A 72,089-nucleotide genomic window follows, 5' to 3' on the forward strand; every position below is an offset into this window, starting at 1 on the left:
TGACATGTATATAGACATAAACACTTCTATTTAAAAAGGGTAAAAAAACCACAAATATGAACACCTACAAATTATGCTAATTTCAAAATCACAAATGTTGCTTATTGTTCACAAACTCACTAAACAAGTTCATGTACAAAAAAAAATCATATACTTATTATATAAAAACATTTCCTTCTAAGATGTACAATAGAAATTACAACAAAATCACTTCAAACCAATGATGAAAATACTCCAACATATATGTGAGACCATATTAATATTATATAACAATACAAACTAAAATATTTTTGATTAAGAAAAACAACAATTAATGGGTGCTGACCCTAACTACAAACTAAAATGTTAATATATTGACTACATAATGTTTGCATCTTGATTACTTTTATATAAACATTTCATATTAATAAATTAATATTAATTATTGTTCTTATTTAAAAACTTTCAAATTTAATAAATTTTATAAAAACACTAAAAATCGAAATATTACTAATCATAAAGACGTCTATCAAGTAGAAAAATATGCATCAATGTAATTTATTAATTAAATATTACTAATCATAAAGACGTCTATCAAGTAGAAAAATATGCATCAATGTAATTTATTAATTAATTTAAAAATTACAGAATCTGTCAACTGTACATATTCTCGGCTATTTAGCCATGGCAATCATAAATTACCTATTGACTATTCCCTTGCACCTCATAAGTGACATAACTCAAACCCTTCAATAATAATAACTTAGAAAATATTAACACAACATGAATTTTCAGAATGCCAGTCTTCATTAAACTTTTCCAACTCCACTCTATTCCTACAATGAAAGAAAATTATCATATTTGACAGATTTTTGGGAAATACAAATTTTTTTATTTTTAGTAATTTTCAAAACTCATTCTAATTTTTTCCCAAGAAAAGCTCCCAACTAATGCAAGATGAATTGCCAATAACTTTCAGAATATGATTTCAGATTTATTACAAAACAACTTTCTAAAAACTGAAGAAAACACAAAAATCCAAAATTCAAGCTTCCAGAAAAATGTCAAAATGACCATTAATTGAACTAAACTTATGGACAATCTAAATAACTCACCCTCACACAATTGCCTGTAAAATTTCAGCTAATACCTCATAAGTACAAGTTACAATCGACACACGGATGTATATACTTTCCAGTAAATTAAAAGAAAGTGTGGTAAAGAAAGAGACATGTAGATAATAATAACAGTGCGGTTATCGTTGGACTTCACTCTCAACAAACGCATCCTTTAAAAACATTATATTCCTTCGAAGTTACCAATTGTTTAGATGAGTGTATAACCAGACCGGCCTATTCTCGATATGATGTCAAATGTCGCACTCCATTTTCATTTCCATCAATTTACTGCATTTACAAATAAAGGAATACCATAGCAAATCGAAGTTATATTATTGCGACTGGGCTGAATTAATTAAACTGCTAACAATCTACTATGAAAAACAAGAAATTACTTTACAGAGCACCAAAGCGTGTGCCTAGCCCGAGATCATCATCAAAATTATCCATCTTTTTGCAGCAGAAAACGTCGTTCAACACAGTCGTTGAAACCAGATAAGCCTTCAGAATCCCCAATGCCTGAAAATTTTACAATAGAATTACCAATCGTTCTCGATATTAACAATAGTGAAAAGATAAGAAGTTGACAAATTTGGCCGAACAAATGAATTGAAAGAAATCTTATAACTCTGACCTTGTTGCGATCCACAGTTACAGTGCGTTCTTCAATGTCCGAGTCATTCTTGATATTGAGCTTTTTGAGCAACATCAGGGCCCTGATAGTTGAATTCTGTATTATCTCCAGTTCATCTGTTATTACATACGGAAGAACTTCTTCTGTCACATTACTGCTGGTGGACTGGTTGTCATTTGTATTCTGCCCCGTCTGAACGAGGGTGTTCATAGGCTTTCCGCACGGCCAATTGCACCACATGTCTCTCCGCTGATGTAGCTGAAGTTGTGATTTGCATTTCTAGTGCCGTAATAATTGAAAGTTATGTTTGGATCATTTTTCGGAGAGGGGCAAACATTATAATTTCCTGGTTCGATCCTCAGAACTTTAGAGTAGGTGGCTATAAATTTGGGGTCAAGCAGGCGGGATTTGTCAGTGGTCATATAGTGGGAAGGGAGTTTTTCGACGCTCTCTCGCAGACTGGAAACAGAGCCGAGTTCCATAGAGAGAAGTTTAGGGATGGAACCCAGGGGCAAATCAAGGAAGCTGTAGAGGAGCTCAAGAAAATCTGCGTGTGCCTCCAACATATGCGACACGTCCAGTCTTGGAATTGATCAGGAAGCGTACAGCGATGGCCTTGGAGCTCATGTTTGGACGATAACAAAACGTTGAAAAGAGCTATTGAAGGGACGTCTAATTGTAAGGCGAATCGAAATGTACAGAGCTTATAAAGTAGAGGATGTTGTCAAGATTGAACGTCTAGAATTTAAAACGTCTAGACGATAACGGCTGGTTTAAAGAGTCGCCACCTGGTAATGAAAAGACTTTACATGGCCACGTCAGATAACTGTTTATGCTTAACTTTGGACTGCCATTTTATAGTAATACTAGCAATTGTGCATCCGAAGAAGATGCAAGAGTTACTCTGCTAGACACTAAATGGTGAAGTCATATAGCCATTAAGTCACGGGAATGCATTGCTCCATACTATTTTCAAATTAACATCATTAAAGTCCATGGTATTAGTTGGGTGCACAATATTTTCTAAAAATTTCAGGATATCCTAATGTTTTCTACTCTTCTATTAATAAATCTTTTTAAAAAATTAAAAAATATATTTTTAAAAATTCTATTGCCCTTTGAAAAAAAAGTAATGAAATAAATCACTTCTATTAAAAAAAATAGGGAATTTGTCATTATGGTTCGTTACTGTTGTCACATTTAATAGTATCATTAATAATAATGATGATGTAAATTAATGTTATTAAATGAGGCTTTGTCCTTGATATATTCATACTTTATTTCTATATTTCTCGCCATAAGTCTCCAATTAAATAGAGACTTGTGCATCGAAATTGTGTTTGAACGAAGTATGCAACACAGTTAAACTTCCTTCTCGAATCTCAGATTTTTATTTGCAGCACAATTTTGTTTACATCTGTTATTGTTGTGTGAAGATTTCAGATTTTTTTTTTTGCTAAATCATAGGAAAAATTCCTATAAGGGGTAAAGTTTGTTAGTGGCTTTATTCTTTCTCTCAGTTTTATTCACAGAATATAGAATGTAATCATGTTTTTCAAGCTTTCAACTACACCCATTTGAATTTTATGTGGTTTTAAATCACTTTGTTCTTCTTCCACTTGATTTGTTTGAACCTTTAAAACTCTTTGTTCTATACCTATTTTGTAGGGTTTCTTCTTAGTATGTTGCATTTCTTATCATTGTTTTCTTCAAAAACCATACGACTCTTTACCAATGTTATGGTCTCATTTATGATATAAAGGGAACTTTCATGATAAAACTTGATACATCTTGATTTGAACAATGTTCTCTTCCATTTTTCACCTCTCTAATATTAAATTCAGAAAGTTAAATTGCCATATTTCAAAATTGTCAAGTTCTAGAGTTTTGAGTTTTTGTTTGTCAACTGTAATTTTGAGACTCTATATGAACCAACATGTTGTTTATTTTATAGGTGAAAAGGCCATAGACAATACTAATAACAAAGCAAAGAGAATTTTGGATAGTAAAAAAAAATTCCTGAAGCATTTAGAGCCACTCAAACTGTACAGATGAAACTGGCGTTCAATTGAAGGTAATTCATTTTTCCATGTTTGTAATTCGTCCATTCATACAATATATTTTATGGTTTTACTTTTCCCATGAAGAATGTCTTGCCATAAAAAAAAAAAGTAAATTTGGGTAAAAGATAACGGTTCCAAACTCCTAAAGACACCTCAGTTCTTTGGTTGGAGCTTTCATGCACCTCATCATTTTAATAATGAATTTTATTTTAAAATTCATCAAAGTGAGAGTTCTGTCCAGATTCCAGTGAACGAAAACTTCATTTACAACTAATTTTTGTACTGACTCTTTTTAATAATGAATTTTATTTGAAAATTAATCAAAGTGAGAGTTCTGTTTAGATTCCAGTAAACAAAAATTTCATTTACAGCTAATTTTCGTATTGACTGTGTACAAGGGTTTACCCAGTTAGTGTCTAAATTTTCTTTTCTTTTCAATTCTTAAAAAATAGTGAAGATTGAATTATATGGTTAAAAACTTTAAATAGGAGAAAAAATTCTTAGAAATTAGTGAAGATTGGATCATATTTATCAAAAAATTAAATTTCCTAGACAAATTTTGGGAGTTCTACATTGTGATTTCATATATTAAAAACAAAAAGAGAAAAAAAAGTGGTCAGCAGTGGCTATGGGTTGTTTTCCATGATTCCATTAATAATGTCTTGAATTGAATTACCAGTCCTTTCCTTCATCTCTTTATTTATTTGATGTCTCTTTATCATTAAAAGTATCTTGTGGATAAGGAGATTCTGTCAAATGTTTCATTTGGAGTTGTGATTTTTTGTCATGAATTCTAAAATGGTTTGGATACGGTGTAAATTTTCTTAGTTCATTTCAAAAAAATTAGATTTTTTGTTTTAAATGGTAGTCTAGTTATGTTATTCAGTTCAGTTCATGGTGCTTTTGCTTCCTTTCCGTTGAAAAATCTTCATCAATCGGTCATTGTTTCCTTCAGTAAACTTTATTTTGCTAAAAAATTGTGCTTACAACTTGAATATGTTATGCTTTTTTCATTCCTTCATGTAGCTACATGCTTCACTTTCATTTACTTTTATGCTTCAAATTGTGAAATTCACAGCCATAGTAGGAAAAGAAAAAAAGAAAAAAAACATATCTCTGCAAATAAAAAATAGAACTTGTAATATTGAATAGAGTAGAGAAAACAAAAATTACAACTACGTTTCATTTACAACAGTTATAATAATTATATGAATTGAATAACGAAATTCCTTCCCCTACATATGTAGCAGTCAATCATGAGTTTGATTGATGCATGACAATCTCAACTAGAAGTTAAAAATGGTGAATCAATGTTTGTTAACCTTGCATTAGCCACGTCTATTTGGGCATAACTTATAGCTTTAGTTTAACTGGAGTTAGAATTAATAACTGCTAACAACCCCCCCCCCCCACCTTTATTCTAACTAAAGATTAGTTAATGAGGAAAAAGGGAAAACCCAGTGGGATGAAACCCCCCCCTCAAAATAGATGGTAACAAGACAAGAAAACTATTGTTTTATAATGTCTTTCACCCCAAGAAGATCTTGGAGAAACTGAAACTTTTTATCAGTAAAGGTCTTTGTAAAAATGTTAGTAATCTAATGAGACATGGGACAATATTGTAAATCAATAATGCCATCATGGATGAGATCTCAGATGAAGTGCATATGGATCTCAATGTGCTTTGTCTGTTGTCATTGTATTGGATCTTTGCAAACCTTCCATGGACTTTGATTGTCACACCAAATGATGGTTGGTTGAGGAAATGAGATACCTAACTCAGTGAGGAAATTTTAAATCCAAATAGTTTGAATAGTAGCATTGACAACACCTTTATATTTAGCCTCTATGGATGAGAGAGCAATGGAAGATTTCTTTTTGCTTGACCAACATATGGGACCAAAACCCAAATTGAGAACATATCCTGAAGTGGACTTCTAATCAATGCTATCACCAACCCAATCAAAATTAGTATAGCCAATAAGATCCAAAGTACATTCAGTTGAATAATGAATCCCATAGCTAATAGTTCCTCAAACATAATGAAGGATACACTTGGCAACTTTCCAATGTAGCTCATGAGGCTCCTACATGTATCTTGAAACAACACCCATTGCATATGATAGATTTGGATGAAGATGAGTAAGAGACAGAAGAATTCTCACAAGCTAATAGTAGAGTGTGCAATCAGCCAATGATGTATCTTTTCCATCTTTCAACTTGACCTCAGATAGAAAAAGTGTGGGTGTTGATTTACAATCACTCATGTGAAATCAAACCAAGAGATCTCTTGCATACTTGGATTGAGAAACTATGACACCTAATTCATTTTGATTTATTTCAAGACCAAGAAAGAAATTGAGAAGGCCCATATTTATCATAGAAAAGGTATCATGCAAAGCTGCCTTGGTTTCCACAATTGTTGAACATGAATCACCTGTGATTAGTAGATCATCTACATAGAGTACTATGAGCAACAAAGAGTCAGATGTTTGCAACATATAAATATTTGGATAAGATCTACATATCACAAAATTTTGAGACAGAAGATAAGAATCCATTTTAGCATACCAAGCATGAGGTGCCTGCTTGAGGCCATAGAGTGATTTCTCCCTTATGTTGAGACTCTGCTTGAGGTACATACTAGTGAGGAATTAAGTACATACCTTTTTGGTTTCTCCATGTAGGTCTCCTCCTTTAGATCACCATGAAGGAAATAATTCTTCACATCCATGTGATGAATCTCCCACCATTTTGATACTGTAATGGCTATAGCCAATTGAATGGAATCCATTTTTTCCACATGAGAAAAAGTCTCATCATAATCAATGCCTTGAACTTGCTGAAAACCTTTGGCTACCAACATTTCTTTGTATCTACTCACTTGACCATTTTTTGATTTCTTTGTTCAATAGATCCACTTGCACCTAACAATTTTATGATTGGTTGGAAGTGGAACCAACACCCAAGTTTGGTTTGCAATAAGAGAATTGTTCTCCTTGTCCATGGTAGCTTCTCAATGAGGATTCCCTATAGCTTTTGCATAAGTTTGAGGATTTGATACTTGAAAAAGATAAGCATGCATTGGAATAATGAAATCGGTAGCTGAAAATTCATGAGAACCATCATATATATCAGCCAAGCTCCATGTTCTTTGTCTTCTCATAGGAAATGCTAAATCATCACTAGAATCCCAATTGAGACATGCATGTTCATGTTCATGTTCATCCGATTCAGATGAATCTAAAAATTTAGATTTGTGGTATTTCCATCACCTTTAAGATCTATGAGAGGAGGAAGCATAGAAGTGGTAGCATGTTGCATTTGAGATGCTAGCATGGGACTGTAATAAAAATATACACTGCTCTCAATGAAGAGTTGTTCTGTAGAAAGATTTAGCAATCTATAACCCTTTACATCATCTGGATAACCAACAAAGATACATTCCTTGCTTTGAGGCTCCAAAGCCTTCCTTTTATTAGTAGGAATGCGAGCCCATGTATGAGATCCAAAAATACGAAAAATGAGTGACCGCTTGTTCGATACCTCTCCATGCTTCAAAAGGAGTTTTTCCTTTAATAGATTTGTGAAAAGATTTTTTTTTGATATATGAAGCATAGTTGATTGCTTCAGCCCACCATTTTGAGAGAAGTGACCTAACATGCAACATGCAACTAGCCATCTTGTTTAAAGATCAGTTCTTCCTCTCAACTACTCCATTTTGTTGTGGAGTATATGGAACTATGTTTTGCAACTATATTCCTGCTTCATCACAAATATTTTGGACATCATTTTTTGACATACTCCCCCCCCCCATTATCTTTGCGAAGGATCTTAACCAATTTTCTAGATTATTTTTCTGCATGGGCTTTGAAAATCTTGAGATTCTTATACACTTTAAACTTGTATTTAAGAAAGTATACCCATGTGTACCTTGAGTAATCATCAATGAATGTAAGGATATATATGGATTTTCTAATGGAGGGCTTAGGAAAAGGACCCAATAAATCACTGTGAACAAGCTCCAGAGGAGAAGAGACTCTCCATGAGATTCCCTTGGGAAACTTTTCTTTTGGGAAATTTATAGAAAGTTTTGGGATATGCAAGACATTCTCAAAATTTCCAATTCCAAGCTCTACCTTCCCAATTCCAGTTATTTCTACAAGAGATCCATCTCCCATGAGAATAGGACAACTAGAATATGGTTTCAAAGCTCAAAGAACATCTTTTGTGGCTTCCATGTGGTGTAAAGCTACAGAGTCTATGATCCATTCATCTAAGGAAGAATGAATAGCTATCAATGCATAAGCATTGCATTTGGTTTTTGGTGCTTCTTCCTTTTGCTTCAAGTGTATCATGTATTTTTCTAATCATTTATATTTTTACTTTTGTAATTTGTAAATATTTTATTCTCTTTTTAAACTCAAAACTCCTAAACTTAGAGGTAATAACATATTATAAATGGATCCTTACGATTGATCTAATCAAGTGCAATAGCTGGCCCAATAGATTTTAGGCTTTCAATATTTCTAGGCATATGATGATGTGATAATTTCCAATTAGAAATAATAAGAAAACTGAACATTCATATCTTTAGGTGTCCGAGTAATAACCACAAGCTTTGTTTTGTATCTACAAAACTCATTTATAAAAGGACAATGTTATACAGGAAAATAGTCCCAAAAAATCTCCTTCTACTTGATTTATCTTTTTTACTAAAAACTACTCTCTAAAAAGATACCTTAAATAGTAGATTTACAATGCTTTTAATCAGAAGATTCTACGGAACTTTACATTCATATCTTCATGCTTTTAATGTTCATTGCCTCATTGAAAGGAAAGAACTATGGCACTTGTGCCACTTGTTATATCATAACATTTGATCATAGTACATTCATGTTATTCTTTTAGTTTACATTATCTTCTAATCTCCTTTCTTCTTCTTATGATGAATTGAAGTGACACTACACAACTCTTCATTTTATATCTCTTAAATTTTCATTATATTTAATAAAATTATAATTATATTATATAATTATTTTATAATAATTTTATAATATTTAAATTTTATTGTTATTTGTTATTAAATTCTATTTTAGAAAGGGATAGATTATGGACCTTGAAATGCTTGGCATGTCTTATTTTAGCTTAAGAATCTTTTTTCCAAGTGTTACAATACCACATGGTAGGGCACTCACTTATCCAAAAAGTTCTTGGTTTCATAATCTTTTTTTTCAATATATTAGTGTGAAGCATCCATAACTTAATTTATCAAAATAGAGCATATGCTTCCTAAACTAATCACTTCTCTAATCCCATCCCAAGAATCTTTGTTTTGTAGCAAGCAAAATGAATGCAAGTTCTTAGCTAAATTATTTGATAGTTATCATGAGTTTGCAATATGTAAACAAGCAACAAGTATAAGAAAGAACTTCAAAAATGATAAGAATAGAAAACACCAAAATTATCAAATGAAATCAAAAGGAAAAAATTCAAAACAGTAAGTGTTGTTCCTTAAGAAGACACTATCTTGTGAATAATTATAATGGTTTCTTGCTCAAAATGAGACCTTAAAGGACCTTTGAGCGTTAAATAAAAAATTTCCCACATCAGACAAGTAATAATAGAAAATTAATACACGATTATGTGAAATAATAAAAAATTATTTGAATTATATATTTTTCTATAGTTAAGAATAATAAAAATGTAAACTAATTTTCAGAGTAATTTTTTAAAAGCATTTATATAATCTCTAAAACTAAAAAAGGGACATAATATCCAAATAAACATATTGAAGAAAGTCTATCTTTATTATCTATATATTTTATGTGAGTACAATAGTTAAACACATATAATCTTGTTTGAAGCATTAAGATTTTTTTTTTAATATTACATAGTTAGGCATAATGATTTTTTTTCTTTGTGAGAAGTCTTCAAGGATTAGGAGTTAATGAGAGTCTGTGTTAGTACAAGATAGACATGGCAAGAGATTTTTGGTTATTCCTTCCATTTCTTTCTTAAAAATCACATAAAAAAGTTGTTGAATTTTTAGAATATATGCACAATCTTGAGTAAAGGCTAAAGAATGCAAGAATGTGAAATTTTGTGAAACAAGAAAAGGAATTATCAAGCACTTGTTGTAGAAATATATAGTGAGCAAGCAACAATCTAAGATAAGCCTACAATTGTGTACATGTAAGTCAAGACATTTCATTTTTCCTTGATAATTGGATATGAATTATTTTTCTTTCTTCAATATTGAGCGGAGGAGAATGATGGTTTTAATTGAAAAGCCTTTAGTGGTGTAATATGTCAATTCAAAATAGATTTAATAAGCTAAATTTTTTATATGTAATAAACATTTCAGTTCAATTATTTAAATAAGTAAGTACTTGTTTTTGAAGTATTAGATATCAGCCAAAAGGATAGGGGGCTGGCCCCGGAGTACAAAAAGGATGAGAGTACAAAAAGTATATTTTAAACATATGCATAAAAGTATTTATGTTCATTCTATTCACACAATGTATATATATGCTTTGTATAAAGAGTTGTGATATTTAAAAAAAATAAAATATCATTTTATTTCTTGAAAGAAATAGCATGTTAGAATTTATATATTCTTGTATTATTTGTTGTTGTTTAAGGATGGAAGAGTGAACATATTTATTTCTTCAGTTGGGTGCATAGAGCACACATATATTCCATGAGCAATATTTCTAGAATTTCTATAATAAATTTAGGATTGCAAATAATCTTTATACATAATGAGTAGTTGCAATAAAAAAAAAAATGTTAATTACTTCCAATTATCTTAAATATATATTCTTTCTATATAGTCTTGTTTAGGATTTTATCTTAAGAGAAAATATAATTATAACAAATTCAATAAATGTAATAAATCTCATAATATAGCAAGTTAAGATAAGACTATTGCAAATGTGAAGCCCAATGGTCAAAACCTTTCACCTTCTCTCATCTCTTCATTTGTTGAATGCATATGTTTTTTTATAAAAGGTTGTGTACATGTCATGAACAATAGAATCTGGTTAAGTGTTAATAATGATATCTCTTCCTTGAGAGTGGATGTAGCCATATTTGGAAAACTACTATAAATTATCATGTTATGTGTTTTGTCTATTGTTTCTTTCATTATCTTGGACATGCTTGTTAAGATGATTTGCTTGATTAAAACTTACTATTTCTATTAGAGCTTGGTTAGAGACAATAAACAAATATGGAAGACAATAGGATTTTTATGTAACTACTATATAGATATTTCACCAAATGCTTGGATGCTTGATACAAGAGGCAACATTTTATAATAATTCACATAGAGAGGTTTCCCATATATTTTAAATTTCTAACTTTGGAAAACTACCTTCATTGTCATGCTATAATTGGTGCAAACGTGACTATTTGTGCAATATCCTCTTTTCCCTAGGTTGTGACTATGGTTAGAGAGGCCCCTTTAGCTATTGCTAGTCCTATTTTTTAGGTTCTTATTGGACCTTATTTTGTGGTTGGTCTTCTCCCTTTTGGGCTACAAGGGTCTATTCTCAATTTGATCTCTTGAGAGAAAGAATTTATTAAGGTAGAATACGGTTGGATTGTGGTAAAAGGAAAAAAAAGTCTTCTTCTTCCTCTCTCTATTTTGATATGACCCTTCATTCTCATAGGAGTAAACCAAAAGGTTAATCTTTGTTGATTATGTACTTTCTTTGGTTTGGGTTGTCCCCACTTGTCTTATCCCCACTTGTTGGTTGCATGCTAGTTTCTCATGTCAATTTTTTTAATCATGTAGAAGTCATCTTTGTTGGTGGTACTTTTATTTTTCCTCCCTCTTTCTAGGTTTGTTTTGTCTTGGTCAGTCTTATCACATATTGTGACAAGTATTAAATATCCTTGGTTTTGAGTTTCTAGTACCTATAAACCTTTTAACATAGGATTTTGAGTCCCTTCAAAACTTTCTTTTTCTTAGTTCAAAGACTTTGGAAAGATACCTTTGGTAGACAATTAAATCTCTTAATATTGATGGAAAAAGAGATATTCTATTTAAACTAACAAATCATGAGAATAGTTGTTTATTACATGACATTTGATATGTCCCTTGGTTGAAAAATTATTCTATCATAACTGAACCATTGTAGAATTCACTTGCAATTCTTGTACAACCCAAATATCAATTGGTGTAGTAGTAAAAAGGTTTGAATATAGGCTTGATGAACACTTCCTTTCCAATTTCTAGTCTATTGACATATAAGAACATGATATTGGATCACACATATCTTCTCTTTCAACACAAGATGGAAGAGTAAATAAAAATGATTATTACAAAATTTTGATATTTATACACTAGAAGAACTAAGGTTTTTGTTGAATCTAAAATAGAGCCTCACAAATGTGTAGTGTTATTTGTTGATTTAGGAGTGGTCAAGGATTCCTGCATTTGAGATTTACTATATTTGGTTTTTTCCCTAGACTTTTATGAAGATTTTATTTAGAAAATGATAAAAGAGTTGTCATAAAATATTATAATCAGAAGAATTAATTTGAATCTAAAGATACCTAACTTGAGAATGGTTGTAGTCATATTTGACAAACCACTATACATTTTTGTGTTAAGTATTTTTTCTATTGTTTCTCTCATTATCTTGGATATTTTTATCAAGTTTATCTCCTAGATTAAAATTAATAAAGACATCAGTATATTATATAAAAAAGTAGATAGATAGATAGGTTTAAAGTTAATGCCTTGACACTAGAACAAGACTTGTTTTTTAAAACTAAGTACAAATTTGAATTAAAAAATCCATCTTATGTATGCTATAAAAAATAGAATGAATGCATGTTTCAATTCAAGAAAAATATTTATAACCTAGTTCAAAAGGATAGATTATTTATTTTAGGAGTAACTAACAAGTGTGTATATATATGTGCAATATGAGAATGCATTTAAACAAACAAAAAAACATAAGAAAACCCATTTTTTTAATCAATGATTTGACATGTAAAATAGATAGCAATACCAAAGTCAAGAGCAATAAGTCATTATTTTGTCATCTATCTTCTCTATATGTCCTTTCCACTGTATGGTAGATCAAAAAATAAATATGTGTTAAAACAATGAGTAAGAAAGCCTAAAAATACCCAAGAAAATGTACTAGTTTGTAAATAAGTTAGAATGTGTATAAATATATAAATCATGTAAATATAATTGAACACTATCAATGACCTAGTTTAATGTTTCATTGGCTCTACTTGAGATTAGTTTTAATAGGTTCTAATTTTAGATAATAATTGTACCATCCTAAATTGGAAGTACTTCAATTTAAGACCATTTAGCACTTATTCAATATAATTTAAAGATAAAATTGGATGTAAAGTCTCTCACCTATCCTCCTCTTAAATGGGATCTAGGCCTAATAAATCCTCCTTGGCATTCCTTTTCTACAATGTAAAACTCGAGGTAGGATCTATTCATACATGTCCCCCACTTTCCTTTCTCTTTAATCAATATTCTCTTTAATCAATATAACTTCTTTTTGCACAAAAATAAGATTTCCTTGAAATCTGGACCTGATTTCTAGATTCTAAGATCTAGTGTAGAGTCTCAAGATAGTCTTAAAGGATTTTGCACCTAATCATCAAGGGCGTAGTGCACTGCTAATCAATCAAGGAAATGATGGACCCCTGATAGGCCATTTAGGGTTGCAGTACAACCCACATTGGGTCCTATTTCAGTCTTGGTAGTTGGAAACTTCTTGGGGTTTGGTCCAAAATTAGGTCTTTGATCTTGGTCAGCCTGTGGGAGGAAATGAATATGAATCCTATATAAGAACCTTGAATTGCTTCATTTGACATATCAGATGCATGTGGACTAACAAGAAAACATGCATACTTGCACTTTAGCAAGATCAAACAAGCATTTCTCATGTGGACAAGCCATTGTGGACATCCCAATTTTTATTAGAACATTTAGAAGGTGGAAGCATGGAGGCTTGGAAACATCCTTTTAACAAAGAGAGTTATTCATCTTTTTCTTTACATTCCCTTCAAGCATTCAAGATTCAATCATGGTGTACTAAATATAGATCATGAGTATGGCCTAGACTAATTTAGTCTTGGGGGCTTGGTATACTTTCTATGTTATCCTCAAATCTATGCATTTCTATTTCATCCACATTCAAGTACAAAAATTCATGCTAGGGTTTCAGATCTAAGGATTTAGATCCTTTTATTTTCTCATTTAAAGCTCATACATGACTGTCACACACATTGCATTTCAAATTGGTTATCCCTAGGGGTAGAAATTACCAATACATGGAGTTAACTAAGGTAAACCCCTATATAGCCACCCAACATCCCACAATTTTGATATCAGCAGATCTCAAAAAGGAAAAGTAGTTGCAGATTAGGGTATCCTTTTCATCATTTAATGGAATTGCAAATTTAGAATTAACACCACACACCTTCCATTAGGGGCGCACTATACCCCTGATGCTCTATTTTTTCCTTGAAGATCTAGTTTGACCTTGAAAATTTGCCAAAAGATTTCTAGGCTTTTTTCATCTCTCAGTTTTAGGCCTAGATCTAGTTTTTTTTGCACCTAGCAACAACACAACACACATAAATCAAGGTTCACAATCTCAAGATAAGTATCTTTATCTCTCTTTTTCAACGCAAAAATCCTTTAAGCACTTGTCTAGTTTACATTTCGTATCTTTTTTAGATAGAAGTAATTAGTTTAAATCTCAAGTGAAAGTGTCATTCTTTTCCTACCTTCATAATCATTAGATCTTAGCTTGAGTTGATGCTCCTTTATCCCTTGGATTGCATTAAACTTCTAAGATTTGGCACAAGTATTTGAGGATTGGTTAGAAAGAATCTATTTCCTTGGAATCAATCCTTTTGAGGTGTGTGTATTTGTGTAATGAACTTAGGGATAGTTTCTTTGATTCACATTCTCCCCTACACATTTTTGGTGAACCCATACTGCAATATTTCCACTTGTGATTTTGATGTTGGATCTCATATTGCATGTGTATTTGCACATCTTTAATTTAAAAAGGAATTATTTCATTGCATTCAAAATGTTTGATTTCTTTTATGAGAAATTTGACGTTAGCTTTAACAATGATCCAAATTGTATTGAAGATGTTTTGGATGTGGCATTGCCTAATCTACCTTCTCAGGCTTCCAAACTTTCTTCTAGCACTTTTTATGATAAGTTGTGTGCATGGTTGCCCTTCTCTAAAACTATCTATTTTAATGATGCACCTCTTTTGCACTATGAAAATCCTTTGATGAATGTTAAAGGATGTTCTAAACTTACTGTTAAGGATAAACCTACAAATCTTTTGAATTATTTCATTAATCATGATTATGTGGCTCATGCTTATCATACTTGGAATTATCCTCAACCTATTGTTCCTACTTCTTTACCTCCTTCTTAATCTATGCTTCTCGTAGAACCTTGATTACAATTTACTTCTTTTAAAGAGTATGATTTGGTGGAGCAATTGTGTGGTACACCTACTAAGATCTCTCTTTGGGAATTTTTGAAAAATTCACCTACTTACCATGAAGCTTTATACAAGGATTTATCTACTCTTCCAATTTCATCACCTAATCTAGATACTATTACTTCATTTTTGGATTGTATGTATACTATGCTATCTGTTTCTTCTTTTATCTTTATTGAACATGATCTTCCTCCTATAGAGATTTAGAATATATATGATTCTCTTATGGTTTCCATGTCTATTAATCAAAATACCATACATCACACCTTAATTGATAATGTTTCAAGATTGAATGTTTGTTGCATAAACATGTTAAAAGATATAAAAGTCATATTTTCAACTATTCAACTTGATTATGTGCCTATTCATGGATTTGATAACATTGCTAAATATACTTTGGGGATTATAACTTTACGAATCAAGGTTTTTACTATTATCTTATTCACCTCTATGCATGTCATGCCTGGTCTATTGAACTATAATTTTCTCTTAGGAAGACCTTGGCTCCATTCTATGCATGTTGTTCCTTCTACACTTCATTGGAAGGTGCATTTTATTCATAAAAATCTCAAGTATACCCTTGACGTGGATGATGAACCTAATTCTTTCTTGAATGTTGAATATTCTCAAACTTCTTCTACACATGATTTTGTAAAAGTAGAAACTAAGGAAGAAATGTATAAAACTAAAAACCCTTCTTCTCTACCTGAGGATGATTGAGGAACTTTAAATTTTTAACCCTACATTTACAGGAGAATATAATGTATCACATTTATCCTTTACAAAAAAATAAGATGAACCTAAAAAGAAGACATTTTCTCTACTTATGAGTGAATTGAAAAATACATTTTTGAGTGCTTCTACTAAAGAAACTGTGGAAACTATTAAGCCTAAATGTTATGACATAAAAACTTATGAAGGACCATTAACCTTGGAAAACATGGCTGATTGTTATGGTATTGGGTGTAATTTTCTAAAGAAAGTTTTATTTAATGGAAAAGGGTGTGGAAAATTTGAACAAGAACTACAAGTCCCTATGGATAGTGGCTTTCTTGAACATACATATAGATTGGGATTCAATCCTTATAAGAATCTTTCATTGTTCCCTTTACATGCTAATCATATTTGAAGTGGATCTCTTAAGATGATTAACCATGATCTTTTGGATTTTGAGAAAAATAATGAAATGGACCTCTTTCCTGATGAGAAAGCTCTGATGTATTTTCTAGAAGTCTATGATAATCTTCCTTATTTTCATCATAATAAGCAAAGGCCATATTATTTAAACATTGATGGTTATTTTGGAGAAGACATGAATCATGGGAACACATTGTTGGAAACTACAATTCCAAAATAATTGTTATGTTGTCATTAATGCCATTGTATGTCAATGTGATATCAATTGTTATGTTGTCTTGGATGTCAAGCTTTAATTGGTGATACATTATGGTAATTCAATAGAGTTATTTATCATTTTATTAATTTGAAGAGGGTTTGAAGAAATTATAATGATGATGTAAGTTTTGATAAGTATATTGTATTCGATGGGCACTTGAATGAGTTATACCTTGATAGTATAATGTTGGTTTTGCATGATTTGATTAAATTTTAAGATCATGTATAAGTAATATAGTTTAGTTGGTGAATGAAGAATCCTAGTATTAATCAAGCTACTATAGTTGTCACCAAACTCCTAATGAAGAAGTGAAGGATGTGCAGTATGAACTGAATAAGATGAGTGTTAACCAAGACTAGTATTGATCGAGAAGATGTAGAGTAGGAAAGAATTTTTTGGAAAAGATTTAATCTATGGCCGACATTTGATGAAAAAGAAGATTTTTCAAGAAGTTTCTAAGATAAAGATGAAGTTAGTTATGAGATCAATGACTAGAGAAATTCAAAGAAGATCTAGTGAAGGACATTTAATGATTTGAATTAGTGCACACAAATCAAGGTGCAGGCATGTTACCCAAGTGTTTAAAATCAATGAGTCTTAGCTAGATGAAGACTAGACTAGTGTGATTAAGTAGCAATGCTTGGATGAATAAAGCAAAGTGGTTTTTTTTATTTTTAAGGGATGCATGTATTGAACTCATTATTGCTAATCATGTTGAAGAAGGAAGGCGATAGCTAGAGGATAACTGAGAAGAACTGCATTATCAAGATCAAGCTAGAGAAGTGCTAAGTTTATGTGTTAGTGTGTGGATTAGCCAAAATGGAGCATAAGGGAGAAAGAGGAAAGAGATAGAGAGAAACATAGATCTAAACAAGAAAAGGTCTAGTTAAACTTAATAGGTCATTTCAGTGTTATTCTCTAACCATTGAATCTCTTAACTAAATGGACCTAACAATATTATTTATAAATCTATTGTATAGTGACATTTCATTCAAAGTTTTGTAAGTTCATTAAAGAAAACCACTCTATAGAAGTTCAAGAGTGATAAGGTATAGATGATCTTTGGTGAAAAACCTCTAAAAATATCACATTCATAATAAGTTTGTAACCTTGGAAAATGTTGGCTCCTAATAGAGCTAACTTTAAAAGAGTGAGATTTTTGGGTTGTCGATTCCTAGGTAGTTTTTTGATGCAGGAGCATCCAGAGGTATAAGGGCAATCCTGTGTCACCCAAAAAAAATGTACTTAGAATTAGTTTCTATTTCATGTCTTTACATTTTTGGATACCCATTTGGCTCAAATAAAGGTTCCAACTCTCATAGTTCAACTATCAGTGCGTTTGAAAATCCCAAAAAAATAGGAGCATGTATTTGGGCCATCATTTTGATAAACTAGAAGGTGTGAATTGGCGAGATGAATGTAATCATGATTTAGAGCATTCCAAAAAAAGAATCAGGTCAATAGGCCCCACGGTTTGAAAGTTATTGCAATTTTTTGGGTTTTGGAGACCTCTTAAGAATGCTTCAAAGTCAGGTTTGGGGCATTAAATGACCTCAAAAAGGGTCAAAAAATGGGGGACGAGCAAAGCTGGTCCATAGGGCTATAGAGCGCTTCGAGAGCTTTTCGAAAATGTAAACAGTTCGTCAATCGGAGCTACGGTTCAAAAGTTATGCCTCCCAAAAGTTCGGTTACCATTTCTGGATTCTTCTAGATTTGCACCGACTTCTAACGTAGCTTCCGGAACCTTCTATTTCATCGGTGGATGCCTACTAGCACTTTCTAGAATGTACTCCTAGTCCTTAACCCTTCGGGGTCTATTTAAGGAGATTTTTGGCATTGTAAAAGGCAGTTCGGAGTGGAGTTTGAGAGGAGGTACCATAAGGAGAAATTATCTCCAGATTTATGCTATTGTAAGCCCTTAGGGCATGTTTTGAAGTTTATTTTCCTGTACTAGTTGTACTAGCTTATTTTATCAGTTAATATAATTTCCCTTTTCTGTTGTTTCCATTCTGTTCTTGGGTTGTGTCCCCATCAAGTGGTATCAGAGCGGGTTTTTCTGAGTGTGTAGACCGAGCGCCAACTATGAGGCAGTTCGCACTAGGACTATGTAGTTGTGGGTTCGAGTTAGAAGATGCCTCCATGAAGAGAGCATGGTGGAAGGTCTAGAGCTATTGATCCTGAGGAGGTTAGAGCCCTCCAAAGGCAGGTACAAGCATTGCAAGAGGAGCTTCATAGAGGAGCAAATTTTGCTGTAGGTGACAATAGTGAGGATGACAATGAAGAGGAAGTAATGGGACCAGAAGAGGAAGTTGACGGGGAAGTTTTGAATCCTGTAGAGGAAAGGCTTTTTAGGGCCATTACTAAGTTTGGAAAAAGACCTACAATTGAAGTGGGTATATTTTCAGGAAATCTGAAACCAGATGAGTTGATTGATTGGATCAAGGAACTGGAAGAATACTTTGAGTATGAGGATATAAGGGACTCAGATAGGGTTAAGTTTGCAAAGGCCAACCTGAAAGGCCATGCCAAAATTTGGTGGCAAGAGGTTCAACTGGAAAGACTTAGAAGAGGAAAGGAGAAGATCACAAGATGGGATCGCATGGTGGACAAATTGAAGAAGCAGTTCATTCCTGTGGACTACGAGCTTGATCTGTTTAAGAAGATGCATGGGTTAAAGCAAGCAGGAAGATCAATCCAAGAATATACAGAGGAGTTTTACTGACTCTTGATTAGAGCGTGGCATGTAGAAGCAAATAAGGAGAAGGTTTCTCGTTATATCAGTGGGTTGCGACCTAGCATCCAAGAGGAATTAAGTCTGGTAAGAATGACCAGCGTTGAGGAGGCATACCAATTTTCCCTACGAGTTGAAGAGAAGTTGAATAAAAGGTTTGAAGGAAGACAAAGAGGGCGTGGTCAAGGAGGAAGGGGAAGTGGTAGATCATCTAGAGGCTACAATGAAACCCAAAAGAAAAATGAAGATGTGGGTACTAGCAGAAACCAGAGGAATGAGGGTTTCAATCGCTCCCATGATCAAGACTTTGGAAATCAAAGAGGAAGAGGTAGAGGATGTGGACAAGGAAGAGGAGGCTTCCGTGGTACCTATTTTAATTGTAATGAAGAAGGTCATCGTGCCTTTGAATGCCCTCAACGACAAGGAAGGACAAATAGGAGAGCTGAGGGCCAAGCTAGGGTTGCTCATGTGGATGAGGATGTACAATCATCACATTCAGAGGATGCAAAAAGAGGAGAGACCTTGGTAAATGAAAGAGTCCTACTAAGTGGTGAGAATGAACCAGGACAACGGAGGATTTTGTTCCGTACCAGATGCAAGTGTGAGGATAAATATTGTGATGTGATCATTGATGGTGGTAGCACTGATAACTTGGTATCAGAAGAGATGGTCTCTAAGCTGAAGCTCAAGAGGGAGAAACATCCCCATCCCTATCAGATCTCTTGGGTAAAAGATGATCATAAGGTCCTGGTAAGTGAACAATGTTTAGTGAAATTTAAAATTGGGGGTTACCATGATGAAGTTCTCTGTGATGTTATTTCGATGGATGTTTGCCATCTATTGTTGGGTAGACCATGGCAGTTTGATAGACATGCAGTGCATGATGGACATGCAAACACATACTCTCTGACAAAGGATGGAGTTCGCCACAAATTGAAGCCCATGAAAAAAGAAGGTGAAAAGGTATGTAGCAGTGCTAGGATTTGTCTTGTTGATGGAAGGAAGTTTTTAGATGGCATGAAACATTAGCATATGTGCTATGCTTTGATTCCTAGGAAAGATAAAGAAGGTAGTAGTGAAATACCATTTGAAGTTTCAGATTTACTAGGGGAATTAGGAGATATTATCTCTGATAATGTTCTAGATGGATTGCCACCAGTAAGGCAAATCAGTCATCAGATAGATCTGATTCCAAGAGCTAGTTTGCCTAACAAGGCTGCTCATAGGATGACTCTTACTGAAATAGAGGAGCTAAATAGACAGGTTCAGGAGTTGCTGAGGAAGGGCTTGATTCGAGAGAGCCTGAGTCCATGTGCAGTACCTATAGTACTTGCACCAAAGAAGGATGGAGAGTGGAGGATGTGTACAGATTCTCGAGCTATAAATAGGATAACCATCAAGTACCAGTTTCCTTTACCAAGGATGGATGATCTTATGGACTTCTTGAGTGGAGCTCAGTACTTCACAAAGATAGATTTGAAGAGTGGCTATCATCAGATACGGATTCGAGAAGGAGATGAGTGGAAAACAGCCTTCAAGACCAAGGAGGGTCTTGATGAGTGGTTAGTCATGCCCTTTGGATTGACGAATGCCCCAAGCACCTTCATGCGGCTCATGAATGAGGTACTTAAGAAGTTCTTGGGAAAATTTGTTATTGTCTATTTGGATGATATTTTAATTTTTAGCAAGACTTTGGAAGAACATTTACTGCATATTCGTAGTGTCCTTGAAAGGCTAAGGGAAGAGAAACTGTTAATTAATCTAAAGAAGTGTGTCTTTGCAAAAAGGGAGTTAGTCTATTTGGGATTTGTTATATCACTTGAAGGTCTCAAAATGGATCCAGAGAAGGTAAAAGCCATCTTGGAATGGCCTACTCCAAGGTCTGCTACTGAGGTAAGATCATTTCATGGTCTGGTTAGTTTTTACAGGAAGTTTATTAAGAATTTCAGTGGCATATGTGCACCCCTAACTGATACAATAAGAGGGGATAGAAAAGAGTTCAAATGGACTGCAACAGCTGCGAGAAGTTTTGAATTGCTGAAGAAGAAGGTGACTGAACAACCTGTGTTGGCACTTCCAGATTTTAGAAAAGTATTCCAGGTGGATTGTGATGCTAGTGGTAGAGCTATTGGGGCTGTATTAAGCCAAGAAGGTAAGCCTATTGCATATTTTAGTGAAAAATTGAATGATGCAAAGAAGAAGTATTCTGTTTATGATCAAGAGTTCTATGCAATAGTTCATGCCTTAAAGAAATGGAGGCATTATTTATTGCCAAAGGAATTTGTTTTGTATACTGATCATTAGGCATTAAAGTACCTAAATAGCCAAGGTAAATTGAATCAGAGGCATATGAAGTGGGTAGAATTCTTACAGAGTTATACATTTGTGTTGAACCATAGAAGTGGAAAATCTAACAGGGTTGCAGATGCACTAAGTAGGAGACAGTTTTTGCTTACAACAATGCAGGTTGAAGTAGTTGGGTTTGATGAACTCAAGAATTTGTACCTCGAGGATCCTAATTTTGCTGAAGCATGAAAAGCTTGTAAAGAACCTATTGTTGTAGATAGAACCAAGTGGTTAGACTATTTGATTCAGGATGGCATGTTGTTCAAAGGTAGTCAATTGTGCATTCCAAGGAGTTCCATGAGGGAAAATCTGATTAAGGAGAATTACAGTGGAGGGATGGCAGGACATTTTGGTCGGGATAAGACCATTTCCATTCTTAGAGAACATTATTTTTGGCCTCAAATTACACAGGATGTGAAGAAGTTTGTACAGAGTTGCCAGGTTTATCAAGTTGCCAAGGGGTTTAGTCAAAATACTGGCCTATATCAGCCATTGCCTGTTCCATCAAGGCCATGGGAGGACATAAGTATGGATTTTGTTCTTGGATTGCTAAGGACACAAAGGGGTAATGACTCAGTATTCGTGGTGGTTGATAGGTTCTCCAAACTGGCACATTTCATTCCATGCCACAAAACTCATGATGTTGTCCATATTGCAGACTTGTTTTTCAAAGAGGTGGTAAGACTACATGGTCTTCCAAGGAGTATAGTTTCTGACAGAGATACTAAATTTCTGGGGTATTTCTGGAGGACATTGTGGAAGAAGTTGAGAATAGACTTGAAATTCAGTTCCACGCATCACCCACAGACTAATGGCCAAACAAAAGTGGTAAATAGAAGTCTAGGCAATTTGCTGAGATGTTTAGTTGGAGATAAGCCCAAGGGATGGGATTTGATTCTACTACAGGCAGAGTTTTCTTATAATAACTCTGTAAATAGGAGTACTGGAAAATCACCATTTCAAATTGTATATGGGAATAGCCCAAGGACTGCACCAGAATTGAGGAAGATAGAACAAGGGGAGAGAACAAGTGTTGAAGCTAAGGAATTTGCTGAACACATCAAGCGTCTACATGAGGAGGTTCAAGCACACATTATCAAGATGAATCAAGAGTATAAAGCTAGGGCTGATCAAAGGAGAAGACATAAGGAATTCCAAGTAGGGGATCTAGTCATGGTGCACTTACGAAAAGAAAGATTTCCAGTTGGTACTTACAACAAGCTGAAAATGAAAAAATTTGGCCCCTGCAAAGTTTTGAAGAAACATAACTTAGGAAATGCATATGAGGTGGAGCTGCCAGATGGTATTCACATTTCTCCCATTTTCAACATTGCAGATTTAACATAGTATCATGATGATGGTGCAGATGAGGAGCTGGTTTTAGAGCCATGTCCAATTCCTGCTTCTAAGAAGGAGGAGATAGAAGACATTCTAGATCATCGTGTGGGTAGGAGTACCAGAAACAGGCAGTATGAAGAGTATTTGGTCAAATGGAAAGGACGGCCGATCGAGGACTCAACTTGGATTTTAGAAGCTGAGGCTTCCCATTTGGGATTTCCTCTACCATCCATAAAGTGACAAGGTCACTTTTCAATCTACCTTGGGTGTCTGATGCAGGAGCATCCAGAGGTATAAGGGCAATCCTGTGTCACCCAAAAAAAATGTACTTAGACTTAGTTTCTATTTCATGTCTTTACATTTTTGGATACCCATTTGGCTCAAATAAAGGTTCCAACTCTCATAGTTCAACTATCAGTGCATTTGAAAATCCTAAAAAAATAGGAGCATGTATTTGGGCCATCATTTCAGTAAACTAGAAGGTGTGAATTGGCCAGATGAATGTAATCATGATTTAGAGCATTCCAGAAAAAGAATCAAGTCAATAGGCCCCACGGTTTGAAAGTTATTGCAGTTTTTCGGGTTTTGGAGACCTCCTAAGAATGCTTCAAAGTCAGGTTTGGGGCATTAAATGACCTTGAAAAGGGTCAAAAAATGGGGGACGAGCAAAGCTGGTCCATAGGGCTATAGAGTGCTTCGAGAGCTTTCCAAAAATGTAAACGGTTCGTTAATCGGAGCTACGGTTCAAAAGTTATGCCTCCCGGAAGTTCGGTTACCGTTTCTGGATTCTTCTAGATTTGCACCGACTTCTAATGCAGCTTCCAAAACCTTCTATTTCGTCGGTGGATGCCTACTAGCACTTTCTAGAATGTACTTCTAGCCCTTAACCCTCCGGGGTCTATTTAAGGAGATTTCTGGCATTGTAAAAGGCAATTCAGAGTGGAGTTTGAGAGGAGGTACCATAAGGAGAAATTATCTCCAGATTTATGCTATTGTAAGCCCTTAGGGCATGTTTTGAAGTTTATTTTCCTGTACTGGTTGTACTAGCTTATTTTCTCAGTTAATATAATTTCCCTTTTCTGTTGTTTCCATTCTGTTCTTGGGTTGTGTCCCCATCATTTTTCCCTTAACAGGGCTTCCACCTTAAATGCTTGTGCCAAAATTATGTGGATGTTTATTTTGTTGCATGCTATTTCATGTGTTTACTATTTATTGTTGAAACTTAGTATATACACTAGAAATTTACTCTGATACTCAATATATGAAGTTTACCATTTTTTAGTATATTTACCTAGCTAGTGATTTGAAAGTTTTAAGAGTTTAAGTTTGAAGAAAAGTTCTTAAAGACCTATAGGATAATTTGTTATTTAACTGACCCCCCTTCTTAGTTAACCAATAGAAAATATAGTTGGTCAATAAGGGTCAAATTTAGTTATTGAAATCCACCAATTGTTTTTTTGAACAAGGTATTTGGTTCTCCAAATACACGGTGTTTCTTATTTTTTCCCTCATATCCAATTTGAATTTTCTCAATTGTTCCCAATTTAAATTATTAGCCACAAATGCTAATTATTCCTCATCTCTATCATAGCCCATAATCTAGACTCAACTATATTTATATTAATAGAAATAGAAATACAATATTTATATTAATCTAGTCTCTTCCTTGGCATGAGTGCACTTTGGCTTCATCTATTGAAATGTTTTGTGTTATTTTATAGGATCACTGTGTTAGAAATAGATAATACTAAGAGGGGGGGGGGAGGGGTTGAATCAATATTCTATGAATTTTTTTCCACAACTAAATATTTTTAATTACTTTATAACTTACATTTGCAAGTAAACCAACAATGATGAACAATAAATATAGCCATACACATAGAGAATTCATAACACCATTATTTGTTAACTAGGAAAACCTTGGCTGAGGGAAAACCCTAGTGGATATGATACCCACAAGATGATTCACTAAACAAAAGGACCACGTTAAGGATATTGACCCTGTTACGAGTCTATGAAGTACATATAGTGTCTCGAGTCCTTGTTAGAGGAATAGGCCTTGTTAGAAGCCTCAACCTTGTAAGGAGTTGGTAGATCAAATTCAATGTATGGAAGAATAGCACACTATCCTAACATGCAATTTATACAATAAAGTTCTTCACAAGAATAGATATACATACAATAATTTCTCACTGGTATAATTCACACTTCCCCTGATCATACATTAAATCTCACATCACATAAGGCTCATATATATTTCAAACTATCTATAGTATAGTTTTCATATTATATGTCATCACATAAGCTTCACATTCTTTGCACAAGATAAGATCTCTAATTATACTACACAAATTAATAATTTTCTGCTCAGTCAACCTTCATGCCTTCACACACTTGATCTAATATAAAATAACTTATGGATTAATATCCAAAAAATTAGGTCATCATGACTTAGTAATTATTTTGGTACCAAAATAATTCCTGAAGTCGTACAACTTGATTATGTTAGAAATAGTAATGTTTCCTTGGTTGTATTTATTTATTACATGGGATAAACCAAGGTATCCTTATATTGTTGTGCTCTAGTCCACATGTGAGGATAACTCTTTTTTTTAATTCCTTTTAGAAAGAAAATTAGTTTATCCTCCTTAAGAGGATATTGACACTTTGCACACACTTATTATGAATGGTAGCATTCATAGAAATGAGAGTTACACATGCAACTCCTTTCTCATCTCTATAAAAGAGATGCCTCTCTCATTCTTCCACTACTACTTCTTCTACACATCATCTTGATGTTATTATAATGAGCTATTTGCTCCACCTTCTTTCTCTCTCCTTTCTTAGGGCTTTTGTCTTCTATTCATAATATTACGCAAGGGGTTTTCTTTGCTTTCCCCTTTCAAAATCTCTTGTCTCCATTCTTGTTGATCCATTGAGAAACTCATTTGGTTTTTGGTAATATTCTTCACATTAAGCTCACTTGGATTATTTTATTAGGTTCTATTTTGCTCGATTTCTTACATGGTATCAGAGCTTGGTTACTAATCCTTTGTTTGAGTTTTAGTGTTGAAGGTTGTCATTCATTGGAGCACACCTTATTTGGAGACGTTATTGAGAGAAGAAATTTTTTTTTGTGGCTTTAGCTCATTCTAACTCCTTGTGTGTGCATACTCTATTGTTTAATCTATTAGTTTCTTCCAACCCCTTTGGAAGGCTTGCTAGTAGAGGGCTACTACTTTATTTCATTTTTTTTCTTCTCTTGTTTTGGAAGGCTTGCCGCCAAAACAAGAGGAACTTATAACTAATAACTAATATTTTATTAGGTTTTATTTTGCTCTATTTCTTACAGATTCTTTGCTACGTTATGTTCTACTCTATTAAATACCCATATTGGTATTTCAACTATAACTTGTACCATACTATCTGTACACATCTATGCACTTAGCCATGTCATCATGAAATTGTCATAAATCTATCCTCAAATTCACATAAGATAATTCAAACTACATTGTCCATACACATTATATCTATCATTGTTTTGTTGCAAACTATCTAACACTTAGAAAATTTTCTAACTATAAAGGCATAAATGAAATGTTGAATATATGTTGCCATTAATGACAACACTCAAGACATCTTACTAACCATATTACCAAAAATATCCCCCTTGGCATTGATGGAAACATTTTGAAAAATTGGCTAAGTCCCAAAATGATGTCATAAATAACAAAACAAGTAAAAGGAACTACACAGAAATTGCTTTCAAAACATAATAATTTTATTCATGTTTCGATGGATCATTAGATTCCTAATCACTCCTTACATTGATACATAAGTATATCCCCCCTTACATATACATTACAATCATACAATTTTCCTTACATATCAATACTCCCCCTTTGACATCAATAGAAAAGGTGTCAAAACTATATACAAAAACTAGGTGGCCTATGTTGGAATTACAATAGGAAAGGTAAATGTCTGAGGGGGGTCGGAATTAGTAGTTTAAACTTTGACCCATAAAAACTATCACCACACATCCATCTCATACATTCAAGTAGTAAATTGAAATAACATGTAAAGCATGTACATCTACATCATGTAAACATATAAAAATTCACACACATATGAAAGAAGATATGATTACCCAGAAACCCTCCAATGAGAAGGTAAAATTGGGGTGGGAATGACACCCAAAAATCTTCACTACTGTAGTAATAAAGTGTATCCAATGAAGGTTACAATGTTTTGACCATAACATGATCTACCCTATGAAAGGCCTGCCATGTTAAAGGCTTACAAAGACTATCAGATCTCACCCTGTTAAAGGAATTCAATACCATATTAGAAGTTTTTCTTGCTAAAGGACTTTAACTCACAATTAAGTAAGAACCTTGTTAGAGGATTTCAATACAACCTATTAGCACTACTCTGTTAAGAGATTTTGATTGAAATCACCTGTTAGAATGTCTCAGCATTGATCCTATAGTTAGCACTTGATTGCTTGATAATAGATCACCTTTAAATTGATGTTTTCTCGATCCTTCTTGATCAGATGTCTCTTTGATGTATGCTCTTCTCTTTCTCTATTCTCCTTTAACTGATTCTGTAATACAATCTCATATCATAACTCCTTAGTCACCATGAATGCTCTATTTTTGCATGCAAACTTCTCTCTTCACTCCTTCATTCACCTTCTTCACACTCTAGATAGTTTAGGGTTTATCCTCCTTAAGAAAACATAAGTGACTTAGGGTTAGGTATGAATCAATAGTTGTGATTCATCCATTTTGTCACTTAAACCTTTCCTTTCTTTGATTGGCTGCATGTAATTGTATTGAGAATCCAACTTAAGATTCGTTCTTATCTCCAAAATATTGGTAAGTTGACTCAAAAATGGTTTACATAGTAGTTTGTGCCATTATAGACAACTATGTCAAAATTGTGTCACTCGACATTTGAAGTCTCTAATGCTTGACATATACTAATTTGTATACTATGACTTGACATCTATATCACTCGGCAAGCACTGCTTGCTCAGCTCTTGAATCACTCGGCATATACTATTTGCTCAGCACTTGAGTGACTCAGCACATGAGGGGCTTGACAGTCATTGTAGACTCGACATGCTCTATAATACACATGTTGTGATTGGCATATACTACTTGTTCGACATGAACTAAGTAAATGACTTAAGTGTTTAGACACTCATTAGCCAAAACCAATTTGAGATCAACAATCTCCCCCTTTGACATGAGTGTCAAAAACACTTGGTCATGCATTAATATCCTTATTCTTATGAGCATAACATATCTCTTATTTGGCTTATATACAAAACTTCAAAATTTCAAAATTTTGTAATAACTTAGACACCTCAAAATCTGATAACTCCCCCTGAGTTGATAGGTCTATTCTATACTCAAGATTTTGTACTCTTCCTAAGTAAGTATGTCTCAACTAATACTCTTTAACTTCATGTTGTTCTCTACTTACTCCCCCTTAGCTTGTTCTATCTTTTTCTCTGTTCCTTTTCTTATTCTCCCCTATTCTTCTCTATCTCCTCCAAATTCTATATCTCCCCCAATACCTTACTCTTTCTCCCCCTTTTTGACACTGATGTCAATGGGCTATATATGTATAGTGTGTTTGTCTAAAAAAGATTAATGGAAATCTAGTGTAATCTTGAGAGTTACATCCCAATTTTCATATGCTACATCCAAAGACTTGGTTTGGATGGCCAGCTCGATAACAAGGTGGACTAGGTCATCTATTGTTGAAAGATTGGTGTCTTTCTTCAGAAGTGTTTCAGAATAGCCTAATTCCTTGTGCAAATTTTCCATGTGTGGGTTGAGTGTTGTTTGGATGCTAATCAGTTTGGCCCTTATATTGGCCTCATCCATAGACAATGCTGCTAACTAACTCTGGGTTTGTAGCAAAGCTTTGAAGTGCTTCTCACTTTGAGCTAGATTCATAGGCAATTTTTCACTTGATGGATTAATCTAACTTTCCAAACTCAAAATATGACTTCTAGTCTCTAATGTGAAGAGTGTTGGATTGCACAATTTAGTGTACAGTGAGAAAATGTGCTCAAGTACCTTCTTCACATCCTCAACCTTAGTTGTCAATGCAACTTGTGTGCATGCTATTTCACCTAATATTTTCTCATTTACTTTGCTTTGAAATTTCTTTTCAAACCATTCTAATAATTTTGCATTTGTGTCAAGGTCTGCATCACTAACCTTTTCCACTATAGTTGTTAGTTGTTCAATGAGTGGCTTGGTCTCATCCAGAGTAGGTAGTCTGAATGCATCTAAAAAGATGTCTTTAATGTCCAACAATGCTTGCTTCTACCTATGCTCCCTTCTAAGTAGTTCTTGATGCTTCTTTCTTGATAGGGCTTGTTGCAATATGCCCATCTACTCTATGGTCATTGTGTCATAATCATACTTGGGTAATGCAATCTCTTCATCAAGGCTCACATCTCTATATTGTATAACTTCTTTAGCCTGTGATGAGCTTGGACTCGGCACTAAGATCTGCAATGGTGTTGCATCTGTGCTTGGCTTCTGAAGAGTATGACTAAAAGGTGTGCCACATTATGGTAAAGTTACTAGGGCTTGAATGGCTACTTGTTCCTTCACCTATGGTGTCAACTTGGTCTCTTTAGGCTTGTCCTTGTGTTTCAAAATGCCTTATGATGCACCTTGTACTTTTGTTGGAGGTGCAAATAAGATTATTTGACTTTTTTGACTATGTTCTTCTATAGTGGCTTGAGTTTTCACCATACTCTTCTCAACTATATCAACCTTGTCATTTGTGTCAACCTTTTCTGATGTAGCTTTAGGTACTTTATTCAAAGGTTGTACATGAGTGACTTGAGGGGTGATGGTAGGTGATTTTTTTGTATCCACCTCTTCCCTTGTTGTTTCAATCACTTGTTTCTACAATTCATCTACACTTACCAAAATAGGATTATCAGAAAGTTGTGCCTATAGTGTAGACTGATCAAGTATGTTTTTGAGATCTTCTTCTATAAGGGTATTGATGTTTTGAGTAGATAGATTAGAAACATCCTTTACTGATATTGTTTCAGTGTTTACACTTGGTGTATGTTGAACATTGACATTAGGCAATTTTGTATTTGGTACACTTTGTTCTTCTTGTTGCTCTACCTCAGTTATTGCCTTATCATCTACATTCATTCTTGTTCTTCCCTCAATAGCATCTTTATTATTATCATCTTCCTCATCATCTTTAACCTCTATGGGTTCCTATACACCTTCCTTTATTGTAGCAAGCCCATATGTTACTTTCAACATTTGTGTGGACTTGTTCACAACATCTTCAATATTATTTTGTAGTATGCTAAAGGCTCTATATTTAGGTACAAACCTAACTACATATTTCTTCATAGCCTTAGAAATTTGTACCTTACTGAGCTTAGGCATGACTTGGGCAAGAGAAGTTTTCCTTATTTGTTTTTCTAAGTCCAACAATAATGCCATTTCTTCTCAACTCTCTCATATAAGATTTTTGGCATAGAGTTAACAATATCTAGTGGGTCTTTCTTAAAGTTTTCCATCATGGCATATATAGCTTCCTCCACTTGATTCTTTTCTACTTTACCAAGATTATCAAAATCAACGTGAGAAAATCTTGATAAGTCTACATTATTCTTAACATTTTCACATATATTCTCTAGATCTAACAATGGATTGTGACTCACCACTTTGAATTGAGTATTGTCATCTAATTCTATTTTCTCCTCATCAGATTTGGCTTGTGCAACATATTTTCTCCTTGGATTTTTCTGCACTCCTCCTTCCTTCTCTTCTAGTTTGGTTTTTTCCTTTCCCTTTTTTGCAGTTACACGTACACTAGCCCTTGCAGTAGGTGTTGTAGGCTTGGGTTGGCTAGGTTTGATAGTTTTCTTATCCCTTGTCACAAGTTGTGCTTTTTCCTTCCTTTTCTTTTGTTCAGTGGTAGTAGGTGCTTCCTCAGCATTTTCTCCCTCAACACTTTCAACAACTTTTGTCTCCTCTTATTCATGATCTTCTCCCATTCCTTGAGTTAGTGCAAGTGGTGCTTGTTCTTGGATGTCTTCTTCCTCTTCATCCTCTTCTTCCTCTTTCTCTTCCTTCTCAACACCTTCACTAGATTATCTTTCAATTTCTTCACCAATCTATCCTTCTTCTTTATAACTGAGGCTATCTTCAATTCCATGGTAATCTTGGACTTATCCAACTCATAGTTTCCAAATGCCTTGGCATGTTTATCATTTTCTTTTGCCAGTAAAGTTGTGATAGCTACAAAGGCTTCATCTACATTTATCTCATATTGTAAGGGTCTCAACCATCTTACCCTTGGTGTACCAGCTTGAACAAAAGTATAGTCAACATCCACTAGGAAACAAATGTCATCATAATGCTTTTCTACTAGTGACACTAGAATTCTCAATCTTTCCTTCATAGATTGCATAAAGTCTTCAAAATAACTGGTCATCATAGATTCAAAATTCTCACCCAATTGTTTAATGAACTCACTAATCTACATTGCTACTGATCATTTTGTTTTCCATGAAACTGTGCCAAATGTGGGAAATGTGTTTTGAACATAAAAGAATATGCATATCAAAAAAGAACCAAATTTGCATTGAGCACTCTTAGTCTTTCTTATTGCTCCTAGGTTCTCCACCAGTTGTTGTAATTGTAACTCTACAAGATCATATGTGTGATCTATCTTAACAATTTTATAACCCACATCCATTGCAATACAAGGCACACTATTCAATCTTCTATATTGATAAAACTTGTGTGAAATAACCCTTGCTGCAAAGTCTATCAATAGATCAGTAATGGTGTCAATATTCATTCCTCTCTTATTCCATACATCTTTGGTATTATTTTCAATCATCTCTTTTGAATCACTTCTCAATGTCTTAGGCTGATCTAGGGTTGGATACCTTGTAATCCTATGGATTATTCTCTTGGTTATTCTAATAGGTCCATTATCCAGCCATAGTGAACCATCATGTATCTTGCTAAAAAATATCCTAATCCATTTTTTTTTGAATACATTTGGGAAATCTAGGGCTCGTGTTAACCCTTTCTTCTCTATGATTTTGAATTCTTCTCTTAGTACACCATTATCATAGATTTTTTCATATGCTTTCCTAATCCCCATATCTTCAATGCTACCAATTTTACAGTTATAGCATTTCCTAACATCTTGCACCATTAAAACATTCAGTGGTATTATGGATAACACAATAGAGGGGTCTTGTTTGTATGCAATATCAAGAATGACTTTGAATATAGGTTTCTTAACTTCATTACTAACTTTTTTTGAACTAGATGCCATCATGCAAAACTAGGGTTTACGAAAAATATAAATAACATAATTCGACACTTGGTAAATACCTTGCAAGATCTGACAAAATGAAGTTGAATCATTACTCAAATCTTTTGCAATCTCTTCTGATGGATTTCCAGATTGCCTCTTGTTCTCCTTTCTCTTTCTCAATTTTGAAATAATGAAAAATGAGTTGAAATCAATCAAATACCATTTTGAAACCCTACAATTTATGCTGAGTGCTTACATAGTTGTAAGCTCAGCATCAACCAATTTGAGGCTCACTCAACATCCGTTAACATTTCATTCACTCGGAAACCATTATGAGCTCAACATCTTCTTGTATTTCACTTGGCACATACATGAAACTTCTCATGCTTGAAAAACTTAGATATTTTTCTTGCATTCCTAATAACATCTTGCATATTTCTTCATGCTTATGTAACATTTTTAGTACTAAATCCTTTGGAACTGATGTATGATATAACCTTTAAATATCAGTCTCACATACCTCTTGATTGCTTAGTTTGATGAGGTGTGATCACCTGACCCATTGGGTAAAGTGATCCCTTCTCCATTAGATGTGTTGTAATCATCTTTCTTCTTCCATGTCTTGTTCATTTCATTTCTGACATTTTCAACATCTCCCTTGCCTTTTCCTTTATCAAACTAACAACTTGGTGCATTTGACTTTGTTGGGCAATATCTGTTGATAAGGCCAATCTTCAAATAGCTAAAACATGTGGTTTGACTCAACCACCTCTTGTAGGTACCTCTGAAGTGTGTCCTAATACAATTCTTTGGAACATGTCCATATTCTTGACAATAATGACAACTATATCCTTTATTATAATCCCAGTTATAAGAGTTGCCATTGTTCCTTACCTTTGTTTACTTGTTTGAAGACCACATGGGTTTGGATTTGCACTTAAAATCTTGATGTCCATAATTTTGAGTTCAATATCCTTCAAATATTTGTGTGTGCATGGTCTTTGTTTTGCATTCATGTTCTTGATGACCTTGTTTGTTGCACTTATGATAGTGAACCATGCTCTTATGATTTAGATTCTGATTTGTAATTCTGCTCCTGCACATAGTAGCAGTATGTCCTTTCTTACCATAACTATGATAGGTAGGTTTGGAGTTCTTAACTTTGTTTCTCTTTTCTTCAGCACTTTTGGATACTCTCCTTCTTTAGTACTTGTGTATCCTAGTCCTGATGTGTCATTATTGGATCTATGGGATCTAATAATTGCTCAAAGTATTTGATGGCTTCACTTGGTTTATTGAAACCTTCAACAAATTCCTTTTCCTTTTTTACCTCACTTTGCAATTGCTCATTCTACAACTTCAATGCTATTATCTCAATGTCCTTGACATTCAACTCATAGTTGGCATTCATCATTTTACTTAGTGTATCCAATGGCATGTTAGAAATCTTGGTTAGCTCTGATGATTTCCCTTCCAGTCTATTGGCCAAAATTATTTTTTCTTCTTCAATCATGGCTTTGTCTTCCATAGCTTTCTTCTTCTATTCGGTCACCTCCCATAGTAGTATGGCTTGTGATTCTTGCTCTAACTTGAGATTTCTAATTTCCTTAGCTTGGGCTCTATTCTTTTCCATTAGATCTACAACTGCTACATCAAATTCATTGGAGTCTCTATTAGAAAATAGCTTAGTAGTGTCTATCTCTCTATATTGTGTGTCATTCTCCTTAATAGCAATTTCCTTCCTTCTCTTCAAATATTTCTTTAAATCTTCTCCTGTATTCAATTGATGTAGAATGAGATGTATTTCAATCTCCTAATTCTCAATGGTCTTTCCCAACATGTAGGCTTCCATTTACAAGATCTTTCCTCAAAGCTGCAAAGCTTCTCTTTCAAAAAATAAATCTTTGATACCAATTTTTGGAATTACAATAGGAAAGGTAAACTTCTGGGGGGGGGACATATACATCTAAATTATGTAAACATATAAACATTCACACACATATGATAACAGATTTTATTGCCTAAAAACCCTCCAATGAGAAGGTAAAACTGGGGTGGGGATGAAACCCACAAATCTTCACTATTGTAGTAATAAAGTGTATCAAATGAAGGTTACAATGTTTTGACCATGAGACATGATCTACATTGTGAAAGTTTTTCCCTATTAAAGGCTTACAAAGACTATTAGGTCTCACCCTGTTAAAGGATTTCAACACCCTGTTAGAAGTGTGCCTTGCTAAAGGACTTTAACTAACAATTAAGTAAGCAACTTGTTAGAGGATTTCAATACATTCTATTAGGACTACCTTGTTAAGAGATTTTGACTAAAATCACCTATTTGAATGTCTTAGCATCGATCTTGTGGTTAGCACTTGATTACTTGATAACAGATCACCTCTAAAGTGATGTATTCATTATCCTTCTTGATCAAATGTCTCTTTGCTATATGCTTTTCTCTTTCTCTATTCTCTTTTAATTGATTCTACAATACAATCTTAGATCATAGCTCCTTAGTCACCATGAATGCTTTGTTTGTGTATGTAAACTTCTCTCTTCACTCCTTCATTCACCTTCTTCACACTCTAGATAGTTTAGGGTTTCTCCTCCTTAAGAAAACATAGGTGACTTAGGGTTAGGTATGAATCAACGACTATGATTCATCCATTTTTTTCTTAAACCTTCCCTTTTTCTAATTTACTGCATGTTATTGCATTGGGAATCCAACTTAAGATTTGTCCTTATCTCCAAAATATCATAATTCACCTTTAAGTCGACTCAAAAATAGTTTACATAGTAGTTTGTGCCATTAAAAACAATTATGTCATAACTGTGTCACTCGGCATCTAAAGTCTCTAATGCTTGGCATATACTAATTTCTATACTATGACTTGGCATCTATATCACTCAGCATGCACTACTTGCTCAACTCCTAAATCACTCGGCATACACTATCTGCTTAGCACTTGAGTGACTTCGTACATGAGTGGCTCGACACTCACTGTGGACTTTGCATGCTCTATAATATACATGTTGTGCTTGACATATACTACTTGTTTTGGCATGAACTAAGTAAATGGCTTAAGTGTGTAGACACTCATTAGTCAAAACCAATTTTAGATCAATAGCTTGTTGCTTATCAACTTGATATTCTAGAAAGACAATCTAGCATATACAAATTTGAGTCTTTCCACTTCCTTCTTCCAATTCCCCTTTACTATATCAAAAATATTGGTTAGTGCACATAGTCTACATGATACGACTTCAACTATGCTCAAGTTAGTATACACAAACTTATCATAGGAAGTCTTCGTTGCAAGACATTCCTATAGTTGCTTATACAAAATGCTAATCTTTTGTGACAAGATTTATCTAAGAGTACAGAACCTCTTTACAACTTTTTCCTTATTAGAATCCAAACCTCTGATCACATTATGGATCTTCTCCACTTCTCTTCCATTATCTTCAATACTAGCCTCAGGGAGCTATATCTTTATAGTGAGTGTATCAAGATCACTCAACTGAACCTTTATCAGATTTTCAAAATCTGTTAGGTAGATGTGTGACAACACGCATTGTCCATACAACTTCTTACCTTCATCAATGTGTTTTTTGAACTCCTTGATGCATACATCAAGTGCCTTTAAATCTTTCCATACATTTATGTACACTATATCAAAAAGTGTTGCATCATGCCTCACTTGGGCTTATGCTGAAGCTACCTCAAATAATGTTTTGAATTCCTCATCAAAAGTCTTCACCAATTCCTTGGTCTTTGATTGCAAGTCTGGACTAACTACAGTTGTGGTAACTATCTTTTGCATCCTCTTGAAGAATTCAGTTAGAGTATTCTCCAAAGACTCCACAGGTTTTTTATTCTCAAACAATTTGCTCAATGAGCTCATCAATCCCTTCTAATCATCATCATCATCATCATCAGATAATGCTGACAATACTTTAACTGTTGATGATGGACTAGATGCTAGCACTGCAATAGGTATAATTGCCAGCGATACATAAGGTATGTCAGCCTCATGTTGAAACACTACCTTGCCAAGTTCTGACTCCACATGTTTCAGATTGGGCAAGAATGTTGGTTCTTGCATTACAATCTTCCACTTCTACTTGAGTTCAAAAATTTCTTTTGTTTTCTTTCTCCTTTCCTCTTCCTCTTGCCTATTATTTCTATTTTCTTTTCGTTAGCCTATTTCTTCTTTTCTTTTTCTTCTTCTTCATCATTAGAGCTTGAGTAAGCTATGATATTGCCAACAATGGATGTTCCATACTCTACAAAAGGGTTCTCTTTTGTATCCACTGTTATATGTGTATTGTCCACTTGTATGGATTTAGTACCCATAACTATGTGTGGTGGTGAGGATACTAGTTGCGTCTCCTCAAATTCTTCCTCATTACTGGAAGGTGTACTTGCTTGTACATACACTAGGCTCTCAGGTTTAGTCTCCACACTATCCTTTGCTACTGTAGGTACTGAGGTCATATATTTCACAATGGCCTCCTTTATTTCATTTCTCACATGTTCATAGTTTTCCCCCATTAGAAGAATTGTTCTTCTTTTGTTCCTTAGCAAGGGTTCAATACCCTTAAAAAATTTGTCCGAGTCCTTCTTGGAGTTCACTTCACATAACTTATTGATCATTGTTTCCCTCAACTTGGTGTCCTCCCTTGTCACTCTTTTCTTTCTTTTTAGTAACCTATTATATAGATCCTTTGGAATCTTATTCTGAATCTTGTCAAATCTCTTATTCTACAAAATCATATTCCTCACTATGGAATTTTCTAGTTGCCTTCTATCTATCTTATTGTACAAACTATAATACTTATTTAACTATACAAAATTATCATCATTAATGATTTGCATGTTAAGGTTTTCTACCTTTGGTTTTCATGCTTTCTTTTCTGCTAGTGTCTTGCCTTCTTCCACTATTTTCTCCACCAGTCTATCCTTGATTTCTTCTTCAGAATGCTCAGAATCACTGACTTGTAGAGTTTTCCTTCTTTTACTTGGTCTACATGTCACCTAATTGACCATTTTCCTAGTGGAGGGTATAGGTTTTTGCTTCACCTTCGCCAACCTCTCTAACTTTCTGTATACAATAGGTGTCTCAACCTCTAGTTGCCTCTAAGGTCTCACTAGTTGAACTTGCACAATTGTTACATATGGTGTCTACACACTTGGTTTAGCAATATTTATACCTACTGAAGGTGCTACAACAAAAATATGTGTTATTACTATTACCCCAGATTTCCCACTTGCCTTCATTTCAAGTGTAATTCCCTTAATTTCATTGAATTCTTCTTGAGTTGTGCTTGACTCCTTAAGGATGGATTCTATTAATTTCTCCACTTTCTTCTTGCTTTTCTTTTTGTGAAGTTCATAATGAACTTCTCTCACTTTCTCATCATCGATACCCCATCTAGGGCACTTAGTATCCCTTTCTGACTAGAGTATGATCATCTGCACATACCCTTCAGTGATTTCTACACTCATTTCATAACCCATTAGCTCAATAAATTTTACCTTTGGGTCAACTACCTCCATGCATGTGTTATCTATTTCCACCATGAAACATATAAATCATCTTTATACTTTTGTACCATGGAAGGAGGTATTTTGTACCTCTGTTTCATCTCAGTCTGGAAATTCTTCATCATCTTGTCAATGTCACTATCTTTGACATTCTCCAATTTTACTCTATAACATTGAGTTACCATCTTCATTGTGCACTCATTACTTTCCTGTTTTGTCATCCCTATGAATTTCCTTGATGGATAGAAATAAATGAGTTAGTAAAGAATCAAATCTGAAGACTGCATTCTTGGTGCTCTTCAGTTTTGCAATGTTGTCCAGTAACTATAATTTGATTATCTCACACACTTTCCTTCCCAAAACTACCATTACATAAGCTACATGTAAGAATCTAGCTAGCACTAAGTTAACCCTTGAACCATGGTTAAACTTGTACCATAAGATCTTACTCAATAACTTTACTCCTTTGTCATGAATTGTATCAATCTTCATGTTTCTTCCATCAAATATAGTATTTAGGTTTGTTTCAACCATATTCCTTACATTCGTTTCATTTATAGGGTTGCATCCCTTGTTAATTAGTCCAATGATGTTGTGAATTAGGTCATTATTAATTGCAACATGTGCATCTCCTAACCAAAACATTTCATCATGTAGCCTACTCAGAATAATTTGGGTCCAATCATGGTTGTCAAACTCAGTATAAAACATATACTTCACTAGGTTCAACTTGTTTAGGTGCACATACTTAGACTTCAAATTTAGGTCATTATTACACATGACTCCCAAGTCCTCATGTATATCCACATCTCCTATACTCTTGATTTTGTGGTGGATATAACTTTTAATATCTTCTACGTGAATCACATTCTACAAGACTTGCGAAAATGTGCCTAACGGATCATCCACAAGAGAAATTAATAGATGTTTCTTGAATACATATTTGGGCCTTTTACTAACATCATAAACTAACTATCTAGCCATTATATTTCTAAATGTATGCACTAAAAGTTGTGTTTAGGGCTTCTGCAACTTTGCACTTCAAGAATGTCTTTTCGCACTCCAAATTGATGTCAAATCACTCTTCAATTCACTCTAGACACTTCACATGATCAAATGGTACACACAATATTGTTTGTGATCCTTAAATCATTTCAAATTGCACTTTGCATTAAATGTGCATCTACCACAAATTCAAAAACTATCTCTATTTACTAGTAACCTTGTTTTCTTTCTCATATCCTCCTATGATCATATCTTTTCTTGTGCAATCGACCATAGCTTCCTTTCTATGTCTTCTACCTTCTGTTAACTATGCAACTTCTAATCCTTTCTCTACCATTAGTTTTGACCAATTGACGATCTATTTTTGCTACAATTTCTCAATGCAGATAGGATGAGTCACAAATAATTATTCACTTCAATTTCTCATCAGGTACATAAAAATATTGCTCCTCCAAAATTGTATAAGAACTTTCTGGATCCTTAGCTTTCACAAATGCTTCCTTGAATTCATCAATATGTTCCTTGATTGCTTCCTTCTGACTGTTATCATTCTTTCTATGATTTCTGTTGTTGTTTCTTTTGTGATTGGGATTCCTGTTGAATTTCCTTTTGCCTATTCTAATATATCTCATAGTGTGTCCAAAGTTATTACATAACTGATATATAGGTGCATTCCTTCTCTGATTGGTTCCATTATGACTATCAAGTGCTCTACATTTCCTTGCAATGTGTCTAGGATTGTTACACTTGTAACACAAAAACTATTTCTTTTCTCCATCATATTTTCCTCCATCGTTATATTTTCTCTTTGATCTCCCTCTTTCATTACCTATAGGGTTAGTGTTCCTAAACATTCTACTATTTGCATTATTACCATCAAACTTAGCTTTCTTACAATCTACTACTTTATGTCCATAACCATGATAATTATAACAATATAAATTAGTAATAGGTTTGAAATACGTACATGTGCAATCTCTTTTCATATGACCAACTTCATTGCATATGAAACATCTACCTCTGAGTTCATGTCTCACTTCCTTGGGTGGTTCATCTTGCTTAGGTTTATCAACTTGTTCTATTTTCTTAGGTTCACCATGTTTTGCTAACAAATCAACTAATTCAATCTCTTTTGATACTTTAGTAGTTGTGCCTTATTCTACCTTACTCAAATCAGATTCTTTAGGGGATTCAACAACTAGATCTGGTTCTCTTCTAATTTCAAGTTTCTTGGCTGATTTCTCACCAATAAGATATCCAAGTCCTGTCTTATCATAAGAAGGTCTCTTGTGAAATATCAGATCATCAATCTTCTCACTACTGGAATAAAGTTTCTCTAGCTATTTCTTAGCTTGTGGACCAATTCTCCTTTCACAATGATATTTTACTTTTCTAATTTTGCATGTTCAATCTTAATAGAATCTAATTCAGATGTTACTTGAATCAATTGGGATCTAAGCTCTATATTCTCACATTTCAGATTAGGCTCATTCTTACTACCACCTTTCTTAAGACTCAACTTAAGTTCTACAATTTTCAATTCATGTTTCAAAATCTAATTTTCTTTCTTGAGATTTCCTACTTCATCATTGTCATTGGTCTGCACATTTGATTCCTTACCAGATTTCAGATCATCAATCTTGTCTTTCGGTTTTCCAATGTAAACTTTTGCATCTTCATACCTATCTTCTAGGTTATCTCTTTCTTTTGTAAGAAGGTCAATCTATTCAAGAGCTTCTTCAAGGCTTCTCTTTAATTGCTCCACATTCATAGGGATCTTACTCAAGTTGTTAAGCTTCTTTGGAGTAATTGTGCTCTAATACCAATTATTAGAAATAGATAATATTGAGAGGGGGGGTGAATCAGTATTCTACAAACTTTTGTCCATAATTGAATACTGTTAAATACTTTATAACTTGCATATGAAAGTAAACCAACAACATTGAACATTAAATATAACCATACACATAGAGAACTCATAACAACATTATTTGTTAACTAGCGAAACCCTGGCCGAGGGAAAATCCCGGTGGGGATGATACCCACAAGATGATTCACTAAAGAAAAGGATCCTTTTAAGGATATCAACCCTATTAGGAGTCTATGAAGTACATATAGTGTCTTGAGCTCTTGTTAGAAGACTCAACCCTATTAGGAGTTGGTAGATCAAATATAATGTATGCAAGAAGAGTACACTACCCTAACATGCAATTCATACAATAAAGTTATTCACAAGAATAGATATACATACAATAATTTCTCACTGCTATAATTTGCACTTCCTCTGATCATACATCAGATCTCGTATCACATAAGGCTCATATATCTTTCAGATTATCTGTATAGTAGTTTGCATAATATATGTCATCACATAGACTTCACATTTTTTGTGCAACATAATATCTCTAATTATACTTTTGCAAATTAATAATTGTCTTCTCAGTTGGCCTTCATGTCTTCACACGCTTGATATAATATAAAATAACTTATGGATTAATATCCACAAAGTCATCTCATCATGAATTAGCAATAATTTTGTTACCAAAATAAATCTTTAAGTCATACAACTCAATTCTCTACTATGCTCTATTCTGCTCTGTTAAATACCAATACCAGTATTTCAACTATAGCTTGTGTCGTACTATCCATACACATTTTTGCACTTAACTACATCATGATGATGTTGTCATAAAGCTATCCTCAACTGCACATAAGCTAATTCGAAGTGTGTTGTCCCTACACATCATATATGTGTCTGTGCTGTTGCAAATTGTCTAACACTTAGACAATTTTCTAACTCTAAATGCAGAAATGAAATGTTGAATATATGTCGCCATAAATGACAACACTCAAGACATCTTACTGACCATATTGCAAACGCAATGAATAGTATTTGAATCCTTTGGGTGAATTCATCTCAATTTGGCCATGAAATTAGAGTCTTTTCTATCAAGATTAGTTGCTTAAGCTCAAGAACTAGTCATCAAGCTTATTTTTGTTAAAATTTTGAATTAGTGTATATGACTAGAAGCAAGAGATTAACTTTCACAAGGGTATTGTCTCATGATGTAGATTAATACAAGGGTGCCATTTAATATATAATACTATCAAATTAACTATTGCACCCAAGATACAAGTGCTAGTATAATTTGAAACAAACTATAAAATGTCATAAATAAATGTTATATTTGACAACATCATAAAATTATTTCTAATTAGAAATTAGACAAATTTTAGAAAACAACCCAAAATATTTCTAAACTTTAGATAAAGACAATGAGACAATCACATAGCAGTTATCTATTTTAAGTTTTGCTGTACATAATTTTGAAAAGAAATTATCTCTTTATAACCAAATCCGCAAGTAATAAAAACTCAATCCACCAATGAAAACTAATTCTACTGTCATGTTCTGGACTATGCGATTCCCGAAATTTATGCATCTGAAAAAGACCTGCAAAAACGAAATAAAAATTAGCTGGCGAATATTATAAGAATGGAGATGAAAAAGACGCGCAAAGACAAATTAAAAATTAGTGGGAAAACATTATGAAAATGAGAAATTACAAATGGAAGTGTCGAATTGATTTGACCTTAGAAAAGCTCAGGTCCAAAGACATCGTTCAGCAGAGTCTTTGAAACCAAGGAGGCCTCAACAAGTTTACATGCCTGAGAATTGTTGGCATTAATATCATTGTAACTAGATCCACGAAACAAATTTGAAATAAAAAATCTATGAAAAATTCTGACCTTCTCCCTATCAACATCTAAGGTATGCTCTTCAAGGTCTGCAAAATCTTCGATATTCAGCTGATTCAGTATCGTTCTTGAGTTGAGGATAGAGCTTGCTGTTATCCTCAACTCATCAGTTATTAGAAAGGTCGCCCCGCTGTTTACGTAGGAGTTTCCACGCTCTACCTCCACGTAATCATTCACACTCTGTCCGCAGCAACATTTATTTCCGCCATCGATGCCACGAATATTGTGAGCCACTTCAGAATTCTGACCGGCAAGTCGGCAGACGCCACACCGTCCGCCGCCGAGCTCTCCGGAATTCTTATCGAAGATGTTATATGTGCAGACAAGAAACCGCGACAGATGACTCTGTCTTGTACAGTGAAGGGGCAATTTTTCTCTGCTCTGATACAGAGCGGTCAGTGACCCAACTTTCTTCGCGGATTGCGATTCCGACAGAAATTTGGCGATATAGGCGATTGGCATGGTAAGAATACTAAGCAGCTCATTGACAAACCATCCTCCCACCTCAATGTATACGACACGTCTCGTTTTAGTGTTTATCAATAAGCGTTCTTTCATTTTGAAATAACGACAGAGAGAAATAGCGGAAAAGTGAAACAACACCCTTTTGAGATAAACAGATAGGATTGTCTGTTAAAACGAGATGTATAGAGATTTGAATTTATAAGCTCTGCTTTTTACTAGGGAAGTTTTAAGGTCGTTTACAATGCGTTTCGAATTCCCATGAAAGCGTTTTTGAAGTCTAATGGCACGTAGAAAAACTGCGAATCTGCAATGAATAGGCATTATGTAATGGAGATAAGCTATAAACCACCTCTCCAGTTAGTATTGTTGTGACGTTTTCCTATTATCATTCTATTGTGAATGAGAATATCTTGGGTACATGAAATATGGCAACGATTCAAAACTTTTGCAAGTCATCAAAGGTGGAGTGTAGGGGAAACAGCAATATCTGGTCATCTTTCGAAAATTTGAAAATTGGCAAAGTTTGGCTAAACAAATTCGGTAAAAGTGGTAAAATTTGATAAAGTGTGAAAATTTGGAAAAATACAATTAAAATTGATCAAAAATTTAATGTACTTGTCTAAGTGCATCACGATTTTCACTGCACACTAGATGCACTTGCCTATGTATGGTGATTTCCAATTCAATCTACATGTACTTGCCCAAGTCCATTTCAATTTCCACTTCAATTTGTATGCATGTTGGTTGCTGCACCTCGCCTAAGACACTCTTGATTTCCACCACCTATTGGTTGCATCTTGCCTAAGACGTCCTTGATTGCAACTGCACGTTATAGGTTGCACCTTGCCAAAGTCACCATTCCACCGCACATTGATTGCACATTACCTTAGTGACTCCTCATTTCCACCAAAAACTTGCGTAATTTTGCCCAACTCTTGAATGATTTCCACTTCATGCACAAAGGTTTTGCGTAAGTGGGTAGTCGCTTCCACTTGTTGATTATTGATTTTACCTAACTCTCTAGTGATTTCCACTTAGTGTTTGATTGTTTTGTCTTATTCTATAGTAGTTTCCACTTTTGGAATTTTAATCTTTTCCTAAGTCACTAGTGATTTCACATGATATTTGATGATTTTACCTGAGTAAGAGTGACTTCCACTCAAATACTAATAAGCAATCTCAATCACAATTTAACCACCCTACATCTCATTGAATTTAATGAAGCACTTTGAATTTTTAAAATTTCTTAAGAGATTGTGAAACATGATCAAATTTCAAAGATATGAATAAGACTAAAAAATATTTTTAAAAAACTATAAAAGAAATAGAGAGAAATAGAAAAAAATTCGAAAACTATATATATAATTAAAATTAAATTAAATATTAGATATAATAATTGAAAATAAAAAATGTGTTTTAAATTGATATGAGATTTAAATTTACCTAGATTTTATGAAATATGGATTGATTTTTAAAATGAATCAGTTATTTCATCTATTGTTGCATTTTCTCCTATGCTATGAAAAAGGACCAGGGCCCAAGCAAGTGCACAAGGGCTAATTCCAAGAAGAATGAAGGTGTGAAAGAAAAAAAGTTGGATGACATTACAACGTTTGTAGAAAATATGAACATCCTAGTAGACTAGGCAGTGGACACTTTGAAGACTCTGTAGTTGTTTGGGGCCTGTCTTTTTGCTTTTCTTTTTCTATCTTTTTATGCATAGTTGTATTCTGGCCTCTTATTTTTTTGGCTTTGAGGCCTTCTATTTTTTGAATTTACATGATCTTGTTTCTATGATACTTTGTAAAAGGTTTTGGGTCCTTTAAAACCTATTTTTATGTAATCAAAATAAATAATAAATTTTTAAAAACTAGAAAATAAATCATAAATAATAATTAATTAAATATTTTGCAACCAAATTTACATTACCATATTAATTTTAATTTTATTAAACAATAGAATGGAAAATTTGTGATGATTTTGTAAGTCTTATTACAATTATCATTTAAAATTTTATAATTATTTATAAGTGGTTGTTTGTCTTGTAGGATAAGGAACGCATTTTCCAAAGTGACAAGGTGGTGTTGTCTTTGATTGGTTGTCTTCCCATTGGTCCACATGACAATCATCCTTATCTAGTTATGGATTTGAATGTTTTGTTTGGCCCACAAGGTGGTGCTTCATTATAACTCGGTGGTTATTCAATATTTTTAGCGAGTGGTTATGAAACCTTACATAGGGATAATGGGGATTAACCTTACCCCTCAATTTCAAATTAATTTTTTTCATTTATTGTATTTGATCTTCCTATATAAGGACTTCTTTGCTAATTTCTAAGATAGAAGTGTTGGAGAATTGTTGATAATATAATGCCAAATTTTCTGTACTTTTCATTATCGTGTCTTGCATGGTTAATTTTTTTGATCAAATTTGTATTACTACATGTTGATCAATATTTCTTCACTTAGTTTAGGACCTCATTTCACATTTTTATAAGTAGTTTAGTTAAATGGAAGTTTTTGTGGATGTTTACTTGCACAACTCAAAAAAATCTAGTCCACTAGCCTCTTGTTAATGGTAGGGGTGCTTTGTGTGGTCAGTTGATGATTGAAACTACTTAACTTTAATTTATATTCAGTCTTTATTTTTCATGCTTTTGATGGAATTAAAGAGGATATATTTAAATAAAAATCATTATAGTGTTCCTTTAAATCTTGCACTAGGTGGGTGGAGTTGCTGGTAGTATTACATCTAGTAGAGTTAAAGTCCATCCATGATTCCCCATACATTCATAGTAAAATTAGAAATTGAGGTTATAAGTTTAATTTCAAGTTGAAGAGAATGTTTGTAGATCAAAAAATATTTTTATATTTCATAGTATAAAGCTAAATCTTTAGAAGTGCAAGAGTTGAAGTCCATTGAATGAATAGTGTAAGTCTCGTTATGATAAATAGCATATCACATCATAAAATTAAGTAAAGTCCACGATTAAGAAGGAACCTTGAAGTCATTTCATGATCTTAATTTACATGCTTATCATGAGAGATGACTATATATCAAGAGAGGATTGAGTATTTGGTGTTTCTCTTAGAATCCTTAAGTATTTGATTCTACATATTGTAGTGGAAATAATCTCACATGCATAAAAATTGGCACTAGAAGGAGGGCTCAAACAAATATCATCTATGGAATCATCAATAAGTGAGATTTCAAGATTTATTTGATATAGGAAATCTCTTCAAAAGTAAAAATATTGAAAAAATAAAAAAAATAAAAGAAGAAAGAGTTTCTTAAATGGATAGGAAGGTAGATGTTCTTCCTATTTAGTTTAAGTTGAATCAGATGTTGTATCCATGTGATTTTACTCAAATTTTAGCAACATGTTAGTGTAGGATACACGCCACCACTAAACATTAAGGGACAAGCTATTTGATATGTCTCTTTAGAGTGGACTTTTTATTATGAGGAAAAAATTATTTTTTACCACTATATGATCTTGTGGGGTTGATCAATATAGAAGGAAAGTTCTTTTAGTTTAGAAATCATATCACTAGGAAACCAAGGATTTGATATAGAGATAATTTCATAACCTTTCACATTTGGAATCTACTTGCCCATATTATCAAGACACTATTGAATTGGTCAAGTTTTGAATGGATTTGTACAAGGAAATATCAGTGAGGATGAGAATAATTTATTTCAGCTCCCAATTTGAATGTCTAGTGAAAGTGGTAGTCATCGCTCAAGTTGGGAACCAAATTTTGAAGAAAGGAATTGATTGAATTACGCTAGCAGGGATAAGATTCATGATAATGTTAATCAAGAGGAAGAATTTTTACATATGACTTCACTAGAAGGGGTGGACAATAAAATTAAGGATGTAATAGATTTAATTCAAGGAAGGTGAATCATGGAATGAAAAGATCCACATATTGAAGAACTAGAAGGTGTGCTACTCCTATACAAACTCATTGTTGTCATTAGAATAAAAAGATCATTCAATGAGAACAAAAGGTATTGGTTAGTGAATGTTATTACTGAGACATAGCATATTAATTGAGTCAAGGAAAACCATAAGTATATGTTTGAATCAAGTTCTAATCAAGCATTATATATACTAAGAAGATATTTGTACAATGAGAAAATTCTTAAATGAGTCATGAGGACATTTAATGACAACAACCTACCAAGCATGAATAGAATATTTAATGAGCTACATAGGAAGAACCTAAAAGTCTAGAATAGTACAAAACTCTATGTATTTTAATTCTACCAATTAGGAAAATATATTATTACAAATCAAGAAGAATATTTGGTAAGATTAAGTCAAAAAAATTATTTGAATAGTGATGATTTGAAGGTAGAATGAGAACTAATTGAATAAAAGAATGCTAATAAGATAGTGAGGATAACTCTATATTGTGGATCTTGATCAATGACATATTCCAAAAGATTCTATAACTTTAATTAGGTCATGGATCAAAGAGAAAAATTATTTCTATTTAAGGACCTAAAAGAAATGGTTAAATTTTGTTGTTGAAGCTACTATTAAAGTTATCTTGGAGAAGGGATATGCTAGAAGGATGAAAAGATAAATCTCAAACAAAGAAGAGTATTGACCAACAAAGGAAAAGACATAAACAAAAAAGTATGTTGAATCTAATAAAATGAAAGTTTAGTGTTATTTTCTCACAATTGTAGAAGATGAATCCTTTAATAGGGTAAACCTAGTAGCCTTATTGTAAATCTCTTAACTGAGTGCACACATTTTATTTGTTATTCTAAATCCTTGAGAAACGGAGATCCTTACAAATATTTTTGTATTAATCCTAATAGAGCAAGTCATTAGAAGTGACAAACAATTTTATTCCTAACAAGGAAACCTCTTACTACAATATTGAAGGATTTGTGGGTGTCATCCTCTTTTTCCTAAATATTCCAACCATATGATCATCACAAGTTTGAGGAGGTGATCCTTGGTGAACTTTACCTCATGATAAAAAGATGAATTATTGAGGATGAATTGTGAGGAATTTTAAATATTCTTTGGGAATAAGGCAACCATGTGGATGAATTAAACAAAGAACTAGAAGTTATCATAGATGATTCAAAGTATGAAGATTAATTTGAAAAAATAGTCAATGGTATTGTAGCCTTTGTGGGGTGGGGTGCTAAATAATATCTTGAAAAAAGTTGATTCACTTCAAAATGTATTTTAAGATGATTAAGCTACTACAAGTGGCATGGTTCACCACCAATTTTGGCCTCCTAAAAAACTACCACTTGGGATTGAATTTGATGAAATGGTGAAATGTTGGATGATCTTTGTATCAATCACAAGGACGCTATGCATAGTGGGATTCTACATAGAGAACCTCATGTCATTTCTAAAGAGAAATCTACATTGACTATCATAGGGGGAGATAATGAAGGATAATTTGAATTAATATCACAGTTTGATATTACAACTAAACAAATCATGAAGATATTTTAAGGAGAAATTATTAAAGAACCCTTGATTTTTGAGGATTCAGTTAGAAATTCAGCAAGGATGCATGGCTCATGTTATACAAGGAAATGTCACTTAAAATAGTATTCCAAGGGCTTGATCTCAAGAGTAATCCTTCCTTTCTCTTTCAAATCTTTGACCAAATTATCATTATTACTTTTCATCTCACCCTTATTCTTATAAAAAAAATTAGCCTCCCTACTTTGAAGCTCTTCAACATTATCTCGAAGAGCTTTGTATTCCAAGTTGAGGGTCTTGAAAGAATTAAAGGACCATTTATCTATCCTGAAGTTGTACATGGAAATGACTTTCATTGTTTTAAGCACTTAGAATGATGAATATATTATAAGATTCCTTAGGTGATCCTCCTCCAAAAAATTAACATTGACTTCATCTAGATTAATAACATTAAGCATAGGGATGTGCATTTTTCTATTCTCCTAATACTTAACATCTTTATCCTTCTCCTTCTCAACATGATGAGTATCCTTGGCCATTTTGTCAAATGAGGTCTAAGGAGAGAACAAGATATCATGATTAGGGGACTCATCATAATCCTCTTGTCTAACAACCTCCTTCTCTTCTTCAACATTCTCCTCTTGATTACTATGTTTCTTAGCTTCACCATTCACAATAGGTGTAGAAACTTCCTTCAACAAATAGTGTGGGGAATGGTGAGAAGGAGGGATATTAGTAGGCTTGAACAACCTTTTCAAAAACCCAAAATATTTATTACTTTCGCTAAATTCCTCTATTAATTCCATACTCTTCTTCCTATGCTTACCCAAAACAACTTTCTTCTCTTCAAATATGGTCTCCCCTTTTGATTCTCTAGAAAGTTAAATGTAGTTAGTTATCTATTTCTTCCTTTAAGTACACTTAGGGGTGGAAGCATCAAGATCTTCTATAATTCTTTTCCCTTTTCCTTTTTTTCTCTCCAAACCCCCAAATTTTCCCTTCTACTTTTAAACACTCAGTGGAATAGGGTCCAAGATATTCTTCTTGATATAGCTACAAATAAACCACATAATTCTGTCATGATGAATCAACTAATTGGGTTGCTCTCTAAAATCTTTCTTGCTTTGAGTGAGAGAGTAAACAAGGTAGATAGGGAAATAAATTTTGTTTGTATATCTAAAGTTATTAAGTACAAGATAAAATGATAATTGTGGGCTCTATTGTAACATCCAACAAGAGTCACATATTCATTAAATGCTTCTAGAACCTTTTTCTAAATAAGTTCAATTGAAAAACCAACATAAACCCCACCCTTCTCCTTAACCAATTTTCCATCCTCCTTTTTAGGAAAAACCAAAATATAAAGAGCAAAGAATTTCTTATCCTAGTAGAAGTTCTTATCTTAAGGATCTAGGATCCTAATGTTGGATATGATATCCATATTTAGATGCAACTTTCTATCTCCTAAACTAATCTTCCCAACCATTGAGGAACAATTTTGTGATATTCATATTAGCATCTTTCATTCTTTGCATGTGGGCCACCAAAATTCCACTTTCCATTTTCTCCTTTCTCCATTTATCACACCTCCTAGGCTCTTTGCTTTTAAACTTCCTCCCATTTTTCTAGTTGTAGAAATAGAGGCGTACTTCTTCCTATTACAAATTTTAGTAAATTTTTTGGTTTAGGTTTAAATAAAATGATCTCAATTTATGTAACAAGAAATAGTTCTCACTAGAATTAAGCACAAAAATTTAATCAATGCTATGAGTATCTATGAACACAAGAGAAATGGACAATCCATTTTGGGTTACCTGTGAATAGAGATTTTTGTTGATTATGCAAAGATACGTATCTAGGCATTACAAAATGCTTGGTATTTCCTACACCTGAATTGACCAATATAATAATTAATTATATTTACAAATGTAACTCATGGGTCAACATCTAATTTTTTTTTGTTAAAAATATAATTTTATATCAAGTGTGGTGCATTTTCTTTTCTGTACATGTTGATTATTCTAACTCAAATGTATTGTTGCAAGCAAAGGAAGAATAACTAGGTCCAAAAGCTCACCTAGCTATCCAAACCACCCTACAAGAGTTAACACAATGAAAGAAAACACAAGGGATAGCAACCAAAGGAGGAGAAATAATTTTATTGATTTTTCAAATATTCAACATCATGAACAGTTGTAAGGCCTTTTGGGTTATAGCCAATTACAAATGCATTCATATTGAAAGATCCAACTACAAATTCACACATTCAGTTATGCTCTCTAATCCTCCTCCCAAAAACTTACCTAACTCTAAGCCTAAACACTTTATATATACTTGCCAAAATGGCTTACAAATTATTCTAGAACATTACATAAGAGGAGGGCTGACCCAACAATGGTATGGACACATCCCAAGAAAAAATCTTAACATAAATGTTGCGATCAAAATAAATTCTGCCAGTCAGCTCATAGAAATCACCTCCAAAACACTGACACTCAACATACACTGGATAACTCAGCACATGAAGAGTCACTCGACATACACTGGATAATTCAACACATGAAGAGTCACTCGGCATACACTGGGTAACTTGGCACATGAAGGAATTTCTATAGTAACTCAGCACATGAAGGAATTGCTACAGTAACTTCGCACATGAGGGAACTGAAGGAACATGAAGGAATTGAACTGCTAGGCACATGAAGGACTGCTAGGCACATGAAGGAACTACTAGGCACATGAAGGATTGCTAGGCACATGAAGGACTAATAGGCACATGAAGGACTCCTAGGCACATGAAGGAACCGGTAGGCACATGAAGGACTATTGGGCACATGAAGGGACTACTAGGCACATGAAGGACTACTAGGCACATGAAGGATTTTCTAGGCATCAACTTGTAGAATTAACAAAAAATGAGTAGGATAACAAGGCAACCCAGGATGCTCCTGCATTAGACAATCAAGGTTGAAAGAAATGATTCTCCCGAATCATTGAGATGTCCCAACCTAAGCTAAATCGAAATCAAATTGAGAAATCCATGAAGCATCTTCAATAGGTCTATTCTTCAACTTCACCAAATATTCATAGTAATCTTTTACTCTTGTACTCTTGCCAACTCTTTGATCCAATATCTGTTCAACTTCTTCAATCTTCTTCTTAGGATAATCATCTGATACAACAACTTCATTCTCTAACTCATGATACTTATACAAATCAACAATATTGAATATAGGAGATATATCCATGTCATCAAGTAACTCAACTTCATAAGCATTATCACTGTCAAACTTCTTTAAGATCTTACAAGGTCCGGATGTGTTCATCTTCATCTTACTATATGTTCCAACTAGGAATCTTCCTTTATTCAAATGAACCATCACCTCATCACCAACTTGAAAATCATGGTGTCTTCTAGACTTATCAATATTCTCCTTATACTTTCAATTACTTTGTTCCAACCTCAACTTCACTTCCTTATGCAAAGACTCCATAAAATCAACAAATTCTTCTCCTGTAGTGCTTCTATTTTCTTCACCAACAACATCTCTCAAATCTAATATACCTCTAAGATGCATTCCAGTAACAATCTCAAAAGGTGTCTTCTTTGTACTCCTATTCATAGAATTATTTATGCAAAGTTAGCTTGTGTCAATACCATCTCCCAATTACTTGGCTTGTTCCCAACTAAACATCTCAACAAATTACCCAAGCTTCTATTCACAACCTCTGTTTGTCCATCTACCTATGGATGGAATGTAGAGCTAAACTTCAGCTTAGTATCCATCTTCTTCCACAAAGTCTTCCAAAAACAACCAACAAAATTACTATCTCTGTCAAAAATAATACTTCTTGGTAATCCATGCAATCTCACAATATCTTTAAAGAAAGTTTAGCAACATGCTCAACATCTCATGTCTCTTTACATGGTATGAAATGAGCCATCTTAGAAAATCTGTCCACTACCACAAATATGGAATCATACCCTTTCATTATCTTAAGCAATACAAGAAAAAAATCCATATTGATGTCAGTTCAAGATTTCTCAAGAATAGTAATAGGTGTATACAAATAAGTATTTTGACTCACCCCTTTTGCAACTTGAAAGACTCCGCAACTCTTTACAAATTTCTAAACATCCTTATATATTTGTGGCCAATAATACTTCTCTTTCAGCAAAGTCAATGTCTTATCAATTCCAAAATGTCTAGCTAATCCACCACTATGCTTTTCCTTAATCAGATTCAACGTCATAGAACTTCTAGGAATATACAACTGAATGCCCTTGAACAACATACCTTCTTGAATGAAATATTCATCATACTTAGTTATGTGATCTATCAGATTTGGTGCTCTACACTCTCTACATGCCTCAGAAAAACTAGGATCAACATCATACAACTCTTTCACTTCATCAAAACCAAGAACTTCAACCTTCATTTCAATCAACAAAGAACATCTTCTACTCAATGCATCAACAACTTAGTTAGTAACTCCACTCTTATGCTTGATCACAATTGTAAAACTTTGCAAGTACTCAAACCACTTCATATGACTTTTATTCAATTTATGTTGACTTCCCAATTATTGTAAAGCTTTATGATTAGTATACAACACAAACTCCTTAGGAATCAAATAATGTCAGGTTCTTGATTTCAAGTTCTAATCTTCTCCTTTCCTCTCCTTTGTCTATCAGTTTACAAGTGCTCCCACCATAGTGATGCATGACCTTTCAACCTAGTGACTGCAATCTTCACGTTTCTATTATCAGGAGTGTTTTCATACTCAAAGAACTTCTCCATATCAGAGATCCAATCCAACACAACATTGATATCAAATTTTCAATCATAAGGAACAACTTCTATAAAAGGCTTTTAATTTTCCCTAGACAATACTCACAACAATCTTTCCTCATCTTGATATTCTTTAGGTTTTGGATTATGGTTTGGTGCTACTGCTTCATCATCACTTACATTATCAAGATGTGCTTGTCTCCTCTAGGCTATCTCTAAAGCATCTAATCTAACTATAATTTGTCTCAACTGATCCAATATAGAATCATCAACATTTCTTCTACAACAAACCATCTTTACAAATCAGGTTCCTACAAGATCGTAACCCTCTGCAAGTTATAGGTCAAATCCCTAGATCTACCACCCTACAACCAAATTCAAATCAAGGTTCTACATGATCCAATCTCCACAAGGATGAATCTCAAGCTCTGATGCCAACTGATGTAGGCAAAGTAAGAATAACTAGGGCCAAAAGCTCACCCATCTATCCAAACCACCCTGCAAGAGTTAACATAATGGAAGCAAACACAAGGGACATCAACCAAAGGAGGAGAAATACTTTTATTCATTCTTTAAATATTCAACATACATGCCTAGGTGTAAGGCCTTCTAGGTTACAACCAATTAAAAATGCATTCATATTCAAAGATCCAACTGCAAATCTGCATATTTAGTTCTGCTCTCTAATCCTCCTCCCAAAAACATGCCTAATTCTAAGCCTAAAAACTCTATATATACTTTCCAAAATGGCTTATAGATTATTCTAGAACATTACATAAGAGGAGGGTTGACCCAAAAACAATCTAGATATATCTCAAGAAAAGATCTTAACATAAATGTCGTGATCAAAATAAATTTCACAAGTTGGTTCGTAGAAATCATGTCCAAAATACTGACACTCAGCATACACTGGATAACTCGACACATGAAGAGTCATTTGGCATACATTGGGTAAATTGACACATTAAGGAATTTCTATAGTAACTTGGCACATGAAGGAATTGCTACAATAAGTTAGCACATGAAGGAATTTCTAGGCACATAAAGGAACTGAACTACTAGGCACATGAAGGAACTAAACTGCTAGGCACATGAAGGAACTGAACTGCTAGGCACATGAAAGAATTCTAGGGCACATGAAGGATTGCTAGGCACATGAATGAACTACTAGGCACATGAGGGACCACTAGGCATATGAAGGAACTGCTAGACACATGGAGGAGCTACATACACTAGGCACACACTAGATAACTTGGCACATGAAGAGTCACTCGGCATACATTAAATAACTAGGCACATGAAGAGTCACTTGGCATACATTGGGTAACTCAGCACATGAAGGAATTGCTACAGTATCCTAGCACATGAAGGAATTGCTATAGTAACTTAGCACATGAAGAAACTGCTAGGCACATGAAGGAATTGCTAGGCACATGAAGGAACTGCACTGCTAAGCACATGAAGCAATTGCTATAGTAACTTGGCACATGAAGGAACTACTAGGCACATAAAGGAACTGAACTGCTAGGCACATGAAGGAATTGAATTGCTAGACACATGAAGGAACTACTAGGCACATGAAGGATTGCTAGGAACATGAAGGAACTGCTAGGCACATGAAGGACTGCTAGGCACATAAAGGAACTATTAGGCACATGAAGGAACTAAACTACTAGGCACATGAAGGAACAAAAATGATAGGCACATGAAGGACTACCAGGCACATGAAGGATTATTAGGCACATGAAGGAGTGCTAGGCACATGAAGGAGTGCTAGGCACATGAAGGAACTACTAGGCACATGAAGGACTGCTAGGCACATGAAAGAACTGCTAGGCACATGAAGGACTTACTAGGCACATGAAGGATTTTCTAGGCACCAACTTATAGGATGAAAAAAAATGAGCAGGATAACAAGGCAACCCAGGATGCTCCTGCATCAGACAATAGAGGTTGAAAGAAATAATTCTCCTAAATCATTGATATGTTCCAACCTGAGCTGAATCCAACTCAAATGGAGATATGCATGAAGCATCTTCAATAGTTTTGTTCTTCCACTTCACCAAATATTCATAGTAATCTTTTCCTCTTGTACTCTTGCCAACTCTCTAATCCAATATTTGTTCAACTTCTTAAATCTACTTATTAGGATAGACATCTGATACAAAAACTTAATCCTCTAACTCATTATACTTATACAAATAAGCAATATTGAGTATAAAAGATATATTCATGTCATTAGGTAGCTGAACTTCATAAGCATTACCACTATCAAGCTTCTTCAAGATCTTACAAGGTCCAAATTTCTTCATCTTTAGCTTACTATATGTTGCAACTGATAATCTTCCTTTCTTCAGATGAACTATCACCTCAGCACCAACTTGAAAATGATGGTGTCTTCTAGACTAATCAGAATTCTCCTTATACTTCTGATTACTTTGTTCCAACCCCTACCTAACTTCCTTATGCAAAGATCTATAAAGTCAACAAATTCTTCTTCTGAAGTGCTTCTCTTTTCTTCACTAGAAACATCTCTCAAATTTGATATACCTCTAGGAAGCATTTGAGTAATAATCTGAAAAAGTGTCTTCCCTATACTCTTATTCACAAAATTATTATTGGCAAATTCATCTTGTGCCAATACCATCTTCCAATTATTTGACTTGTTCCCAACTAAACATTTTAGCAAATTACCCAAGCTTCTATCCACAACCTCTGTCTATCCATCTATCTATGGATGGAATATAGAACTAAACTTCAGCTCAATGCCCATCTTCTTCCACAAAGTCTTCCAAAAATAATCAATAAACTTACTATCTCTATTAGAAATAATACTTGTTGGTAATACATGCAATCTCACAATCACTTTAAAGAAAAGTTCATCAAAATGCTCAACATATGATGTCTTTTTACATGGTATGAAATGAGTCATCTTAGAAAATCTGTCCACTACCACAAATATGGAATCATACCCTTTCACTGTCTTAGGCAATCCAAGAAAAAAATCCATACTGATGTTAATCGAAGGTTTCTCGGGAACAGTAATAGGTATATACAAACTAATATTTTGACTCACACCTTTTGAGCTTAATAGACTCCACAACTCTTTACAAATTTTTGAACATCCTTATACATTTGTGGCCAATAATACTTCTCTTTCAGCAAAGTCAATGTCTTATCAATTCCAAAATGTTCAGCTAATCCACCACTATGCTTTTCCTTAATTAGATTCAACCTCATAGAACTTCTAAGAATACACAACTGAATGGCTTTGAACAACATACCTTCTTGAATGAAATATTCATCATACTTACTTATGTGATCTGTCAAATTTGGTGCTCTACACTCTCTCTATGCCTCAGAAAAATTAGGATCAGCATCATACAACTCTTTCATTTCATCAAAACCAAGAACTTCAACCTTCATTTTAGTCAACAAAGAATGTCTTCTACTCAATGCATTAGGAACTCTGTTAGTAACTCCACTCTTATGCTTGATCAAAAATGTAAAACTCTGCAAGTACTCAACCCACTTCATATGTCTTTGATTCAATTTATGTTGACTTCCCAAGTATTGTAAAGCTTTATGATTAGTATACAATACAAACTCCTTAGAAATCAAATAATGTCTCCACTTCTTGAATGCTTGAACAATGTCATAAAATTCTTGATCATACACAGAATAATTCCTTATAGCATCATTCAAATTTTCACTAAAGAAAACAATAGGCTTACCTTCTTGACTTAGTACAACTCCTATTGCATTACTACTTGCGTCAAATTCAACTTGAAATACTTTGTTAAAATCAGGTAAAGCTAATATAGGTAATTCAACAACCTTTTGTTTCAAAGTCTCAAAACTCTTATTAGCTCTATGTGTCCACTTGAATTCTCTTTTATCTCCCCTCATTGTTTCAATCATAGCATTACAAACTGCACTGAAATTCTTTATAAACTTTCTGTAAAAGCTAGCCAAACCATGAAATGATCTTACCTCACCCACATTCTTAGGTGTAGGCCATTCCAAAATTGCTTTAACCTTCTCAGGGTCCATCTTCAATCCATCAGCTGAAATCACAAATCCCAAATACACAATCTCCTCTTGCATAAAAGAACACTTTTTAAGATTAATCAGCAAGTTTTCCTCTTTCAACCTCTGCAATGCTTGTCTAAAATTCTCAAGATGTTCTTCCTTAGTCTTACTGAATATCAAAATATCACCCAAATAAACAATCACAAACTTACCCAAAAATCTTTTCAGAACTTCTTTCATCAGCCTCATGAAAGTGCTAGGTGCACTAGTCAAACCAAAGGGCATAACCAACCATTCATACAAACCATCTTTTGTCTTGAAAGTAGTCTTCCATTCATCACCTTCTCTAATTTTGATCTTATGATAGCCACTCTTCAAATCAATCTTGGTAAAATAGTTTGCTCCACTCAAACAATCCATTGTGTTATCTATCCTTGGCAGAGAAAACCTATATTTCACTGTTATCTTGTTAATAGCTCTAGAATCAATACACATTCTCCATTCTCCATTCTTTTTAAGTGCTAATATAGCACGTACAACACATGGACTCAAGCTTTCTCTGATCAAACTTTTTTGCAACAACTTGTACTTGTCTATTAAGTTCTTCATTGTTTACAGGTGTCAATCTATATGTTGCTTTGTTTAGCATACTCGCTCTAGAAATCAGATCCATACAATGACTTATACTTCTTAATAAAGGTAAACCATAAGGAATATCATCAGCAATAATGTCTTTATACTCATTCAACAATTTTGTAATTTCTACTAGTAATCAACTATCACTATCTGCTGTCACTCAGTCATTACTAGCTTCTACTACTCGATCATTACTACCAACACTTGTTCCTCTAGGAACTATGGCAAAGTAGACTTGATTCTTTTTCATTTCCTTTCGAAATTGTTTCTAATTAACCATGCACATTTTTACAGTAGTACAACTAACCTCATCTGGACTTTTAATCAAAGGCCGCAATGTTTGTTTCTTTCCATTTACCCAAAGAGTATATTGATTCAATCTTTCATCATGTACAACATATATATCACATTGCCAAGGTCTACCTAACATATTTACAACAATCCATGGGCATAATATCACACAAAACTTCATCAAAGTAATGTCCAATTTTGAATTTCCCAAGACATTGCTCACTTACCAATATCTTATGCTCATCTTTGATCCATGAAAAATAATATGATTTGGGATGTTTCAACCTCTGCAATTGCAACTTGGTAACCAATTCTTCTGATGCTAGATTTGTAGAACTTCTACTATCAATGATCGCTTTGCAGCATTTTCCAACCATCTTGCATCTTGTCTTGAAAAGACTTCTCCTTAAAAAAGGTTCCTCATCACTTCCCTTATTACGTAAGGTTCTTCTCACCATCAAATTTTCTCCAGCCTCAGGTCCACTTGGTGAACGCTCATCATCTTCTTGAATCACAACATTTCTATTACCTTGCCCAGTTTCAGAGGATCTACATTTGAAAGATCTATGTCCCTCTTTATCACATTTGAAACAATTACCATGAAACCCACCTCTAGAATAGGAATTACTTCTTCCTCAGTAAGAATTAGTGCCTCCTCGATAAGAATTACCATTTTTCCATTCGATCTTTCCTTTTTAATCATTCTTCCATTTAGATTTTCCTTTATCCTGCATAGAACTATCAGATCTACCACTTTCTCCATAAGATCTACCTCTACCTCTCTAGAATATACCACCTATACCTCTTTGTCTTTGGTCACGCTTCTTTTTCAAGATCTCCTCATTTTTCAAGGCATATTGATATGCTTCTTCTACACTTTCCAACCTCACAAAACTTATTTCATCTTGAATTCCAAATCTCAATCCATTAATGTACCTTGCAATTTTCTCAACATCATCATCCACATGTCTAGATCTGATGTCCAATCTATAGAATTCCTTAGTATATTCTTTTATAGTGATGTCCTTTTGTTTCAAATTTTGCATCTTTCTCAATGGCGTAACTTGGTAATCAATAGGGAGGAATTTGTTCTTTATCTTGTTCACCATCTTTGGCCAAAATCTAATCTTCTCCTTTCCTCTCCTTTATCTATTAGTTTGCAACTGCTCCCACCATAGTGATGCATGACCTTTCAACCTAGTGACTGCAATATTCATCTTTCTATTATTAGGAGTGTTGTCATACTCAAAGAACTTCTCCATATCAAATATCCAATCAAACATAGCATTGGTATCCAATTTTTCATCATAAGGAAAAACTTCTACAACAAGCTTTGAATTTTCCCTAGATAACACTTGCAACAGTCTTTCCTCATCTTGATCTTCTTCAGGTTTTGGATTATGGTTTGGTGTTGCTAGATAATCATCACTTACATCATCAAGATGCACTCCTCTCCTCTAGGCTATCTCCACAACATCTAATTTGGATGCAATTTGTCTCAACTGATCCAATCTAGCATCATCAACATTTCTTCTACCACAAACCATCTTTACAAATTAGGTTCCTACAAGATCATAAACCTTTGCAAGTTATAGGTCAAATCTGTAGATCTGCCACCCTACAACCAAATCCAAATCAGGGTTCTACACAATCCAATCTCCACAAGGATGAATCTCAAGCTTTGATACCAACTAAAGCAGGCAAAGGAAGAATAACTAGGGCCAAAGGCTCACCCAACTATCCAAACCACTTGCAAGAGTTAACACAATGGAATCAAACACAAGGGACAACAACCAAAGGAGGAGAAATACTTTTATTAATTCTTCAAATACTCAACATACATGCCTAGTAGCAAGGCCTTTTGGGTTACGACCAATTACAATTGCAATCATATTCAAAGATCCAACTATAAATTCACGCATTCAATTCTACTCTCTAATCCTCCTTCCAAAAACATGCCTAACTCTAAGCCTAAACACTCTATATATAATTTCCACAATGGCTTACAAATTATTCTAGAACATTACATAAGAAGAGGGCCAACACAACAATAGTCTAGACAAATCTCAAGAAAAGATCTTAAAATAAATGTTGTGATCAAAATAAATTCTGAAAGTTAGCTCATAGAAATCACGTCCAAAATACTGACACTCAACATACACTGGATAACTCAACACATGAAGAGTCACTTAGCATACATTGGGTAACTCGATACATGAAGGAATTGCTATAGTAACTTAGCACATGAAGGAATTTCTATAGTAACTTAGCACATGAAGGAATTGCTAAGCACATGAAGGACTACTAGGCACATGAGGGAATTGCTAGGCACATGAAGGACTGCTAGGCACATGAAGGAACTGGTAGGCAAATGAAGGAACTGAACTGCTAGGCACATGAAGGAATAGAACTTCTAGGCACATGAAGGAACAGAACTACCAGGCACATGAAGGAATACTAGGCACATGAAGGACTAGTAGGGACATAAAGGAATGACACATGAAGGACCGCTAGGCACATGAAGGAACTGCTAGACACATGAAGGACTGCTAGGCACATAAAGGACTGCTAGGCACATGAAGGAACTATTAGGCACATGAAGGAACAACTAGGCACATGAAGGATTGCTAGACATATGAAGGACTTGCTAGGCACATGAAGGATTTTCTAGGCACCAACTTGTAGAATGAACAAAAATGAGCAAGATAACAAGGCAACCCAGGATGTTCTGCATCAAACAACTGGGGTTGAAAGAAATGATTCTCCTAAATCATTGAGTTGTCCCAACCTGACCTGAATCCAACTCAAATTGAGAAATCCATAAAGCATCTTCAATAGGTTTGTTCTTCCTCTTCACCAAATATTCATAGTAATCTTTTCCTCATGTACTCTTGTCAACTCTCTAATCTAATATCTATTCAACTTCTTCAATCTGCTTCTTAGGATAATCATCTGATACAAAAACTTCATCCTTTGACTCATGATACTTATACAAATCAGCAATATTAAATATAGGAGATATATCCATGTCATCAGGTAACTCAACTTTATAAGCATTGCACTGTCAAACTTCTTTAGGATCTTACAAGGTCCAAATTTCTTCATCTTCAGCTTATTGTATGTTCCAACTAGAAATCTTTCATTCTTCAGATGAACCATCACCTCATCACCAACTTGAAAATCATGGTGTCTTCGAGACTAATCATCATTCTCCTTATACTTTTGATTACTTTGTTCCAACCTCAACTTCACTCTCTTATGCAAAGACTACATAAAATCAACAAATTCTTCTCCTGTATCGCTTCTCTTTTCTTCACTAGCAACATCTCTCAAATCTGATATACCTCTAGGATGCATTCTAGTAACAATCTCAAAAGGTGTCTTCCCTGTACTCCTATTCACAAAATTATTATATGAAAATTCAGCTTGTGCCAATACCATCTCTCAATTACTTGGCTTGTTTCCAACTAAATATCTCAGCAAATTACCCAAGCTTCTATTCACAACCTCTGTCTATCCATCTATCTGTGGATGGAATGCAGAACTAAACTTGAGCTCAGTACCCATCTTCTTCCAAAAATTCATTAGGATTAAACCATGGACATAAATAACAATTAAATGCAAATATAACCAATAACATAAAATAATAGATCACACAGAAAAGAACACAAGGCACCAAGATTTAATGTGGTTCACCCAATCCTTGGGCTACGTCCACCAAATAGCAAGTCCAATATTTTTATGATCCAGTGATTACAATTTGTAATCCCTTACAGCTCAATACCGCCACAAGAACTAATTTTGCATCACAACATAATGAAAAAATACCTAACCCTAAGCCCTTTTATACAAGTATTTTATGTCATTTTAGGGTTACAACAAGTAATTTATGAAGTATGTATAGTACTTTCCTGATCAATCACCACAATCTAACAATCTTCCACTTAGGGACTAATCAGGTTCCACACTAAACAAAAATCTCCCCACTTGGAGACTGATCATGTAGCAATACTGCTACCACATGTGGCTCCCACTAGATCAAACCACCCTAGACTCTACTGTTCTTTTATTCATATTCAGTCTAGAAGACCAACTGAAGCTGAAGAAGAGTTTAGCTTCTCCCTTGTTACTACCTTTGTCAACCATACTGCTAGATTTTCATTTGTATGTATCTTCTCTAGCTTTAACTATCCATCCTCCAAAACTGACCGAATGAAATGGTATCGTAATTGTATGTGTTTGGTCTTTGAATGCAGAGTTGAATTCTTTGCAAGATGAATGACACTTTGACTATCTATGAAAAAATAATTATCTTTCTGAGGATGTCCCAATTTTTCAAAGAAGAACTGAAGCCATATCATCTCCTTGGTTGCCTCTATAGCAGCTACATACTCTGCCTCTGTAGTGGATAAAGAATTAACCTTTTGTAACTTAGAAACCTAGCTCACGGCTGCCCCACCTATAGTAAAGATGTAACTTGTAGTACTTCACTTGGTATCAATATCCCTTGCCAAATCTAAGTCAACATAGCCCTGTAAATCAGTAGTAGAGCCCCCAAAATGTAAACACTTGTTGGAAGTTCCTCTCAAATATCAGAGAATCCATTTGACTGCATGCTAATACTCAATTCCTAGATGACTCATATACCTGCTAATGACTCCCACTGCATGTACAATATTTGGCCTAGTACATACCATAGCATACATCAAGCTTCCTAAAATTGAAGCATAGTGTACCTTGGACATCTTATTCTCCTCTTCTTGTATCTTAGGAAACATCTCCTTAGTCAACTTCAAATGACATATAAAGGTGTGCTGATAGCTTTAGCATTCTCCATAGAGAAACATTGCAACACCTTCTCAACATAATAAGCCTGAGATAGTGTCAATGTTCTGTTCTTCCTATCTCTGCAAATCTTCATACCAAGGATTTTTTTTGCTGCCCCCAAATCCTTCATAGAAAATGCATGTGCTAATTGGCTTTTTAGCCCATTAATGTGATCCATGTTAGACCTAGCTACAAACATATCATCAACATATAAACATAAAATAATGTAGCTATCATCATCCAACCTCTTAAAGTAGACACAATGATCTAAATGAAACCTACTATAACCATTCTCATGCATAAAACTATCAAATTTTAGATACCATTGCCAAGGTGCTTGCTTCAAGCCGAACAGACTTTTCTTTATTTTGCACACTAAGTTCTCCTTACCTTTGATCGCAAATCCCTATGGCTGAGCCATATATATCTCTTCATCCAAATCACCATGAAGGAAGGCTGTTTTAACATCAAGCTTCTCTAAATGCAAATCTTCAGTAGCCACAAGACTTAAAAAAGTATAGATAGAAGTTATTTTAACAACAAAAGAAAATATCTCATCAAAATCAATTCCCTTTTTCTATGCAAATCATTTTACAACTAACCTGGCTTTAAATCTTTTCTTACCTCCATCCTCTTCTTTTAACCTGTAAACCCACTTATTCTGTAAAGCCTTTTTACTTGCAGGCAACTTGCGCAAATCCCAAGTCTTATTTTTCAACAAAGAGTCCATTTCATCTTTCATTGTAGACTCCCACTAAATCTTAGTATCCACCTACATAGCTTCATCATAACTTTCAAGTTCACCAGCATTAGTAAGTAAAATAGAATACAAAGAGGGAGAAGATCTTTGTGTAGGTCTAATTTTCTTTATTGACTGTCTAACATTCACTGGTGTGTGTGGCATTTATTGTTGTGGTTGTTACACATCATGAATAATGGCTGGAACATCAAATTTTGGAGTATCATCCAACACTACATAATCATCTTCTTTCTTCTCATGTTGCTGCAACAGATCTTTGTACAACACTTTCTCATTGAATATGACACCCCTGATTACAATTTTATGATTTTCAAAATCTCAAAGCCTATAACCAAATTCATTAATACCATATCTAACAAATACACATTTCTTTGACTTAGCTTCTAGCTTGGCTCTATTTTTAGAATCTATGTGAGCAAATGCTTCACAACTGAAGGTCTTGAGAAAAGAATAACTCACCTTCTTACTAGTCCATGCCTCCTCTAGAATACAACAACCTAAAGGAGTAGAGGAACCTCTATTAATCAAATATATAGTAGTATTGATAGCCTCCATCCACATGTGTAATAAATACCCAACATGCAACCTCATGCTCCTTGCGCACTCCATTATAGTCCTGTTCATAGGTTCAGCCACTCTATTTTCCTGTGGAGACCTTGGAAAAGTTTTCTGCTTACAAATACCATTAGTGGAGCAATAATCTTCAAATTCATGACTGCAATACTCACCACCATTATTAGATCTAGGACATTTTAATTTGTTACTAGTCTCATTTTCAACCAAGCATTTCCATTTCTTGAAAGTTTGAAATACATCATATTTCTATCTAAGGAAATAAACCCATACTTTTCTAGTTGCATCATCAATAAATGTAACATAATAACATAATAACATAATAATGAGAGCCACCAAGGGAAGATACTTGAGCCGGTCTCCATACATTTGTATGCACAAGCTCTAATTTCTCCTTTTTGGTTTCCTTCCCAGTCTTTGCAAAACTCACTCTCTTTTGTTTTCCATACACACAACTTTCACAGAAATCCATATTAACACATTTCAAAACTAGTAAAACTTTTTTTAAATGAAGCACTTTCATACCTTTCTCACTCACGTGCCCAAGTCTATTGTGCCATAGTGCTGTATCAGAATCTACAATAGCTATTTGTTCTCCCTGCTCAATTGTAGCAACTATTCGTAAAAATTCATTTTGCTCTGAAATAATCAAAGTAGAAGGAACAATATGACTTGTACAAAGATATAAGGTGCCTACTTTCACACCTTTTGCTACTACAAGGGATCCTTTTGAAACCTTCCAATTTTTATCATTAAAAGTAACTACACAACCCTCATCATCGAGTTGCCCTGCTGAAATCAAATTCCTACTCAGCCTTGGAACATGTCTTACCTCATGTAGTAGCCAATGATTCCCATTCTGCAACTTAATCTTAATTTTTCTCTTTCCAACAATCTGACAGGATTCATTATCCCCCAAATAAACAAGCCCAAAATCCCCTTGGACATAATCAATAAAATAACCTCTATGAGGTGTAGCATGAAATGAAGCACCAAAATCTAAAATTCATGAATCATCAACACTTTTTAAAGATAGAAGCAAAGCATCCTCTTTGGATTTGTTACTTACCACATTTGCCTCCTTGTCTCCATCTAATTTATCTCCTTCATTTTTCTTTCGATTCCAGCAATCTTTCCTTTTATGACCTAGTTTTCCACAATACTAGTAGTCGTTTGGTCCTCTCGATTGAGACCTCCTCCCCTTTGACTTTCTTTTTGATTTCCTACAATTTCTAGAATTACTTCCTCACTCAGTCGTTCTACCCCTGCTTTGTGCATTCAAAGCACTTCCTGATGTAGATCCACCTGAGGTTTTCCTATGAGTTTTCTCACTCAAAATAAAACCGATCACATCATCATATTTTAGAGTACTAGATCTAGGAACAAAATTACTCATAGCCATTCTAGCTTTTAGGAAAAGAACACAAAATCAAGAGAGCCCTAATTTCTTCTTCAAAATTGATACCCATAGAAGATAACTAACTAGTAATAGTATTAAACTCATTTAAATGATCTATAACAGATCCACCTTCTGCCATTTTCATCTTAAATAAATGCTTCATTAGAAATACCTCATTTGAAGTGGAGAGCTTTTCATACAGTGTTGGTAGGATTTTCATCAATTCTTCTATCGTCTTTTCTTTTGTAATATTAAATGCCACTGATGGTGCTAGGCATAATCAAATGCTTCTAAGTGCCTTTCTATCCAAAAGATCCCATTCATCATTTGACATAGATCCTTGATTCTTGGCTATGCCTTCCAATGGCTTCCATAAATCCTTATAATACAGATAGTCTTCCATTTGCATCTTCCATAACTATAAGTTCTACCCATTAAACCTATCAACCCTCATCTTAACCTCATCTACCATTGCTCTCACTCAACCTTGAGACTCCCACTCAACTGTGAAACTTTCCTACAGATGATAACTGAAAAACAACTAGGCTCTGATACCACTTGTTAAGATTAAACCACGGACAAAAATAAAAATTACATGAAAATATAACCAATAACATAAAACAATAGATCACATAGAAAAGGACACAAGGCACCAAGATTTAATGTGGCTCACCCAATCCATGGCTACATCCACCAAATAGCAAGTCCAATATTTTTATGATCTAGTGAATACAACTTGATTACAATTTGTAATCCCTTATAGCTCAATACTACCGCAAGAACTAATTTTGCATCACAACATAATGAAAAAATACCTAACCCTAAGCCTTTTATACAAGTATTTTATGCCATTTTATGGTTACAACATGTCAGCCATATGTCGACCATGGCCCAAAAATTATTTTTGGGGTGATGCCCCAAGTCCCAAAGAATTTATGAAGTATGTACAATACTTTCCTGATCAGTCACCACAATCTAAAAGTACTCCTATTCACAAAATTATTATATGCAAATTCAGCTTGTGCCAATACCATCTCCCAATTACTTGGCTTGTTCCCAACTAAACATCTCAGAAAATTACTCAAGCTTCTATTCTATCCATCTGTCTGTGGATGGAATGTAGAACTAAACTTTAACTTAGTAACCATCTTCTTCCACAAAGTCTTCCAAAAATAACCAACAAACTTACTATCTCTGTTAGAAATAATACTTCTTGGTAATCCATGCAATCTCACAATCTCTTTAAAGAAAAGTTTAGCAACATGCTCAACATCTAATGTCTCTTTACATGGTATGAAATGAGCCATCTTAGAAAATCTGTCCACTACCACAAATATGGAATCATACCCTTTCACTATCTTAGGCAATCCAAGAACAAAATTCATACTGATGTCAGTCCAAGGTTTTTCAAGAACAATAATAGGTGTATACAAACCAGTATTTTGACTCACCCCTTTTGCAACTTAACAGACTCCACAACTCTTTACAAATTTTTAAACATCCTTATACATTTGTGGCCAATAATACTTCTCTTTTAGCAAACTCAATGTCTTATCAATTCCAAAATGTCCAGCTAATCCACCACTATGTTTTTCCTTAATCAAATTCAACCTCATAGAACTTCTAAGAATACACAACTAAATGCCCTTGAACAACATACCTTCTTGAATGAAATATTCATCATAATTACTTACGTGATCTATCAAATTTGGTACTCTACACTCTCTCTATGCCTCAAAAAAATCAGGATCAACATCATACAACTCTTTCATTTCATCAAAACCAAGAACTTCAACTTTCATTTCAGTCAACAAAGAACATCTTCTACTCAATGCATTAGCAACTCTATTAGTAACTCCACTCTTATGCTTGATCAAAAATGTAAAACTCTACAAGTACTCAACCCACTTCATATGTCTTTGATTCAATTTATGTTAATTTACTTCCCAAGTATTGTAAAGCTTTATGAATAGTATACAACACAAACTCCTTAGGAATCAAATATTGTTTCCACTTCTTCAATGCTTGAACAATGGCATAAAATTATTGACTTAATACATCTCTTATTGCATTACCACTTGCATCACATTCAACTTGAAATACTTTTTTAAAATTAGGTAAAGCTAATACAGGTAATTAAACAACCTTTTGTTTCAAAGTCTCAAAACTCTTATCAGCTCTATGTGTCCACTTGAATTCCTTTTTATCTCCCCTCATTGTTTTAGTCATAGCATTACAAACTGCATTGAAATTTCTTATAAACATTCTGTAAAAACTAGCCAAACCATGAAATGATCTTACCTCACCCACATTCTTAGGTGTAGGCCATTCCAATTTTTTTTTAACCTTCTTAGGGTCCATCTTCAATCCATCATCTAAAATCACAAATCCCAAATACACAATCTCCTCTTGCATAAAAGAACACTTTTTTAGATTAATCAACAACTTTTCCTCTTTCAACCTCTGCAATGCTTGTCTAAAATTCTCAAGATGTTCTTCCTTAGTCTTACTGAATATCAAAATATCACCCAAATAAACAATCACAAACTTACCGAAAAATCTTTTCAGAACTTCTTTCATCAACCTCATGAAAGTGCTAGGTGCACTAGTCAAACCAAAGGGCATAACCAACCATTCATACAAACCATCTTTTGTCTTGAAAGTAGTCTTCCATTCATCACCTTCTCTAATTCTAATATGATGATAACCATTCTTCAAATCAATCTTGGTAAAATAGTTTGCTCCACTCAAACAATCCATTATGTCATCTATCCTTAGCATAGGAAACCTAGATTTCACTATTATCTTGTTAATAGCTATGGAATCAGTACAAATTCTCCATTCTTTTTAGGTGCTAATATAGTAGGTACAGTACATGTACTCAAGCTTTCTTTGATCAAACTTTTCTACAAGAACTCATGCACTTGTCTATTAAGCTCTTCATTTTCTGCAGGTGTCAATCTATATAGTGCTTTGTTTAGCAAACTAGCTCTAGAAATCAGATCCATACAATGACTTATACTTCTTATTGGAGGTAAACCATCAAGAATATCATTAGCAATAATGTCTTTATACTCATTCAAAAGTTTTATAATTTCTACAGGCACTCGACTATCACTATCTATTATCACTCGGTCATTACTAGCTTCTGCTACTCAGTCATTACTACCAACACTCATTCCTCCAGGAACTATGGAAAAATAGACTTGATTCTTTTTCATCTCCTTTTCAAATTGTTTCCCATTAACCATGCAAATTTTTACAGTAGTACAATTAACCTCATTTGGACTTTCAATCAAAGGCAGTAATGTTTGTTTCTTCCCATTCACCCAAAGAGTATTGATTCAATCTTCCATCATGTAAAACATATCTATCACATTTCCAAGGTCTACCCAACAAAATATGACAAAAATCGATGGGCATAATATCACACAAAACTTCACCAAAGTAATGTCCAATTTTGAACTTCACAAGGCATTGCTCACTTACCAATATCTTATGCTCATCTTTGATGCATGAAACATGATAAGATTTGGGATGTTTTAGCCTCTGTAATTGCAACTTGGTAACCAGCTCTTTTGATGCCAGATTTATAGAACTTCCACTATCAATGATCACTTTGCAACATTTTCCAGCCATCTTACATCTTGTCTAGAAAAGACTTCTCCTTAAAATAGGTTCCTCATCACTTCCCTTATTACATAAGGTTCTTCTCACCATCAGATTTTCTCCAGCCTCAAGTCCACTTGGTGAACCTTCATCATCTTCTTGAATCACAACATTTCTATTACCTTTCCTACTTTCAAAGGATCTACATTCGAGAGATCTATGTCCCTCTTTATCAAATCTAAAACAATTACCATGAAACGCACCTCTACAATAGGAATTACCTCTTCCTCGGTAAGAATTAGTGCCTCCTTAGTAAGAATTACTAATTTTCCATTTGATCTTGCATTTTTCATCATTCTTCCATTTAGATTTTCCTTTATCCTGCAGAGAATTGTTAGATCTACCACTTTCTCCATAAGATCTACCTCTGTCTCTCTGGAATCTACCACCTCTACCTCTTTGTCTTTGTTCATGATTTTTTGTCAAGATCTCCTAAGATTTCAAGGCATATTGATATGCTTCTTCTACACTTTCCAACTTCATAAAACTTATTTCATCTTGAATTTTAGATCTCAATCCATTAACGTACCTTGCAATTTTCTTAACATCATCATCCACATGTCCAGATTTGATGTCCAATCTATAAAATTCCTCGGTATATTCTTTCATAGTCCTATCCTTTTGTTTCAAATTTTGCATCTTTCTCAATAGGCTAACTTGGTAATTAGAAGGGAGGAATTTTTTCTTTACCTTGTTCACCATCTTTGGTCAAGTTCTGATTTTCTCCTTTCCTCTCCTTTGTCTATCAATTTGCAAGTGCTCCCACCATAGTGATGCATGGCCTTTCAACCTAGTGACTGCAATCTTCACCTTTTTATTATCAAGAGTGTTTTAATACTCAAAGAACTTCTCCATAGCAAAGATCCAATCTAGCACAACATTGGTATCCAATTTTCCATCATAAGGAACAAATTCTATAGAAGGCTTTGAATTTTCCCTAGACAACACTCACAACAATCTTTCCTCATCTTTATCTTCTTCAGGTTCTAGATTATGGTTTGGTGTTGCTGCTTCATCATTAAGATGTGCTCCTCTCCTCTAAGTTGTATCCACAACATCTAATTTGGCTACAGTTTGTCTCAACTAATCCAATATAGCATCATCAACATTTCTTCTACCATGAGCCATCTTTACAAATCAAGTTCCTACAAGATCGTAACACTCTACAAGTTATAGGTCAAATCTATGAATCTACCACCATATAACCAAATCCAAATTAGGGTTCTACATGATAAAAAATCCACAAGGGTGAACCTCAAGCTCTGATACCAACTGACGTAGGCAAAGGATGAATAACTAGGGCCAAAGGCTCACTCAACTATCCAAACCACCCTGCAAGAGTTAACACAATGAGAAAACACAAGGGAAAACAACCAAAGGAGGATAAATACTTTTATTGATTATTCAAATATTCAACATACATGCTTAGCTTTAAGGCCTTCTGGGTTATGGCCAATTACAAATGCATTCATATTCAAAGATCCAAAGATCCAACTACAATTTCACAAATACGGTTCTACTCTAATCCTCCTCCTAAAAATTTGCCTAACTCTAAGCCTAAACACTCTATATATACTTGCCAAAATGGCTTACATATTATTCTAGAACATTAAAATAGAGGAGGGCCAACCCAAAAATAGTTTGGACACAACCCAAGAAAATATCTTAACACAAATGTCATGATTGAAATTAATTTTGCAAGTCAGCTCGCACAAATCACATCCAAAATACTAACACTTGGCATACATTGGATAACTCATCACATGAAGAGTCACTCGGCATACACTAGATAACTCAGCACATGAAGAGTCACTTGGCATACACTGGGCAGCTCGACACATGAAAGAATTGCTACAATAACTCGACACATGAAGGAATTACTATAGTAACTCGGCACATGAAGGAATTGCTAGGCACGTGAAGGACTACTAGGCACATGAAGGAACTAGTAGACACATGAAGGAACTAAACTGCTAGGCACATAAAGGAACTAAACTACTAGGTAGATGAAGGATTACTAGGCACATGAAGGATATGTTAGGCACATGAAGGACTACTAGGCACATGAAGGAACTACAAGGCACATGAAAGACTTCTAGGCACACGAAGGAATAATAGGTACATGAAGGATTTGCTAGGCACATGAAGGAGCTTCTAGGCACATGAAGGTACTGCTAGGCACATGAAGGACTGCTAGGCACATGAAGGATTTGCTAGGCACCAACTTGTAGAATGAACAAAAATGAGCAGGATAACAAGGCAACCTAGGATGCTCCTGCATCATGTATGAGTTCCTATAGTGCATGGTTAATGGGAATTTTTTGATTATGGAATCATGGTTTTCTACTAGTATATGAATTAGAAGGAGAGCGAAGATAGAGTTTTTAAAAATTTAG

The 72,089-nt window shown here is 34.1% G+C and overlaps 1 protein-coding gene across 1 annotated transcript; it reads right to left on the minus strand.

Moving 5' to 3' along the window:
• Positions 1 to 42,616: 42,616 nt before the first annotated feature.
• On the minus strand, positions 42,617 to 43,339 carry LOC149572339 (uncharacterized). Its single transcript, XM_089815814.1, has one exon. The coding sequence runs from the start codon at positions 43,337 to 43,339 to the stop codon at positions 42,617 to 42,619; it is 723 nt and encodes a 240-aa protein (XP_089671940.1).
• Positions 43,340 to 72,089: the final 28,750 nt, after the last annotated feature.

Source organism: Cupressus sempervirens, chromosome 2 (genome assembly GCF_028749045.1).
Source record: "Cupressus sempervirens isolate cs-2001-9-10 chromosome 2, ASM2874904v1, whole genome shotgun sequence".
NCBI lineage: Eukaryota > Viridiplantae > Streptophyta > Pinopsida > Cupressales > Cupressaceae > Cupressus > Cupressus sempervirens.

What these genes read in the sequence shown, in the direction of transcription:
- LOC149572339 (XM_089815814.1), bottom strand. Translation starts at nt 43,339, where the DNA reads ATGAAAGAACGCTTATTGATAAACACTAAAACGAGACGTGTCGTATAC.